The sequence below is a fragment of the Antennarius striatus genome, chromosome 16, assembly GCF_040054535.1.
Source record: "Antennarius striatus isolate MH-2024 chromosome 16, ASM4005453v1, whole genome shotgun sequence".
In the NCBI taxonomy this organism is placed as follows: domain Eukaryota; kingdom Metazoa; phylum Chordata; class Actinopteri; order Lophiiformes; family Antennariidae; genus Antennarius; species Antennarius striatus.
The window spans coordinates 1,857,193-1,918,140 of record NC_090791.1 but is presented as its reverse complement, the minus strand read 5'-3'; the positions used below and the strand labels follow the sequence as shown (position 1 = coordinate 1,918,140).

At 41.9% G+C, this 60,948-nt stretch overlaps 6 protein-coding genes across 8 annotated transcripts in view; 3 read left to right on the top strand and 3 right to left on the bottom strand.

Moving 5' to 3' along the window:
* Window positions 1–947: 947 nt before the first annotated feature.
* On the bottom strand, window positions 948–29,444 carry LOC137609806 (amine sulfotransferase-like). Of its 2 annotated transcripts, XM_068337108.1 has the most exons (13): window positions 29,333–29,444; window positions 19,767–19,853; window positions 19,321–19,522; window positions 14,880–15,007; window positions 14,236–14,326; window positions 8,242–8,361; window positions 4,508–4,556; window positions 2,545–2,693; window positions 2,220–2,425; window positions 1,856–1,982; window positions 1,589–1,683; window positions 1,280–1,451; window positions 948–1,207 (listed from the first exon to the last, which is right to left on the bottom strand). In XM_068337108.1, the coding sequence occupies exons 6-13, from the start codon at window positions 8,309–8,311 to the stop codon at window positions 1,098–1,100; spliced, it is 978 nt and encodes a 325-aa protein (XP_068193209.1). In that variant the 5' UTR covers window positions 8,312–8,361; window positions 14,236–14,326; window positions 14,880–15,007; window positions 19,321–19,522; window positions 19,767–19,853; window positions 29,333–29,444; the 3' UTR covers window positions 948–1,097. The 2 variants fall into 2 exon arrangements, with proteins under 2 accessions (XP_068193209.1, XP_068193211.1); XM_068337110.1 differs by lacking the exons at window positions 14,236–14,326; window positions 14,880–15,007; window positions 19,321–19,522; window positions 19,767–19,853; window positions 29,333–29,444 and having other exon boundaries at window positions 4,508–4,617; window positions 8,160–8,310.
* LOC137609809 (amine sulfotransferase-like) lies at window positions 18,834–22,108 on the top strand. Of its 2 annotated transcripts, XM_068337113.1 has the most exons (6): window positions 18,834–19,239; window positions 19,338–19,543; window positions 19,980–20,106; window positions 20,974–21,068; window positions 21,321–21,486; window positions 21,556–22,108. In XM_068337113.1, exons 1-6 carry the CDS (start codon window positions 19,086–19,088, stop codon window positions 21,663–21,665), a joined length of 858 nt encoding a protein of 285 aa, XP_068193214.1. In that variant the 5' UTR covers window positions 18,834–19,085; the 3' UTR covers window positions 21,666–22,108. The 2 variants fall into 2 exon arrangements, 1 of the variants encoding a protein (XP_068193214.1); XR_011038380.1 differs by lacking the exons at window positions 18,834–19,239; window positions 21,556–22,108 and having other exon boundaries at window positions 19,404–19,543; window positions 20,050–20,106; window positions 21,151–21,463.
* LOC137609808 (amine sulfotransferase-like) lies at window positions 28,933–31,625 on the top strand. Its single transcript, XM_068337112.1, has 6 exons — window positions 28,933–29,251; window positions 29,350–29,555; window positions 30,013–30,139; window positions 30,766–30,860; window positions 31,069–31,234; window positions 31,310–31,625. The coding sequence occupies exons 1-6, from the start codon at window positions 29,098–29,100 to the stop codon at window positions 31,417–31,419; spliced, it is 858 nt and encodes a 285-aa protein (XP_068193213.1). The 5' UTR covers window positions 28,933–29,097; the 3' UTR covers window positions 31,420–31,625.
* Window positions 31,626–34,207: 2,582 nt separating this feature from the next.
* Window positions 34,208–38,459, top strand: LOC137609838 (amine sulfotransferase-like). Its single transcript, XM_068337170.1, has 6 exons — window positions 34,208–34,611; window positions 34,710–34,915; window positions 35,111–35,237; window positions 35,759–35,853; window positions 36,035–36,200; window positions 36,276–38,459. Exons 1-6 carry the CDS (start codon window positions 34,458–34,460, stop codon window positions 36,383–36,385), a joined length of 858 nt encoding a protein of 285 aa, XP_068193271.1. The 5' UTR covers window positions 34,208–34,457; the 3' UTR covers window positions 36,386–38,459.
* A 1,674-nt stretch (window positions 38,460–40,133) lies between these two features.
* Window positions 40,134–48,927, bottom strand: unm_sa1261 (un-named sa1261). Its single transcript, XM_068336715.1, has 4 exons — window positions 48,757–48,927; window positions 44,107–44,305; window positions 42,249–42,451; window positions 40,134–41,850 (listed from the first exon to the last, which is right to left on the bottom strand). Exons 2-4 carry the CDS (start codon window positions 44,261–44,263, stop codon window positions 41,029–41,031), a joined length of 1,182 nt encoding a protein of 393 aa, XP_068192816.1. The 5' UTR covers window positions 44,264–44,305; window positions 48,757–48,927; the 3' UTR covers window positions 40,134–41,028.
* An 11,326-nt stretch (window positions 48,928–60,253) lies between these two features.
* Window positions 60,254–60,948, bottom strand: part of radil2a (Ras association and DIL domains 2a) — a 12,070-nt gene continuing 11,375 nt past the window's right edge. Inside the window, exon 15 of the mRNA XM_068336175.1 lies at window positions 60,254–60,929. Coding sequence (XP_068192276.1) covers window positions 60,827–60,929 — 103 coding nt within the window. The 3' untranslated portion in view covers window positions 60,254–60,826. The remainder of the gene's footprint in view (window positions 60,930–60,948) is intronic.

Genomic DNA, 60,948 nt, shown 5'->3' with positions numbered 1-60,948 from the left:
GTGGACATAGAGATGAGGGTGCAAAGGAAAGATATTGAGCTGATAAAAGAGCATACAGTGGAGGTGGAGGAGTGGAGCACCAATGTCCATGACATTCATAAAGCCTCGCTGGAACAACAAAGAAAACTCCAGGAGAACCTGACTGATTTGGAAGGGAAAACAAGGAGGAACAATGTTCGCATCTGGGGGCTAAATGGAGGGAATAGAAGGAGACTGTGTTACGAATATGTAGATAATTTTATTCAGGGTGAGTTGGGAGTGGCGAATGATGTCAAACTGGAGATCCAAAGAGCGGACAGAGCTTTAGCTCCGAAACCACAACCATACAAGCTCCCAATCATTGTGACATTTTTGAGGTTTGAGGTTAGATAAAGCATCCTCAGGAAGGGATCGAAAGAGACGGTGAAGGTGAATGAGCAGAGAAAACGTCTATACAGTGCGCCCTCGGTCTTTGCGGGTAAAGCGTTCCAGGAACCAAACGCAATTGATGAATCCGCGATCAAGATCGCAATCTATTTATCTTATTATTTACAGTAATTTAAACGTTTATGCACCCTCCCCATATTAAACCACCTTCTATCTGTATTACCTTTTTAACACTCTACTGGGAAATACACAATCCTCTGGGGATCTCTGGAAGAGAGGGTGTTTGAGAAAAAGATCTAACGCTTGTTTGCTGATCACTCATGTCAGGTTTCGTAGTGAGATAATATTTACTTTATCAGACAGTGGGCGGAGTTGAGTGTTTTTCAGTCAGTACCTGCTGGAAGCTAATGCTGGCTAATACCCGCCTGCAGACATCAGGGAACAGAAACAGCAGCAGATGAATGTGTGTGATGACTTTTTTTTATGTTATCTCTCTTCTCTATTACAGAAGAACCAAAGACTGAAGTAATCCCATGAAAACCTCTATAAACAGTGACATTCAATAAAGACAGATTAGTCAATTGGTTTTATTAGTTTTCTTTCATGTGTCATCATTTTTCCTTGGTATAGATGTGTAAATATGGCTCATTATAAAGCATTAATTTTGTAAAGAATCTTTCACATTAAAATCTATAATTAAAAATGTGTTGAAGTCTGATGGCTTCTTTGGTTCATTCCCAGATGAAGTTCAGAGACAAATCACCAAGTTTCTCCTGAAGGAGTTGATCCACTCTCTCGCTCTGAGCTACAGTTAAGTAGTTCTTCCAGTCACCGATCTGACCTGTGATTGCAAACAGACTATAAATATTTATTCACACGGTTCTGCACAGGTTTCAACAGACAGTTACGTTACCTTTGCGCATAAAATCTTTCTGTATTCTCGATTTTGGCATAAACTCATAATTTGCTTTTGGATCATTCTTCATGTTCTTGAATGTAGATTTCTCTACAACTTTCTCAATGTCTGCTTCACTCAGGTTTTTACCCAAGAAGGTGCAGATCTTAGCTACGACCGTCTTCAGGTCCTAAGAGAGAAACTTCAATAAGGTCACAGGCTTCCAGGTTTCAAACAATCACTGACTAATCTAACCAATCAAACTATCTAACCAACATGAAATGTGCATGTCCTCAAACTATCTAACCAACAGGTAATTAGTCTTACCAAAACCATGTCCTCATAGGTCAGGTAGAGGATGTCGTACTGGTCTCTCACTGAATTCCACTCTCTAACATGGTCAAACCAGGAAGATCCTATCACTGTAAAATTAAATAATATTTTCTACAATTTCACTGAAAAAAAGTCTGACAAGCATTTATACGAAAAAACCAAAACTTCCACTCTGAGCTGATAAGTGATTGAAATAATCACACAATTATTTCAAGCATGTCAGTTCTGGTTTGGTCATCATCCTCCAGACTGAGATCTCACCGTGTCCCTTCAAATAGTCCTCAAGATAGTCCTCAAAGCTCTCAGGATTTTTCAAGAGCGTGCAGACGTGACTGAAGTGGTAATAAGAGACGATGTTGTCCTTTGGATTCCTCCTCACATAGATGATCTGACATGGAAACAAGTATCAGGACCAAGTATCAACTCCGCTGCAAACTCCATTAAGAAGTCTTCATTTTTACCTTGAGGAAACTAAATGTGGAAGGTCTCTTGTTGCAGTCCATCATGGTTTTGAGTTGTAAATTAGTTTGATTGTATCTCAATGTTATGGGGTGTCATGGGGTGATGGATCAAAGACAGTAAAGAGGTAAAATCTCTGTTCATGTTAGACGTCTAGGTTTCTGACCTTTGCCTTCGTGTCCTTCAGTCCTGGAGGCATGAGATCTGGTTTTAGATGAGTGGAAAAGAGTCGTGGCGATGGTCGGAGAGAATAATCTTCAAGACCCCATTGGATCTCCAGCCATGGCATCTGCAACCTGTTGTTAGCATATTCCTTCAGACCTCCATCTAACTCACAGATGGAGATGATGACCTGCTGAGAAAATATAGTTCCTGTGTGGCGACATGAGAGGAATCGAGGTTACATTAATTCTATGAGACAGTGAATCTGATGATGGCCAGAACAAAACCTTTCAGGCCAGTAACATGATGTCAAGAGTTTGTCTACTGACCTGACTTTGGATAAGTCACAAGGAACAAGTCAGAGTCTCGAACCTCCAAGTCCTGAATTGAATCAATGATCTCTGGAGTCGTGAATTTAATGGCATAGGTGAAGTCCTTATACCTGTAGAGGTAGCTGTTGATCTGCTCCACATTATTTCTGAAGAAAAACAAAAGAAGACAAGAATAACCTCCTAGGTGTCCACTCTGATCCACGGCCAGCTGGATGCTAACTATCCCTGCCTCGGGTCTGAACAAAGTCCAGTTTGTGTCTTATAGCTGGCCCCTATGTCCACATGTTCAGTTATTATCAATTTTCAATGCAGGATATTATTGAAGTGAGTACAAAGCTAGCTCTTTTGCCATAAATTAGACGCAGGCAAATAAATTTAAAGCCTTAATGTCAGATTGGAGAACACACAAACCTCAGAATTAAAAATAAAGTGCAAACAGAGCTTAATAACCCCATTTTTCTCGTAAATGAAAGACATCCCAGCCTAAAGAACTGAAGGCCTACACTTCAAGTAAAAAAATCATTAACATCTTCAGAAAGCATAAATAAAAACTGGCTCTTTCAAGGGAAAATGCAAACCGAACTTTCTTCATGAGAGAAAGGGGCATGAGAATGGCCTGCCAGTCATCTAAATCTTGGTTGGAATGGACTCAGTGCCATTCTCATGCAGACAAGTAGGTGTTCATTGGTGAGTCTAGAATAGTACTTTTTTTTTTTAACCTTTATTTATCCAGGTGAGTCCCATTGAGATTACAGATCTCTTTTGCAAGGGAGCCCTGGCCACATCCACGCTCACATTCACATCTTTCAGTGAAGTTTAGCAACTAAAGAATTCTGACCATGCAGCTTTTAATTGATCTCACTGAGGTGTGATGTCATGTGAAACAAAAAGGCATTCATATTCATCCTGTACTAATATTGGGAAAAAAGAGTGAAAACTGTGTTGCCATCTGACTCTTGCCCTGCTAAAAAGTTGCCATTTTCTTTTCGAATAGACAAGAACCGCTCCAGTGCTTTGCCTTTACTCAGCCACCTCACGTTGTGCAGTATATTTCTGGTTTTCAATCATATCTCAACAACAGTGTTTAAGCATTTCTTCACAACTGTCCCATCACTGCAAGATTTTTTATGTTGCCCAAAAATCCACAATGCCTTTAGTGAACATTCGTTTGCATTTTGTTCTGTTCTTTTGCCCTCAGATCGGACTTCAGGGGATAACTTTGCTCAAAAACTCTGTGCTTTGTTTCGTAGAGGCGCTTCACGTTATCATTTTTAATCAGTGCATGTGTTCAGAGCAAATGAGGCACGATAAACAAATTCCATCCACTCATTGTTAACCAGCGGTTTTCCTCAAACCTCCCTTCATTTGGAGCGATGCTGTCCTCACTGTCTCCCTTCCTCTGTGCTCCGCTGTAAAGGTAAACTTTCATTGGTAGCGGCACTTCCAGGTGCGCCGACAGAGAAGACAAACAAGCGATCTGATTGGCTGAACTGAGTGGTGCTACTCAGCAACTGGAGGAGCAGCTCCTGCCATTACAGCCACGACCGTCTGAAAACTACCCTACTGAATTTATCATGGAGTGGTCATGGGTCCAGACAGAACCATCACTCGGTCCAGATCCGGACCGCGGTCCACCTTTTGGTAACCCCTGGTCTAGTCTGAAGAGGAAAGTGTCTGTACAAAATTACATTATTACATCATTCCATTAATATTTAAAACACTTCCAGGCCCTATACTGTAGTATTAGTTTGTCTAACTTAAAAGGTTAGCAATTCATTTTCGACATACTTTTAAGGAGTAAAGAAAAACAGGTTGGAGATTTGACGGACAAAGAGGATCTTTGTGTCAGGAGTCAGATGTCTTCTAAATAAACTACAGGAAAAGTAAAATGTGGTTGTATTTTGCAATATTCTATCAAAGCTCAATTTTTAATTTGTGAGTAATGAATATTGTTCCTTACCTGCCCAGATCCATTGTGAGTTCGATGACACACTTCCTTCTGTCAGGGCCTTCAAAGGATGGAAGGTCAGGGCGAACAATCAACAATCTGACAGAGAGCAAAGGGCTGACCTGGAATATGAAGAGTAAGGCTGATTAGGGAGTGGCTGCACGAGTGTGAAGGGAAGGCAGGTTCAGGGAGTGAACTGATGGCTGATGGGACAGGATCCGGAATGACATGTTAGACAGAAAAAACAGAGAATTGGAAAGCTTAATTGTCCGGAGACATGACACCCTCACCCTGAATATCATCGCAGCTTAATCTTAACGCATTTTATATATTTGTGGTGTTTAGCTCCGTCCGTCGTTTCTTGTAAATATCAATGTATTATACTTTAATGATCCCATTAGGGAAATTGTTGGCCCACTCTAGCACACAGTTAAACACATGCATTTTTGAATTGTGTACATCTAACTCACAGATGGAGATGATGACCTGCTGAGAAAATATAGTTCCTGTGTGGAGACATGAAAGGAAATTATACCAGTGAATCTGATGATGGCCAGAACAAAACTTCTCAGGCCAATAACATGATTTCAAGAGTTTGTCTCACTGACCTGACTTTGGATAAGTAACAACGAACAAGTCAGAGTCTCGAACTTCAAAGTTCTGAATTGAATCAATGATCTCTGGAGTCGTGAAGTCAACGTAAGAGTTGAAATTCTTATACCTGTAGAGGTAGCTGTTGATCTGCTTCACTTTGTTTCTGAAGAAAAACAAGAGAAGACAAGAGAAGAGAAACCTCCCAGGTGTCCACTCTGATCCACAACCGGATGCTAACTATACCTGACTGTTTGAAACAGGATGTGTTGGTAATTTAATATTAAAATCATAGTCTTAAGACAGAAGTGTCTGTACAAAATTACATGATTACATCATCACATTAATATTTAAAACACTTTCAGGCCCTAGAGTTTTAGTTTGTCTGACTTTAACTGTTAGCAGTCAATTTTTTTACACATTTTTAATGAGTAAGAAAGTCAGACTCAAGATTTAGATGTTTTCCTGTCACAACAAACAGTGAACTAAAGGAAAAGTAAAATGTGGTTATATTTTACAAGATTCTATCAATTCTCTATTGTGAGTTCAACCACAAACTTCCTTCACTAGAATTTCACCACATCCTAGTGTTAAACATTATATCTATTGGTTAAGTTTAGCTCCGCCCCTTCTCGCCTCACATTCTTCCAGATACCCAAGACACCTCATCACTATTTTACTCATCATGTGGTTAGATTGAACAAATATCTACGTATGTACACTCCTCTTCTCCTCTGGACAAACGTTACACATGTATTGGAAAAATACAACTTATGGAAAATCTTTCACTGTTGGGCCATGTGATGTCGAAGCCTCTCATCCAGGAGTCTTCGACAGTCCTGAAGGTGGCTGGTCTTGTCCCAGCTTATTGACCCTGTGGGGTGTGGTCAGTGCTAATCACATTTCAACGACCGTAGTTGAAACCAGTCTGGCTCTATGGGGGTACCAGGGGGTGTCAAAGGGTGGTCGTTGAAAATGACCCACCTTTGTTCAGTCCAGTAGATTGATTTAAACAGTTTTTATAACCATGACATGGATAACTGAGAACCTGCACAGATGTTTCATCTGCTTTCTGAGAAGGGGGATGTATGACTGTTTTAACCCCCCCGCCCCCCATCTCTGCCCAGGGTCTGTTTTAACCGCTACCGTTTGTCTAGCTATAAATATGAATCCTCTGTAACCACCTTCGCTCTCTCCTCCAGCTTTGCTGCTTGTTTGACCTGAGCCTCAAAGGTTTGATAATGAAACTTTTGACAGACTAGACAACTTCTTTATTCGAACCAAACTTTAAATAAAGAACTCGGTGTCAGAAGTGGGATTCCTGGATGGTCGCTAGAGTCGTGACGAACAGTGAAGGCCACCAGACCTACAAAGATCTGCCTCTGAACCCGATCGACTTCACGGAGTGAGGACTGTTTGCAGCCGACTCTGGTCGCCACGTTGGGTCGCGATAAAAGAAAAAGGCCTCCTGCAGCTTAACGGTAAGAACTACAGGTAATCATTTTGTTTGTGTCTAATTCCAACTAGGAACCGATGTCTATGTCTTCAGGAGCACAAGTAGGTCAGGGATTATTATATTAAGTGAATATAATTTCTCATAAGTAAAGTGAACAGGGTTCACGCCATAGGAGGTTGCATAACCCGGGGTATTCTGATTAGTGTATGAATACTTGGCTGAGGCGCCACACGTTGGACGGTTGCATAGCCCGGGGTGTTTTGCTTACACCTGGCCGAGTCAACGCACATCCCTTGGGTTTACTGACGGGGCCACTAGAGTTGTCCAGTTGGTTTACAGGTTAACCGGAGATGGAATCTTCGGAGAGCAAAATGACGGGCCTTGATGATACGGTCGTCTGGACATCGCCAGTAATTGTCGACATGCAAAGAAAATATGGTGAGGGAAGTGTTGTCTGTCTCCAACACTTGGTGTCTAAGCATGGCTTTCCCAAAACGGTGCCGGATGGACCACACCTTAATGGCACTGGACAATATGACTATCATTATATGCATAATTCTTGGTATAGATTTTCTGCATATCAAGCTAAAATGCATAGTCGTATCAATTGTTATGTGTGTTCATGGTTTCCCATTTCAGTCTCTCGGTGCCGCCTGCCTTCCCCTTCTGTGACGTGTTTATTCACTGATGTTCGACGGCAACTTTTCTTTTTCTTTGTTTATTGAGTGATCACATTCAAGTGTGATCAAATGGGGGTAGTGTAGTGGAAAAATACAACTTATGGTAAATCTTTGATTGTTAGGTCATGCGATGATAAATTTTTGAGAATAAGATCATATGACGGATGTAGCACATGAGTGTTATGACCGGTTTGTGTCTGGGGCGTCTCGCTCTAACTGTTTGTGTTTTATCTGCCACCGCTTGTCAAGCTATAAATACGAACCCTTGTGACCAACTTCGCTCTCTTCTCACAATCAGCTTTGCTGCTTGTCTGACCTGAGCCTCAAAGCTTTGATAGTAAAACTTTTAAAAGACAAGTTCATGAACTTCTTTAATTGATCTAAACTTTAATATTTGCCAACACAACCTTACATAAACCTGCCACACAAACATTTATCCATACTTTTGCCCAATCTAAATGACGATAGTACTTAAGAAATACTTCACTGTAGCCCAGTGTTAAAGAGTTGATGAGCCTTCTCAGGAAAGTGTGATAGTTGATCTTGCACCTGATTGGTTTCACTTTCTCTCCTCTACCCCATGTATAAATAGTCCTTCTCTGCTGATTCTTGTTATTTCCCGTACCCCAGCCAGGTTTTCAGCTTTTCGGGTTTGATTCATCCTTGAGAAGGTTTTGTTCCTGATTGTCCTGATTTTTCTTTTGTACTGGCTTTGGAGAAACATGGAAAAAGTTGGTAACTGTTTGTTCAGATACAAAAACTACAACTTTCACATCACATTGACAACTCCAGAGTACATCGATTCACTGCAGAGCTTTGAATTTCGAGATAGTGACATAATCCTTGTCACTCATCCAAAGTCAGGTCAGTGACAAACATTTATGGATTCACATTTATTCCAGACATACTTTATTCAGATGGGATGGTAATTATTTACCTGATGCTTCCATACAGGAACTATATGGACTCAGCAGATCATCATCTCCATCTGTGAGTTAGGTGGAGGTCTGAATGCATACCCAAACAACTATGAGCAGATGCCGTGGTTGGAGTACCCAGAGGATCGGGAGCCTTATTCCCTCCGACCATCTCCAAGACTCTTCACCTCTCATCTGATTCCAGATCTCATGCCTCCAGGACTGAAGGACAAGAAGGCAAAGGTCAGTGTGTTGGAACTTACGTCCTGCCATAAAAATAAAAGTATGAATGAGATCGTGAGAACGTTTAAAGGTTACAGACATCAGGTGCTGAATATACCTAACCCGTTGTACAACTCTTTCATCTCAAATGATTGAGGAACATACAGTATTTTACTACACACATATTTAAATACTATTATAATCAAAAATAACCTGAAAATGCAGAGGCACACTAAAAGAATACTTCTCTACCTCTACACTACCGTCATGAGGGACTAATCACTAAGTTTTGTACTGCTCCACATCTTCAATTAAAACAGCTTAAAAAAGAAGGAAGTGAGATGTACATTTTACATATAGTTCATTTCTGTAACAGTGGTACTGGTTGTTCTGGACCACAGGCTGACTGCTGTTTGTTTCCATATCAGATTATCTATGTGATGAGGAATCCAAAGGACATTGTGGTCTCTTATTACCACTTCAGTCACGTCTATGATAGACTTGATACTCCTGAGAGTTTTGAGCAATTCTTTGAGGATTTCTTGAAGGGAAACGGTGAGAATCATCAGATCTTTACGTCTACCTCTGCAGTGTTACATCAGTGGTAATTATTTAAAAGAAATCAGCAGTTGGTTTGATGACATGTTTCATCAAGTGGTTTATATTTATAGATAGATAGATAGATAGATAGATAGATAGATAGATAGATAGATAGATAGATAGATAGATAGATAGATAGATAGATAGATAGATAGATAGATAGATAGATAGATAGATAGATATACAGTATATAGAGGTAGATAGGGATAGATTTGATTGATTTTTAAAATCATGTTTATTCATAAAGTCGATATTACAAGATAGTCACATTGACACAAAATCCAAGAGAGATTCACGTAAACAGGAACTCACGCTTCAAACAACATTATGTGAAATGCATAAGCAAAATATACGTGAATTATCCACACACTGATTGAACACAAGTTCCTCACTTAACATGAAACATAAGACACCTTTGACACACCATAGGTTTGTAAAAGTGTCTAAATCAGGGGTGTCAAACTCATTTTCACTGAGGGCCACATTAGGATAATGGCTGTCCTCAAAGGGCCAGATGTAACTAATAAATGTAACTAAATGTAACTCAATGTATTGTAAATTAATGTAACTACTCCTTAACTACTACTACTACTACTACTACTACTACTTAACTACTCATTAAATAACTGAATTTATTACTTATTCAAGTCACAAACATTACAGTTACACAGAAAAAATATGTTTGTTTGTTTCTCTGCTATAACATAAATCCTTTTAACTTGTCAGGTTATTAAACTCATAGAACTCCATCAATCAAGGATCGAACTGTCCAATGAATAAAGAAAAATAACATCAAACAAAAGTTAGGACACAAATGTAGTTTTGGTCAAAACACACTTTTGTCCTGTTTATTTTTAGACACTCTGACCTTTTATGCTCTTGCGGACTACATAAAATGATGTGGCGGGCCACATTTGTGTGTGACACATGTGGTCTAAATCATTCATAGCTCTGAAATAGTTGGAATCGATTCTGATCCTTGCTTGACACATTCTTCTTAAAATGGTTTCTGCACTGCAGTCAGACGAACTTTCCACCTTTTTCCTCCTGCTTAGATAAATTGCCATCTTTGCTTGGCCCAGAAGAAAGTTTAGAATCTGTCAAATCTGGTCTCCCAGATACACAAGGTATTTAACCTTTTCCATTGGAGTCTTTTCCAGAGTCTGATCTTGTCCAGCCCACCTCCCACCATAAGAGCCTTGCTCTTCGCCCAGTTGACTTGGAAGAGATCCCATTGAAAAGCTGTACAATGCATTCCAAAAAGATTACATCATGCTAGTCTTTGATTGCAACAACAATATCATCAGCATATGCAGACATCTTAAAACTACAAGAAGAACCAGGAAAATTAAAACCAGAGAGACCTGCTCTCAGCTGGTTTAAAAAAGGCTCTTCTGCCAGAGAGTAGAGCATCCCTGAGAGGGGGCAGTCCTGTCTCACGCCCCTTTGGACCCTAGATGGAGCATTCAAGTCCACCGTTAATCTTAAATACACTCTCAGTGCCTCCATACAGGGTTTGAATCTTGGCAATAAAGTTAGAGCTGAAACCGAAACCTTGTAGAGTGTGCCACAAGTACGCGTGCTTAACTCTACCAAAAGCCTTTTCTTGGTCTATAGAAATAAGATTATGTCTTGTGTCCAATGAACTTGAGAGGTTCAAAACGTTACAAATTAAATGTACATTATCCGTGATTAGCCTGCCCGGTACACCTCCTAAGTCTGGTTAACATGAACAGCCTGCTCCACTACTTTTCTTAGGCTGTTGGCCAAGACCTTGGAGAGGAGCTTGTAATTGTATAGTCTGTGCCGAGGAGGCCGACAGTTCCTGATGTCTTGCAAGTTTCCTTTTTTTGGCAGGAGAACTCAATGGGCAGGCCATCTAGGCCTGGAGACTTAACAGGTTTCACCCCCTGCAGGGCTTCAGACAGCTCTTGCAGGGTGATGTCAGCATCTAGGTCGCGGTTTTGTTCCGCCAACACCTTCGGCAGACCAGATAGAAAGGATGATAATATTTCAGGTGTCTCAAAGTATTCAGAGTGAAACAAATCCTCATAGAAACCTGCAACGTAACGGATTTCTGTACTGTCCTCCAGAACCATACCCTCGGTGGACTGGAGAGAGTGAATGAGCTTCCCCTGCCCATTTTTTCCTCATCAACCCACAGAAGAGCATCCATCAAAGCGACGTTATTAAACTTTCTGTGTACAATGGCGCCCCTCACAGGCAAGCTCAGCAGCTCAGCCAAAGCACTTTTTGGTCCTTGAGGGCCGTAATTTGCCTTCTGTCCCCTGTGGACTCTGCTAATGTCTGCAGTTCGGCCACTTGACTCTCGAGATCTCTGATAGATCTGACCAAGTCACCTGAGGCATTTTGAGTGTGCTGTAGACATAGATTTTTGATCAGGCTTTTGCCTTTTCTGCCCACCATTGCTGCAGAGAGCTAAAGTTACCTTTTTGTTTATTAAAATCATCCCAAATAGAAATAAAGGCAGTTTTAAAACATCCAGAGAGAGATGGAGAGAGATATATAGAGAGAGATAAAGAGAGAAATAGGCAGATAGCTATTAGGAATTTATATGCAAATATGAAGTACTTGATAAAATATTGTATCAATTCATATTTTTTTAAAAAGTCAGAATAGTGAAAATATTTTCAAACAGAATTTAAATAAAAATACAGTATCTCTATCTTCATGGAAAAAACGTCATTATTCACTCATCAATGCTAATGGAATATTTAATTCAAAAACAACAGAGAAGACATTGACTTAAAAAAAGCTGTGAATAATGACCGAACTGTTTTTGAAAACATGATTCCATCTTGCAGTGGGACCGTATCTCTGGTTTGACCATATAAGAATGTGGAAATCAAAGGCAGACCAGTACAACATCCTCTATCTGACCTATGAGGAAATGATTAGGGTAAGACTATCATTTGAAACAATATGAAAAATAAATACTCCACAACACCCTGGTGACACATCTGGGGTGTACCCTGCCTTTCCTGTAGTCAGCTGGTATAGGCTCCAGCAGACCAGTGTCTCACAAAGCACAAAAACCGCCTGAAGACGACTGTCTCGTCTTCAAGAGGATGAATGAATGAAAAATAATTAAAATAACTCAATCCATAATCTACATCAGTGTTGGATCAGTTTATTCTTTAAAGTGTTGTTTTGTCTTGTAGGACCTGAAGGCAGCAGTTATTAAGATCTGCACCTTCTTGGGTAAAAACCTGAGTGAAGCAGATGTTGAGAAAGTTGTAGAGAAATCTACATTCAAGAACATGAAGGAGGATCCAAAAGCAAACTACAAGTTTATGAAAACAGTGGAGGGAGATTTTATTCGCAAAGGTAATGTAACATAACTAATAACTTTGCGAGCATGTAAACAAACATCAGAAGTATTTATTTTTTCATTACAGGTCAGATCGGTGACTGGAAGAACTACTTAACTGTAGCTCAGAGTGAAAGAGTTGATCGACTCCTTCAGGAGAAACTTGGTGATTTGTCTCTGAAGTTCATCTGGGAATGAACCTCCTCGCCCTGACAGTCACGACCACCGTATCATTCTACATGCACTTATTACATTATAACGTAGATACTGTTAATATACCACACAAAGTCTGCTTAAAGATTCTCGAATAAACTCAGTTGTCCAATCTGTTGTCTTCAGTGAACATCACAAGAAATAAATCATGTCTTTACGTGTCATGAAGGTTTATAGAGCCATAACCTACTACAGCAAATATGAACGAAGGGTATTAGGAATGAAATCCCCTGAATTTTCCCTCCTATAACCCAATAAAGATGAGACAGCATCAGGAAAAGATTTGGAAACGTGTTTCTGAGTCAACAATTCCATAGATGAAGAGGTTCATTGGTACAAAGGGATTGGCTCTGAATGGGGCTTCATTACAGTGTGCCCTCGGTCTTTGCGGTCAACGTGTTATTCCACACTCATCAAAACATGTCTTTGTGTCTTTGTGGACCTTGTTTTGCAGTCTGGGATTCAGTCTTCCGTGTTTTTATCTCCCCCTAGTGGAGATACCTGGTTTGTTGTTTCTACGTTCCCTCTGGCAGACAATATTGTGTTTAGCAGTTTTTTCACATTACCAGGTAGGAGAGACCCATTTTTAATGATATGACATTGATAAAGCGGATTATTTTGGTTTGGATTGGATTGATTGGATGGGTGAGAACAGCCTTAGCAAGGATGTAGCATTTTGGTGAGTTAGCTATCAGACTGTGAATACAAGGTGAGATTTTGGACAGAAATTGAAAGTCAGGAGTTACGATGATATTCACATGGAAGCTGTATCTGAAAAACTCCTGCCTGAATTGTTTCATCTCTTGGAAAAGATTCTTATGTCTTCTGTTTCTGTTAACACATGGTTAGAAATTAACAGCGTAATGAAACCGCTAATAAGTAGTAATGCAAAACAGATACTACTAAAATATTCCATACACAAAAACTCAAAGCAACAGTCAAAACCCAATGGAAAAACAGACATGTGTTTTTAATATCCCAAGACATTGCTGCCATCTTTTGGAATGTTGGTAGAACAACATCCTAGGCTGCATCTCAGATTAAAGTTAAACTAATTTTCCAAAAAAAAAACTTCCAAACTTTGTGAAGTAGTGAAATCCTCAGGATTTTAATTCACAAATGCAAATATGTTTGAAGGTTTCTCAACCAATCTTAGACTGGGAACTAACCAAGACCGTCAAAGCCTGGTAAACGTAGAGCTGAACGTAATTTCCACTCATGTCAGGACCTGTAGGTTCTTACGGGAATTAATTTTAAAAAAAGAACTGTAATGTTAAAAGAATTACAGTCCTTTTAAATTACGTTCTATAATAATGAAAAACAAAAGAGTCCACTCTCTGCTCAGAAGGGGGCTTCAAATGAGTTTTGGAACTGATTCAAGGATAAGGTTGGGCTTTGGGTTGGGTTAGCATTATAGTAAGTTGCTGGAATAACACCCAACGTATTAAAATGGCTGACATATGACATCTATTTCCCTAAAACAAAGGTTGAAGAAACCTGCGGGTTTAATGTCAAACCCTGGAAGCTTTCACCTTTTGTACCAGTGCAGCAGTGATGAAACGTCACCAACAGTAACGTTTCATCACTTCTGGTCTCTCCCGTGACGTCAGTGAACTCTGATGTTTCCACTTCCTCATCTCAGTAATACGAACAACAGTCCAAAATAACGTTGAAAACAGGAACAGTTCTGAAGGTAGCAAAGGTAATAAAGTTCTTAGTCTCTAACTTACGTGTCCGGATCAAACGCTGTAGACGAGAAACGTCACAAGCTTCTTCAACAACAAACATGGGGACAGTGGAGGTCGTTCTGATGATGTGAAGCTACAAAGAGACAAACGCTAAATAAAAACTACTGAATCATCACTGTGGGACTCATAAAGTTCTATCTCAACGACATCTAAGACCATGTACAAACGTGTAACCAACCAGTGTGTACAAACTGCCATTATGTAACGTGAAAATCAGAGTTTAGAGTTAAGCTCTAAGACGTGGAGCAGATTAGCAACCATCTCTGTATGAAAACTTTTAGGAAACATTTAAAAAAGGATTTACAGGCTCAGAAGTCATCGATTCAAATTAGAGACTGTGATGTCTTCTTTGTTACTGAAGGTACGTCAGTTTCATTATCAGATCTATGTAAGTGAATAGCATGTAAACCCTTTGACCATTAGCTGACCCTTAGGTTTATTGCCCAGGTTTCTCAAAGTCATCATTATCTCAATCTTTTTGTCCTCTAGTTTTAGAAGGACTTTAGGTGAACCTCTTGGACATCATTTATTTTCCAGACACACACTTTGTCATTTAGTTGAACTGTAGAGGAATTCCTTGAACATTCCTTCACAAGATACAATAAACACTTGCTAAATAAGCTCACCTTTCTGGCCTTTGAAGGTGTAGCTTATAGACCTTGAGGTTATTGTGCATTCACCACCTGTTTCCGAGACCACTCATCTGAATCTGCCAGTAATTGCATTCCTGCAAAGGAGTCATGTGATGCCACGCCTGTGTTGAAGAGTACATAAACCACTGTCTTGAGATGTGAACTTGTCCTTCTCATACCACATGCATTGATGTTTGTTATTGGAGAACGACCAGAGCTCTGTTAAGTAAAGTACCACAAACTTAAACCATCATCTCAAGAGTCATCTGTCTATCCTGATTATCAAACGAACACGCTGGGGAACCAGTTGGAAGGAATCCACTTCATTACCTACCCAAAGTCAGGTGTGTAAAAAAAACTTGTGTAACCCTTCATTCACATTCACAGGTTTGTTACTGTAAACACACTAACCAAAAAAACCAAAGTTTCATTTTAATCTCAATGCATTTGGTTCCAACATCTCTGGTACAACAAGGTAAGTGCATTCAATAAGCTTTGACTCTCTTGTATAGCTGGCCTTAATACTGGTACAGAGATGATACAGCATCTAACATGTACCACCTAATCTGTGCCAGCAATAATTTGAAATAATCACCACATCACAAAGGTGATCATTTTTAAATCACAGCACTGCTGGGAGAGATTACTTTGAACAGTTTTTTTTAAATTACTTTGACCTCAGCTACTTGGTTTCTATCTCTCAGGGAATGCTGTCCCAACAGACCAGACTGCTGAGTCTAGTCCTGAGGAGTCGTCTCTCCTCTGTTGATCCATACGCTTGTGGAGCAGTTTTTTGGTCTCCCCGATGTACAAGTCAAATACATTCCTCCCTGACTGAACAGGATTAGACGTTTTCAAGTTCTAATTACCTGCATTCGTTGGGCATCTGCCCTGCTTCCTCTCAGGTCAATATCAGCAGGGAATTCCTAATTTAGACCGAGCCGTGCCTTGAATCCTACCAACAAAGGTAGTGCACCAATCATGACTCCTATTACTGACTAGGTATATTTCGAGGGCTAGGATGGAGGCCTTCTGGGCATATATGTAAATGGACTAGACTATGAGTACCCATTTAGAGCTTGTTGATAAGCACACAGAGAAATCCTATTTTTTTATGTCATGGACAACTGGCTATTTGAAATACAGTTTTGATATTTTTTTAATGTTATCGCAGGGAAATTTATTCACCACTGCATTGTAAGTCATTCACATTAGTTAGCAAAAGATTAATCAATATAATCACACTTAGTCTAATTTCTAAAATAACTTGTTCCTTTCTTTAATTCTAATTGTAATTGCTGCTTTAAGGGGGATATAGATATATTTTTTTAGCAATAGATCAGGAGGGTCGTTTCAGACTCAGCAGAGGCAAAGTCCAAAAAGGAAAATGACGGGCAATAAATCCTTCATTTGTATCCTGGGACTCTGCGTTCTCATCCAATGGTGTTCTAGAGCAGTCCCTCACACCTAAGCGGGTCGTCAAGCCGCTCAGTGCCACAAGTTGACTGTAATCAGTTGTTTCGTTATCTGAGACAAAACTAAAGTCCTTCTTTTCGTCATCACTTGTGAGCTGATAGAGAGATAGTCAAATATATACATATACAGTACTTTATTATTCCCGAGGGGAATTCCATATAACGTCTGCTCATATACATTTACATACCAAAACTATAATAAATAGATATTGTAAATAGATATGCCAATAGATGTGCTTTGCTCACCTTGTGGGTCAGTGTTGTATAACTGTTTTGTGTGTTTATGTATTTATTGTGAGTAGATGATATACGAAATGTCCCTCAATAAAATATCCACCTATCTATCTAAATACAAACAACAATTCAAACAATAACAATAGACAAAATAAACACAAAAAACACCCAACATAAAGACTTGCACTTTAGAGACATGCATGAGAAGTAAAAGAAAAGCAGCAGAAGTAGAGAGCATTTAAAGCAGAAAGTACAGTAAACTGTAGACTGAAGGCACACATGGTGGGGAAGTCACATCCATCATAGAAAGGATCATTTGACACATCAACCCAAGACCCTCACAGCGCATTGTTGTTCTAACCAAGGGTAACATCAGAAAAGAGTAGAAGTGTTCTGTTGAGTTAATCCTTCTTGGTTTGGGGAAAAACATCCACTTGGGGTGAAGGTTCTACTTCGTCCATTTGGTAGCGTGGTCCAACGTGACAGTCTGGAAGTCCTGGAAAGTCTAGTTTTTCTGATAGTTTCAGACCTTTAATTTTTGTTACTACTTTGTCTTTGCGCTGGCCTTGGTTGATCAGACCATTGGCGACATGCAGTAAAATAATATTTGCTTAGGTGATCCATTTCCATTTCATGGAATAACCCAGGTCATAATGACCGTTACCTCATATAAAGTGGCCACATTGACATTTATTCAAACTTCTACCCAATCGCCCTGTTTATAGCACTCTCAACATTATTACATCTTTACTCAACATATCTTTAATTTTTCCATTGATTTGTGATTTTATCTATATTTTTGATGTTTGTATAGTTCTCTTCCATCCACATTCCCAACAGTACAGGTCTCATAAGTAGTTATTGCTAGGCTTTCAACTGACTTGTCAAATGCCCAGATCAGGTGGCCGCGTGTCTTAGAGCGTTCCTGATGTGTGCTCCTTGACCTTTCCTTCAATTCTGGTGAGGATGTTTCAGGCCCTGTATTTCTGGGTTCTGGTGACCCCTAACTTACGCTACAGTGGGTGATGGGAATCAAAAAGACGGTCTTGGTGTGAATGGGTTTTATGCACCCCTCAATGAGATTCCCATCTATTTCAAGGTGTTCTGTGCATTCCAAGAAGGGTAGGATGTTGTCCGTAACATCTTCACGGGTGCATGGTCTTTAAGAAATTTTCCCCTCACTGTTCTCACTTCTTCTATGTTTGTATTGTAGGTGAAGAGCAATGTAACATCATAGGAGAACATGGTTTCACACAGATCCATTCTTTGCTTTGTATATAAATTCCAGGGAGTAGCTTGATTCCAATATATTTAAAATCTGGACACAGCCTAAGACAGAAGCTGGTCCACCCAAAAGACAAAACACCACAAACAGATCAAAGAAGTGATCAATGCTGTCCAGTCCATGGAGGAATGCATTGACTTGAACATTGGGGAGACTGAACAACTACAACACAAGCGTATGGATCAACACAGGAGAGACACCTCCTCAGGACTAGACTCAACAAGCTCAGTTCCATCTTTTTTTTTTCTTGATTTACTTCTACCTGGATAACTGAGATCATACACAGAGACATCAGTTGTAATTCTTACTTTATTTTCCATTACAGGTCAGATCGATGACTGGAAGAACTACTTTACTGTAGCCCAGAGTGAAAGAGTTGGTGAACTTTTTCAGGAGATACTCTGGGTTTTGTCTTTGAACTTGGTCTGGAATAGACAAAGAAGCCACGCCCACCATAAAATTTACACACACGCATTCAGGCAGTAGCTGTTCGTATGTTAAATGAATAAATTAATCATACTTTATAACACTTTGTGACACAAGTTTGGATGTTCATATGAGGAAACTAAAGTAACTGAATCAAAAATGTGAAACCACAAGGGTAAAATTAAAATATCACTGAATATAATTCATAAGAAGAAGAAGAAGGCATACTTTATTGATCCCCTGGGGGAAATTACATTTGTCTGGTAAGATGTCTGGTAATTCTACAAAAATTGACATCTGACTGGATTCATATTCAAACAGTTCTTGCAACGAAGACTTTAAGTTAAAGTTATTCACGCCAAGTCCCATCGAACATTTTCTGTTTTATTTTGCGCTCAACTTTCACTCTATTTTCAAACCCTTGCCCCCCCTGGAGTGACGTTCACCAGCAGTGTGCAGCTCACTCCTCCACCTCATGTATAAATAGTCCTTCTCTCCCTTTATCTTCCAGCTGATTCTCGTTCTTTCCTGTACCCCAGCCAGGTTTTCACCTTTTCAGGTTTAATTCAAGCTTGAGAAAGTTTTGTTCCTGATTGTCCGTTTTTCTTTTGTACTTTGAATTTCCTCCCTGAGAGTGCCTTTTTAAATTGATCTCTGATCTTTTTAAATATTTGGATTAAACTTACTACTGTCTAAGAGTTGTGCAATTTACCGGTTTTGTGAGAGAGGTCATTAAGTACACTTATCTTTTACAGCTATTTTGACAGTTTTCTCATCATCATGTGGAAAAACCACGAAAAACTTGATAACTATCGAGTCAGATACAAAAATTTCAACTTTGAAATCGCATTGACAACTCCAGAGCACATCGATTCACTGGAGACCTTTGAAATTCGAGATAGTGACATAATCCTTGTCACTCATCCAAAGTCAGGTCAGGACAAATATTTATGGATTCACATTTATTGCAGACGGTATGGAATTTACTGACATGGCATGGTGTGTAAATATTTACCTGACGCTTCCATACAGGAAGTATATGGTCTCAGCAGATCATCATCTCCATCTGTGAGTTAGATGGAGGTCTGAATGCATACCCAAACAACTATGAGCAGATGCCGTGGTTGGAGTACCCAGAGGATCTGGAGCCTTATTCCCTCCGACCATCTCCAAGACTCTTCTCCTCTCATCTGATTCCAGAGCTCATGCCTCCAGGACTGAAGGACAAGAAGGCAAAGGTCAGTGTGTTGGAACTTAAATTCAGTCAGTAAATAAAAGTATGAATGAGATCATGAGAACGTATAAATGTTATAGACATCAGGTGCTGAACATCCTAACCACAAAAATTGCACAACTATCTCAAAGGCCTGAGGGACATACTATTTTACTTCACACATACTTAAATACTATTATTATTCAAATTAACACATAAATGCAGAGTCAAACCAAAAGAATGCTTACCTTCCTACGACAGGAAAAAATCATTAGACTACCATCATGAGTGAAATCTGGCCCAATCACAACTGGCAATCTTATACTGCTCCACAGCTCCAAATAAAAACAGAATAGAAAAAAAGAAATGAGGTGTACATTTTAAATAGCATTGTGCATTTCTGTAACAGTGATACTGGTTGTTCTGGACCACAGGCTGACTGTTGTTTGTTTACATGTCAGATTATACATGTGATGAGGAATCCAAAGGACATTGTCGTCTCTTATTACCACTACTGTCATGTCTATCCAGGATTTAAGACTCCAGAGAGTTTTGAGCAATTCTTTGAGGATTTCTTGAAGGGAAACGGTGAGAACCATCAGATCTACAACATCTACTTCTGCAGTGTTGTTACATCAGTGGTAAAGTATTTAAAAGTTATCAGCAGTTGGTCTGATGAAATGATTTATCAAGTGGCTTATGTTTATGGATGGATAGAGACAGACAGACAGACAGACAGACAGACAGACAGACAGACAGACAGACAGACAGACAGACAGACAGACAGACAGACAGACAGACAGACAGACAGACAGACAGACAGACAGACAGACAGACAGACAGACAGAGTTATGTTCACAACAATAGCAGTGTGTCTAAAAACGTGAGTAAACCTCAAAATTCTTCAAAAAATTTTTATTTTAATGCACACAAATGCATTGGGGAAGGTGCAGATCTTCACATTCTATTTTAAAGCAAGTGGAAAAAGTCATTGAATATGATAATATTTTACAGAAAGTCAACAAACATGATGTAGATAGACAGACAAAAAAGACAGACATACAGAGATGAATTGGAAACAATTCATAAATTACATTTTTTTTAAAAATGTCGGAATTGTGTAAATATTTGTTTTAAATGAAAATATCACTGTCTTCATTTAAAAAACGTCATTATCTACTCATCAATACTTATGGAAAATTTAATTCAGAGGCAACAGAGAAGATGTTAGCTTAAAAAATAGGTGTGAAGAGTGACTGAACTGTTTTTGAAAACATGACTCCATCTGGGTCCTGCCCGGAGTTTCTTCCTCAATGAGGGAGTTTCTCCCCACTGCTGTCTCTTATGCTTATTCCGGGGTTCTATTAGGTTTCTCTGTCTGTTAAAGCGCTTTGAGATGTATGATGTGATTAAGTGCTACATAAATTAAAGTTGATTGATTGATTGATCTTGCAGTGGGACCATGTCTCTGGTTTGACCACATTAGAAAGTGGATATCAAAGGCAGACCAGTACAACATCCTCTATCTGACCTATGAGGACATGGTTATGGTAAGACTATCAATTGAAACCGTATGAAAACTAATACTCCACAACGCCGTGTCACTATTACAGCTGACCTATCCGACTACAGGTGGGATAGGCTCCAGCAGACCAATGACCCACAAAGCAGAAAAAGCGGCTGAAGACTATTGTCCTGTCTTCAACAAGATGCATGAATGAAAAATAATTAAAATAACTTGATCCATAATCTACATCAATGTTTCATTAGTTTACTCTTTAAAGTATTGTTTTGTCTTGTAGGACTTGAAGGCAGCAGTTATTAAGATCTGCAACTTCTTAGGTAAAAACCTGAGTGAAGCAGACGTTGAGAAGGTTGTAGAAAAATCTACATTCAAGAACATGAAGAAGGATCCAAAAGCAAACTACAAGTTTATGACAAAAGAAGAGGGAGACCATCTCCGTAAAGGTAATGTAACATAACTAATATCTATGCTAGCATGTAGACCAACATCATTTATTTATTTTTTCATTACAGGTCAGATCGGTGACTGGAAGAACTACTTAACTGTAGCTCAGAGTGAAAGAATTGATCAACACCTTCAGGAGAAACTCGGTGATTTGTCTCTGAAGTTCATCTGGGAATGAACCACCCTGACCTGCACTTATTACTTTACAATGTAGACACTAACTTTTAATACACCACACAAGGTCTGCCTCAAACCGCTCAAATAATGATGAATAAACTCAGCTGTTCAAACTGTTGTCTTCAGTGAATGTCACAAGAAATAGATCATGTCTTTACCTGTCATGATGGTTTAAAGAGCCATGTTGTACAACGGCCATAATGGACGAAGGGTATTAAGAATGAAATCCGCAGAATTTTCCCTCCTATCACCCAATAAAGTTGAGACAGGGTCAGCAGCAGATTGGGAAACGTGTTGCTAAGTGGATGATTCCACAGATGTTCATTGGTACAAAGGGATTGGCTCTGAATGGGGCTTCATTATATTGCTTTAATTATTTAGTTATTCACAAGCAAAAGTTGAGCATGTTTCCAGTAGCTTAAGAACAACGTACCCTAGTCAGGAATTTTCACCATCCACGACAGGGATGCTTGATACGTCGATCACGATCAACTGGTAGTTCTACTGGTAGAGGGAAAGCAGTTCAGATTGATAGTATGACATTAAAACAATAGATGTTTGCCTCCTTCCCTCACAGACATTTATAACACCCGCCTCACCCGCAAAGCCATCAGCATTGCAGGTGACCCCCCCCCCCTTACAGCCTTTTCAGCCTGCTGCCATCAGGTAGGAGACTGCAGAGTCTGGGGCCAGAACCAGCAGGTTCAAGGACAGTTTCTTTCACCAGGCGGTCAGGAGGCTCAACTCCCTCCCTGCTCTGCCCCCTGCCATAGCCCTGAACTCTACCCTCACACTGCCCTGCCCCCCCCAGCACCTGACTACCTATCTCTCTCTCCCCCCGTCAACTCAGGGACTGCACACACGTCACTTCCCCTACGGGATTAGAGTGTATAGAGATGTTACCCATCCCTTGTGTTTCGTCTTATACTTCGTGCTGTACTGTCTGATGTACTGCCTGTGTTGTACTGTCTGATGTACTGCCTGTGTTGTACTGCTTGTTACACTGCCTGTGTTGTACTGCCTGTTGTACTGCCTGTGTTGTACTGCTTGTTACACTGCCTGTGTTGTACTGCCTGTGTTGTACTGCCTGTGTTATACTACCTGTGTTGTACTGCCTGTGTTGTACTGCCTGTGTTGTACTGCCTGTGTTGTACTGCCTGTGTTGTACTGCCTGTGTTGTACTGCCTGTGTTGTACTGCCTGTGTTGTACTGCCTGTGTTGTACTGCCTGTGTTGTACTGCCTGTGTTGTACTACCTGTGTTGTACTGCCTGTGTTGTACTGCCTGTGTTGTACTGCCTGTGTTGTACTACCTGTGTTGTACTGCCTGTGTTGTACTGCCTGTGTTGTACTGCCTGTGTTGTACTACCTGTGTTGTACTGCCTGTGTTGTACTGCCTGTGTTGTACTGCCTGTGTTGTACTACCTGTGTTGTACTGCCTGTGTTGTACTGCCTGTGTTGTACTGCCTGTGTTGTACTACCTGTGTTGTACTGCTTGTTGCACTGTCTACCGTGGGTCAGAGACGACTGCAATTTCATCTGTGCTGTATGCCGTGCATAAATGGTACATTAGACAATAAAGCTGACTCTGACTTTGACTCTGATGTGATGAAGTAACATTCTCTCGCTGGCCTAAACAAACAAAATGTCTGTAAACAGTGACATTCAATAAAGACATATTTGCCAAACGATTTTGTTAATCTTTTTTTCATGTGTCATCATTCTTCCTTGGCACAGAATTCTTAATGTGGGTCAAACACATTATAAAGGCTTATTTACATAGGGGGCCTCACACATATTTAAAAAAATGTTTATAATCCTATGGGACATTGCAGCTTTTTTCTTTATTCCCCAATGAATTTAAAGGAAAAATCACAGAGTCTCTCCCTAAGGAGTCGATCGACTCTTTCTTTCTGACCTACGATAGATTAGTTCTTCCAGTCACTGACCTGACCTGTGATGGCACAGAAATCTGGTCACATGGTTCTCCACAGGTGCAAATGTTACAGTTATATTACCTTTGTAGATGAAATTGTTCTCTACTCTTGATTTTGGCAAAAAAATCATACTTTGGTTTTGGATCCTTCTTCATGTTCTTAAAAGTAGATTTTCTCAACTTTCTCAATGTCTGTTTAATGCAGGATTTTACCTAAGAGGATGCAGGCGTTAGTTACGACTATCTTCAGGTCCTGAGAGTGAAACAGAAGACAAAGATAACAAGTTTTAACTTTGATGAAGGATTTGTGTGTTTAATAACTTTTCAATGTTAACTGTCTCAGTTTTCAAAACAATAATTTCCTAAAATTCAAACTATCTCACAGAAATGAAATATACATTTCATCACATCACTGTACAACAGAGTCCTTTGAAAAGCAGGGTGGTTTGGCACAATGTTCTGGGGTGTGTGTCAAAGGATACTGATCGTGTGATAGATGAAGTCCAGACGTCATCACTGTTTGATCAATGCCCGGTTCACAGCTCACCCGGCGTCACTCATCTGTTTGAACGCTTGGGTAGGCTATTCTCTATATTAAAAAAAAAAAGGATCCCAAACGACGTTTCCTGACTACTTCTGTTGCTCTGCCCTTTTTGTCTGTCGTTCTGGCAGAGAGCTGCCTTAATAACACAATGTGTCTCCAAATTCTTTAAAACAAGTAACTAAAAGTAGATTTGTGTTTCGTTTTAATAAGTAAAGTAGTTGCGTATCTTTTTCTTTTCTTTCTGTTGAGGGAGCTGTGTTTGATTTGCCCACAAGAGTTCCCATTTTATGACAACACCTGCTCCATGATGCAACTTTGGACTTTGGGTCCTAAGGTTATGATTTTGAATCCCACATTCCAAAAGTTTGCTCTGCAATGATTTTCGAAAAAATTTTTGCAATGTCAAAGAAGCAAAGGTTTGATGCTAAAGAATTCAAAATACAGTGGCTAGTAGTTGTACTGCATTTAGAGTATCAATGCATGTTTCTCGAATGAGCTGTATTTCAGTTAATGTCACTCACAGGCCTGAACATGGACGCCTACATGAAACAGATGATATACTTGCAGTTCATAATCCAGATGTCACTGTTCCGTGTGGATTCAAAGTTCCAAACTTAGTTTTTGCGGAATTTTGCAGAACAATCAGACAAACCCTGTGGAAGCTTTGTGAGGCTTCAGCTGCCTCAAATGTCAGATATTTTCCTTACTTCTTCTCTTTGGTCTTCCTCTAGGCCTCCTGCCTGGCAGTTCAGAACTCAGCATCCTTCTACCAATATATTCACTATCTCTCCTCTGGACATGTCCAAACCATCTCAGTCTGGCCTCTCTGACTTTATCTCCAGAACCTCTGCTGTCCCTCTGATGTACTCATTCCTGATCCTATCCTTCCTGGTCACTCCCAGAGAGAACCTCAGCATCTTCATCTCTGCTACCTCCAGCTCTGTCTCCTGTCTTTTCCTCAGTGACACTGTCTCTAGACCAAACAACATCGCTGGTCTCACCACAGTTTTGTACACCTTTCCTTTCATTTTAGCTGAAACTCTTCTATCACACATCACACCTGACACTTTCCTCCACCCGTTCCATCCTGCCTGGACACGCTTCTTCACCTCTTTTCCACACGCTCCATTGCTCTGGACTGTTGACCCTAAGAATTTAAAGTCCTCCACCTTCTTGATCTCTTCTCCCTGTAACCTCACTCTTCCACTTGGGTCCCTCTCATTCACACACATGTACTCTGTCTTACTGCGGCTAACCTTCATTCCTCTCCTTTCCAGGACAAACCTCCACCTCTCTAGCTTCTCCTCCACCTGTTCCCTGCTCTCACTGCAGATCACAATGTCATCTGCAAACATCATAGTCCATGGAGATTCCTGTCTAACCTCGTCTGTCAGCCTGTCCATCACCATAGCAACAAGAAGGGGCTCAGAGCTGATCCCTGATGCAGTCCCACCTCCACCTTGAACTCCTCTGTCACACCTACACACACCTCACCACTGTCTTACAGTCCTCATACATGTCCTGCACCGCTCTAACATACTTCTCTGCCACTCCAGACTTCCTCATACAATACCACAGTTCCTCTCTGGACACCCTGTCATCAGCTTTCTCCAGATCTACAAAAACACAATGCAGCTCCCTCTGACCTTCTCTGGACTTCTCTATCAACATCCTCAAAGCAAATACTGCATCTGTAGTACTCTTTTTTGGCATGAAACCATACTGCTGCTCAGAAATGTTCTCTTCTGCCCTTAGTCTAGCTTCCACTACTCTCTCCCATAACTTCATTGTATGGCTCATCAGCTTTATTCCTCTGTAGTTGCCACAACTCTGCACATCTCCCTTGTTCTTAAAAATGGGCACCAGCACACTTCTCCTCCATTCCTCAGGCATCTTCTCACTATCTAAGATCCTGTTGAACAACCCAGTCAGAAACTCTACTGCCACCTCTCCTAGACACTTCCATACCTCTACAGGTATATCATCAGGACCAACTGCCTTTCCACTCTTCATCCTCTTCAATGCCCTCCTCACTTCATCCTTACTAATCTTTGCTACATCCTGGTCCACAACAGTCACCTCTTCTAGTCTTTGTTCCCTCTCATTTTCCACGTTCATCAACTCTTCAAAGTACTCTTCCCATCACACTACTGGCACCTGTCAATAGACTTCCATCTCTATCCTTAATCTCCCTAACCTGCTGCACGTCCTTCCCATCTCTGTCTCTCTGTCTTGCCAAACGTTATAGTTCAGTCTCTCCCTCCTTACTGTCCAACCTAGCATACAAATCATCATAAGCTTCTTGTTTGGCCTTTGCTACCTCTACCTTCACCTTACGCTGCATCTCCCTGTACTCCTGTCTACTCTCCTCAGTCCTCTCAGTGTCCCATTTTTCTTATATAACCTCTTTCTCTGTATACACTCCTGAACCTCCTCATTCCACCACCAAGTCTCCTTATCTACTTTCCTTCCAGATGACACACCAAGTACTCTCCTACCTGTCTCCCTGATCACATTAGCTGTAGTTGTCCAGTCATCTGGAAGCACCTCTTGACCACCAAGATAATTGTGGAATTAAATTACATATGGTAGTTTCTGAAATCTGACTACACTCAAACTCTGCTCAGCTAGCTATTACTGCTGATGAAGAGGACAAAGTTACCTTTATAAATAAGAAAAAAAAGAAGTCTTAGTCTGATAATAAGTGTAACAGGGTTGTATGAAGTAGAGTGAAACGTTCAGTCAAGGCTAACTATGTTATAAAAATACGAAAAATAGAAGAAAGGACTTAACTTTGCTCAACCCAGTCTTTGGAAAACTGTTTGATGATGTCAAGTCTAGCGTATCATGTGACTCACTGTTTCCTTCTTCTTCTACCATGCACAGTTGCGTGTGTGACATACACAAAAGTGTAGTCACATTTTTGTTATATTAGATACTTTTCTTGTACTTTGAATAGCCTTTATGTTTATTGAGAATGAATAGGGATCTATATTCTAGGAATACACCTATTCCACATTCCGCCATGCATGACTAATAAAAAGACTGTAACCACATGCAAAAAGAATGAAGAGTGTAAAGATAATTTCCCCACGTGTGGACAATAAAGTAGATTTAAAACTTGACTTGGTTTTATGCCAGAAATGACGTTATTTTGCAGTAGTTTGATGTACGTAGTGGAATCTAGAGTTCTACGCTAAGTTTCATGGCAGCAGCCATTACGGCCGTCCACTGCGTGACATGTGAGTGTTTTTCACTGATAGTATTATTTTTGTTGCTCCTTTAGTCTTGCAAGCTTCTGTTTTGTGTTTTAGATGTGTGATTTATTGTTTACATTGAAAGAGTACACTTCCGTTTTTTATATATTGTTAATTCTCTCCAGTTTTGCCTTGAAGTGCATCTAGTTGTCTTTATACACTAGATTATGCTAATCCAGTGTTAGTATTTGGTTCATGATTATTTCTTGATTTGCATGGCTACGATGATAGAAATGATTACATGATTCTATGAATACTTTAATAGTGATGTGATGATTAAAAACAATACAGTCATTAGGGATGTGACGATACGAAAACAGAATGGACTAATTCTATGCAGTAAGCAACATGATTGGTAAAAATCAACATTATTAGAAATCAAACATTACAGTATATGGATGCTGAGTAATGAAAACATATGGTAATATGGACATATGTGAAAAGAAGAATGTATTGATGATGAAACTGTATGGAGAAAATATGTGTCATTGATATTTTGTGAACATGATTTATGATTGAAATGATTGAAACCCTTTAAAACAAAGAAAGAAAAGTAAAGTGATTTAAGATACTTGACTGTTAATAAATCGAGATGACCAAGGAAGAGAGAACAACCAACACTGAAACTGACTCTGTCTCGTGTTTTTCCCTGTTTATTCAGGTCTACCTGGCAGAGCAGTTTAAAATATAATAATCTGTTTACTAGTCACACCCCTGGGGTGTGTAACAGATTTGCGTGCATGCTGTGCGACATATTTTCCATGAAAAATAATTATTATTTGAAATATTATGCTTATTAAAACAAATGTCCCACAGTTGCAAGAGACAGCAATGAATCAGATGATATGAAAAACATACCATTTGTAACTGTTGTTGAGATTCAGTTTTTCTCTCATTAAGGGGTTGGGACAAGAGAAAATGGTATTTTAGGGGGTATTTTACATTACTTTGAGTTACATTTATAAGTTATATCTGGCCCTTTGAGGGAGGGAAGCCATTATGTTGATGTGACCCTCAGTGAAAATGAGTTTGCCACCCCTGGTCTAGGTGATTCATTTCTATTATACTGTTACCTTACATAACCCAGCTACACAAATATTTATTCCTACTTTTGCCCAGTCTACATGATTACAGCCTTCCAAGACTCTAATTCTTCCAACGACTCACTTGTTATTTTTCTTGTTGGTCTTGTCATGTAATATTTACTTTATTTTCAATTAAGAAAATAAAGTAACCTGGGCTACTTCACTGTAGCCCAGAGGGAAAGAGTTGCTGAACTTTTTCAGGAGAGACTTGCTGATTTGTCTCTGAAGTTCAACTGGAGTAAACAAAGAAGCCCAGCCCACCAGAAAGTGTTAAAACACATTTGCCCCCAACTTGTCCCTCTAATTTCAATTTCTAATTACACCTCCTCATTTTGTGTGACGTTCACCAGCAGTGTGATAGTTGACCTTGCACCTGATTGGTTTCACCTTCTCTCCTCTCATGTATAAATAGTCATTCTCTCCCTTTATCTTTCTTCTGGTTCTTGTTCTTTCCTGTACCCCAACCAGGTTTTCAGATTTTCAGGTCTAATTCAAGCTTGAGAACGTTTTGCTCCTCATTGTCTGCTTTTCTTTTGCACTTTGAATTTCCTCCCTGAGAGTCTGAGGTCATTACGTATACTTGTGGCTTATTTTTTACTTTTTTCTTATCAAAATGTCAATAAAAATGGAAAAAGTTGGTAACAGTCGATTCAAATACAAAAACTACATCTTTGAAATCGCATTGACAACTCCAGAGTACATCCATTCACTGCAGACCTTTGAAATTCGAGATAGTGACATAATCCTTGTCACTCATCCAAAGTCAGGTCAGGACAAACGTTTATGGATTCACATTTATTGCAGACGGTATGGAATTTACTAACATGGCATGGTGTGTAATTATTTACCTGATGCTTCCATACAGGAACTATATGGACTCAGCAGATCATCATCTCCATCTGTGAGTTAGATGGAGGTCTGAATGCATACCCAAACAACTATGAGCAGATGCCGTGGTTGGAGTACCCAGGGCGTCGGGAGCCTTATTCCCTCCGACCATCTCCAAGACTCTTCTCCTCTCATATGATTCCAGATCTCATGCCTCCAGGACTGAAGGACAAGAAGGCAAAGGTCAGTGTGTTGGAACTTAAATCCTGCCATAGAAATAAAAGCATGAATGAGATCATAGAAAATGTACAGTATTAATGTTAAAGACATCAGGTGCTGAACATCCTAACCACAAAAATTGCACAACTATCTCAAAGGACTGAGGAACATACTATTTTACTTCACACATACTTTAATACTATTATTATCATTAAAAATTAACAGATAATTGCAAAGGCAGAGTAAAAGCATGCTTCCCTTACTACGACAGGAAAATAAAATTAGGCTACGATCATGAGTGAAATCTGGCCCAATCACACCTTCCAATGTTATACTGCTCCACAGATCCAATTAAAAACAGGTCAGAAAAAAAGGATTCAAAAAAGAAAGTGAGATGTACATTTTACATATTGTTCATTTCTGTAACAGTGGTACTGGTTGTTCTGGACCACAGGCTGACTGCTGTTTGTTTCCATGTCAGATTATCTATGTGATGAGGAATCCAAAGGACGTCATCGTCTCTTATTACCACTTCAGTCATGTCTATAACGGACTTGACACTCCCGAGAGTTTTGAGCAGTTCTTCGAGGATTTCTTGAAGGGAAACGGTGAGAATCACCAGATCTTTAACATCTGCCTCTGTAGTGTTGTTACATCAGTGATAATTATTTAAAAGTTGTAAGCAGTTGGTGGTTCGATGAAATGTTTTATCAAGTAGTTTATGTTTAGAGACAAATGGACAGCTAGAGACAGAGACAGACAGACAGATATCAAGTATCTATATGCAAATGTAAAGTACTTAAAATCCAATCCAATTTATTTATATAGCAAAATATAAACTAAAATATAAAATATAAATTACTGATAACTTTTAAATAACCACTTATCATAAGCATTTGCACAAAAAAATGGAAACAATATTTTTTAAAGATGTTTGAATTGTGTAAATATTTTCAAATACAATTTAAATGAAAATGTTATTATCTTCAGTGTTCTCGTTTGCGTGCGTCCTTGGCACACATTTTTCGTCAGGGACGCATGATCGTCAGACAGCGTGCGTCCTTTGGGATGCACTTCCATTTAACAAAAATATTCACAATTTTTCCATTTCTTCACTTAAAGTTTGAACCCGGAAATGCCATTATGTTTTGATCTCGCACGAGTTTTCAGAGGCAACAGAGGAGAAATTGGCTTGAAAAACAGGTGTTTTTAAAAACATGATTCCATCTTGCAGTGGGACTATATTTCTGGTTTGACCATATAAGACAGTGGATATCAAAGGCAGACCAGTACAACATCCTCTATCTGACCTATGAGGAAATGATTATGGTAAGAATACCATTTGACACAATATGAATATTCCAAAATGCCGTGGTGACACGTCCAGGGTGTACCCTGCCTCTTTCCTGTAGGCTGCTGGTATCGCCTCCAGCAGACCGGTGACCCACAAAGCAGAAAAGTTAGCTGAAGAAGATTAAATAAATAGATCCATACTCTACATCAATGTTTAATCAGTTTATACTCCTTTGTCTTGTAGGACCTGAAGGCAGCAGTTATGAAGATCTGCACCTTCTTGGGTAAAAACCGGAGTGAAGCAGACGTTGAGAAAGTTGTAGAAAAATCTACATTCAAGAACATGAAGGAGGATCCAAAAGCAAACTACGAGTTTTTACCAACAGTGGAGGGAGACTTTGTCCGCAAAGGTAATGTAACATAACAAATAATTTTATTGGCATGCAAACGAAAATCAGAAGCATCAATTTATTTTTTCTTCACAGGTCAGATCGGTGACTGGAAGAACTACTTAACTGTAGCTCAGAGTGAAAGAGTTGATCGAGTCCTTCAGGAGAGACTCGGTGACTTGTCTCTGAAGTTCATCTGGGAATGAACCACCCCGCCCTCATAACCATACCCGCCATGAAAAATCTGTATCAATCAATCCATCAACTTTTATTAATAAAGCGCTTAATCACATCAACAGACATTTCAAAGTGCTTTAACAGACAAAAAACATGCACCTATTACTTTACAGCTTAGATACTAACTGTTAATGTACCACACAAAGTCTGCCTAAAGATGCTCAAATAAACTCAGCTGTCCAATCTGTTGTCTTCACTGAATCCCACAAGAAATAAATCACATGGTGAGGACAGCCATGATGGACGGATTAGAAACGGTGACACTGAAAAGAAGACAGGAAACTGAGCTGGAGTTGGTGGAAATGAAGATGTTGAGGTTCTCTCTAGGAGTGACCAGGTTGGATAGGATCAGAAATGAATTCAGGTCAGCCTTTGGTAACCCATGCTGATTTTTTTTACGTCAGTCATTTGTTTTCCAGTGGTTTATCCCATTGAGGGCCTGGAACTACCACTACCATATACCTTTTTTTCTTATCACCGTGTAACTTGCTATGTGACAAAGCTCTCTCAGAAACCTGACTTTTCAGTTTTGACCACCTTTAATCTCCTTGCCACCATACAGCTAAACCTTTTTCTGCTCCAGGAGAGCATTTGAGTCATCAAGCACTGATGTAAGGTAAGAAAGACAGGCTTACTGTCTCCATTCTATTTCACCAAAAAGGTGTTTGTTGAAGGCGAGGCCAGTAAAGTTCTTCCACACACATCAAAACATGTGTCTATCCTGAAAGAAACTGGTGCCATCTTTCAGAATTTTGGTAGAACAACATCCTAGGCAGTTTGAGGTCTTTGGATCAAAATTTAAAAAAAATACATAAAAAACTTTGTCAAGTAGTCAAATCCTCAAGGTTGTAATTCACAAGTGCTTGGCCTTGAGTTTGGGTGTTATATTTTATATGTGTACACTATATTTAAAGGTTTCCTAACCAATCTTTGACTGGGAACTCATCGAGACTGTCGAGGTATGGTAAAAGTAGAGCTGAGTGTAGTTTCCACTAATGTCAGGACTTACAGAAGGTTCCTACTTTTTTCTTAATTGAAAGAAAAAGAATTGTGTAATGTTAAAAGAATTGCAGTCCTTTTTTATCTTCCCAAAACAAAGGTTGTAGAAACCTGCAGGTTTAATATTAAACCCTGGAAGCTTTCACTTCGTGTACCAGGGCAGTCTCAGTTCTAAATGTGCCTCAATATTACCGCTTTATCGCTTCCGTTATCTCAAACGATATCAGTGAACTCTGATGTTTCCAATTCTTCAGTAAAACTTCTTCTTGTCCTTTCAGCATTTCCCTTCAGGGGTCGCCACAGCCAATCAGTGTCCTCCATCTAACCCTGTCTTCTGCATCCTCTTCTCTCACACCAACTACCTTCATGTCCTCTTTCACTACATCCATAAACCTCCTCTTTGGTCTTCCTCTAGGCCTCCTGCCTGGCAGTTCAAAACTCAGCATCCTTCTACCAATATACTGCAAAATTCTTACTGTATCTGCTGCGTTAAGGGGGATATCGATATCTTTTTTTTGCAATAGATCAGCAAGGTCACTTTTGACTCCAGCTCGCATTTATACTCAGCGGAGGCAAAGTCCAAAAAGGGAAATAAGGGGCAATAAATCCTTCGTTTGTATCCTGAGACTCCGTGTTCTCATCCGATAGTATTCTAGAGCAGTCCCACACACCGAATTGGGTCGTAAAGCTGTTAACTGTAATCAGTTTTTTTGTTACCTGAGACCAAACTAAATTCCTGCTTTTTGTCATCACTTGTGAGCCAATAGAGAGACAGTTCTAAAATAATCTTTGTTTAGATGATTAATTTCTATTTCCTGGAATAACCCAGGTCATAATGACCATTACCTTACATAAACTGGCCACATTAACATTTATTCAAACTTCTGCCCAATGTCCTTGATTACACTAAGACAGAAGCTGGTCCACCCAAAAGACAAAACTCCACAAACAGATCAAAGAAGTGATCAATGCTGTCCAGTCCATGGAGGAATGCATTGACTTGAACATTGGGGAGACTAAAACAACTACAACACAAGCGTATGGATCAACACAGGAGAGACACCTCCTCAGGACTAGACTCAACAAGCTCAGTTCCATCTTTTTTTTTTTCTTGATTTACTTCTACCTGGATAACTGAGATCATACACAGAGACATCAGTTGTAATTCTTACTTTATTTTCCATTACAGGTCAGATCAATGATTGGAAGAACTACTTTACTGTAGCCCAGAGTGAAAGAGTTGATGAACTTTTTCAGGAGATACTCTGGGTTTTGTCTTGGGCTGGTACATAAATAAAGAAGCCACACCCACAAGAGAGTGTTTACACTGACACATTCAGGCAGTAGCTGTTCATGTGTTAAATGAATGAATTAAACACACTTTATGACACAAGTTTCAAAGTTTATATGAGGAAACTAAATTAACTGAATCAAAAAGGTGAAATTCATCTTGTAAATTATATGAATATAATTCAGGTAATGTCAGGTAATTCTACAAAAAATTATGTTGACATGGATTCATGTTCAAACTGTTTTACAATGAAGACTTTAAGTTATTCACGCCAAGTCGCATCAAACAATTTCTGTTTTATTTTGCCCTCATTTTCTCCCTCTAATTTCAAACCCTCTCCCTCCTCCTTTTTTGTGACGTTCACCGGCAGTGTGATAGTCAACCCTGAACCTGATTCACCTTCTCTGCTCCACCTCATATATAAACAGTGCTTCTCTGCTGATTCTTGTTCTTTCCTGTAACCCAGCCAGGTTTCAGCTTTTCAGGTCTGATTCAAGCTTGACAAAGTTTTGTTCCTGATTGTCAGTTTTCCTTCTGTACTTTGAATTTCCTCCCTGAGAGTGCCTTTTTTGATTGATCTCTGCCTATTTATATATTGGATTATACTTATTATTGTCTAGGAGTGCAATTTACCGGTTTTGTGTCTGACGTCTTTGGATACACTTGTGGCTTACTCTTCACTTCTATTTTAAGAGGGTTGCAAGTTTTCTCATCATCATGTGGAAAAACCACAAAAAACTTGATAACTATCGAGTCAGATACAAAAATGTCAACTTTGAAATTGCATTGACAACTCCAGAGCACATCGATTCACTGGAGACCTTTGAAATTCGAGATAGTGACATAATCCTTGTCACTCATCCAAAGTCAGGTCAGGACAAATATTTATGGATTCACATTTATTGCAGACGGTATGGAATTTACTAACATCGCATGGTGTGTAAATATTTACCTGACGCTTCCATACAGGAAGTATATGGACTCAGCAGATCATCATCTCCATCTGTGAGTTAGATGGAGGTCTGAATGCATACCCAAACAACTATGAGCAGATGCCGTGGTTGGAGTACCCAGAGGATCAGGAGCCTTATTCCCTCCGACCATCTCCAAGGCTCTTCTCCTCTCATCTGATTCCAGAGCTCATGCCTCCAGGACTGGAGGACAAGAAGGCAAAGGTCAGTGTGTTGGAACTTAAATTCTGCCATAAAGATAAAAGCATGAATGAGAGCATCAGGTAATTAAAAAACAGGTTAGAAAAAAAGATTTAATACAGAAATGAGACGTACATTTCACATGATATTGTTCATTTCTGCAACAGTGATACTGGTTGTTCTGGACCACAGGCTGACTGTTGTTTGTTTACATGTCAGATTATACATGTGATGAGGAATCCAAAGGACATTGTCGTCTCTTATTACCACTACTATCATGTCTATCCAGGATTTGAGACTCCGGAGAGTTTAGAGAAATTCTTTGAGAATTTCTTGAAGGGAAACGGTGAGAACCATCGATCTACAACATCTACTTCTGCAGTGTTGTTACATCAGTGGTAATTATTTAAAAGTTATCAGCAGTTGGTCTGATGAAATGATTTATCAAGTAGTTTATGTTTGCAGATGAATGGACAGATACACATGAATTGGAAACAATTCATAAATACATGTTTTTAAAAATGTCGGAATTGTGTAAATATTCGATTTAAATGAAAATATCACTGTCTTCATTTAAAAAACGTCATTATCTACTCATCAATGCCAAAGGAAAATTTAATTCAGAGGCAACAGAGAAGACGTTGGCTTAAAAAATAGATGTGAATAATGACTGAACTGTTTTTGAAAACATGACTCCATCTGGGTCCTGCCCGGAGTTTCTTCCTTAGTGAGGGAGTTTTCCCCCGCTGCTGTCTCTTATGCTTATTCTGGGGGGTTCTGTTGGGTTTCTCTGTCTGTTAAAGCACTTTGAAATGTCTGATGTGGTTAAACGCTATATAAATTGAAGTTGATTGATTGATCTTGCAGTGGGACCATGTCTCTGGTTTGACTTCATTAGAAAGTGGATATCAAAGGCAGACCAGTACAACATCCTCTATCTGACCTATGAGGAAATGGTTATGGTAAGACTATCATTTGAAACCGTATAAAAAATAATTACTCCATGACGCCGTGTCACTAGTCCAGCTGGCCTATCCCAGCTTACTACAGCTGGAATAGGCTGCAGACCAGTGACCCGCAAAGCAGAAAAATCTGCTGAAGACGTGATCAGTTTATTCTTTAAAGCGTGGTTTTGTCTTGTAGGACCTGAAGGCAGCAGTTATTAAGATCTGCACCTTCTTGGGTAAAAACCTGAGTGAAGCCGACGTTGAGAAAGTTGTAGAAAAATCTACGTTCAAGAACATGAAGAAGGATCCAAAAGCAAACTACAAGTTTATGACAATACCAGAGGGAGACCATCTCCGTAAAGGTAATGTAATATAATTAATATCTATGTTAGCATGTAAGCAAACATCAGAAGTATTAATTTATTTTTTCATTACAGGTCAGATCGGTGACTGGAAGAACTACTTAACTGTAGCTCAGAGTGAAAGAATTGATCGACTGTTTCAGGAGAAACTCGGTGATTTGTCTCTGAAGTTCATCTGGGAATGAACCACCCGCCCTGACAGCCATGCCCACCGTATCATTCTCCATGCACTTATTACTTTACAACGTAGACATTAACTATTAATGCACCACACAAGGTCCGCTCAAAAAGCTCAAATAATGATGAACAAACTCTGCTGTCCCATCTGTTGTCTTCAGTGAACGTCACAAGAAATAAATCATGTCTTTACCTGTAATGACGATTATCACGGCCATTATGGATGAAAGGTATTAAGAATAAAATCCTCTGAATTTAGCCTCATGTAACCTTATATAGGTGAGACAGAGTCAGAAAAAGATTGGGAAATATGTTGCTGAAGAAGTTAATCAGAGACAGAAGAACTAGCGGTTGGTGCAAATGCACATGTTGGAGAAGGAAATATAGGTGATGACAAAGTGATGGGTAAGTTTGACCTCCAGGAAAGAACTTGGAGGGGCAGGTGATGGTAGACTTTGCGAACAGGATTTCCTTCTTCCAGAAGGACAATGTTTATTAGACAGTGGTAACGACAGCCATGATGGACGGATTGGGGACAGTGGTGTGGTCAGCCATGATGGACGGACTAAAGACAGTAGTGTGGTAACCCATGATGAGAAGACAGGAAACGAGGTGGAAGTGGAGGAAATGAAAACGTTGAGGTTCTCTAAGAGTGACCAAGTTGGAATCGGATCAGAAAAGAGTTTATCAGAGGAACAGCCACGGTGAGATGTTGTGGAGACAGACTTGGGTGGTTTGGACACGTCCAGATGAGAGACAGTGAAGACGTTGGTGAAAGGATGAGGAGAGTGGAGCTAACAGGAGACCGCTAACGGGACAAGATCAAAGAAAACGCTTGGAGTAATTAGAAACGAGAAAAGACTCAAAAACCCCAAAGGAAAGCAGGGGGAGTAGTTCTGTTTCACTTGTTCGTCAGCTTTTCAGGAAATTAGTGGAGTTCTGCTGCTCTCTGATGGCAGGCTGGTGCAATAACACCCCAGGTTGTAAAAAAACAGCTAACAGACAACAGTCAGTCATCTCCAGATTACCACCGCCACATCCACCGCAGCGGGTCACGGGGAGCCTATCTTGGCAGCATATGGCGTGAGGCAGGGGACACTCCGGGCATGACGCCAGTGCACCGCGGAGCCACACAACCATGCACACACACACACTCATTCCTACGGGCAATTTGGAACGGCCAATCAACCTGAAGCGCATGCTTTTGGTTGATTGGCCACACAGACACGGGGAGAGCATGCAAACTCCGCACAGAGCGGGACTTGAACCCTGACCCGCCGTGCTGTGAGGCGACAGCGCTAACCACTGCGCCACTATGCCGCCCTAACAGACAACAGTAAACCTTTAAAGGGACAGTAAACTCATTATAAATATGTATTTTGTTTATAATTATGAAAAAATAAAGATTAAAAAAATTCCAGATGTCTGGCATCATCCCTGGTGTCAGGAAACCTTAAAACATGGGGTCATGCGTCATCGGCAACACTTGTCGCTTCGTCAGTCAGGGCAGCCATTACAACACAATGCGATCAATGAAGTGATACATCTTCATTTGAGATGATTCCTTGATAAATAAGCGTGACAATATTGGCTTGTTATGTTGTCCCTTGCCATATATTTATTTAATACGGATATGGAATTACCCGATGTCTACGATTGCGTCACTTCCGTTATGAGGGAGCGCATCTGTAACGTATGATATATTTTGTTAGTAACAGTTACGTTTCATCACTTCCGGTACCTCAAGTGACGTCAGTGAACTCTGATGTTTCCACTTCCTCGTCTCAGTAACACCAAATAACATTGAAAAGAGTAATGAAGGTAATAAAGACAATAAAGTTCTTCGTTAGTCTCTAACTTACGTGTCCGGATCAAACTGTGGACTACAAACGTCAGGAGCTTTTCAACAACAAACATGGCGGCAGTGGGGGGGAGGGGCGATGTGATGACGTAAAACTACAAAAAAAAAAAAAAAAAACAAACGCGGTGATAAAGATTTACCTGTCGAGGCTCGATGGCGGAAAACTCCAGGTGTCGACTCCAAAACTGTTATTTATTTATTTTTCTTCTTCGTTGATTAATATACACTTGCGTGTCTGAATTGAGTCGTAGCAACACCGCCCCCACCATTTCCGGTGGTGGTGGTCTGTTACTGCAGGATGTCCGAGAATTCCGTTCTTCGCTCGTCTCCACATGGTGGTTAAATACTGGAGTTAAATTAATAGAAAATTCAGAGGGATTTGAAACTATAACATGACAAAGTATTAGATTTCAATCTGTCAGTCTGATGTGATTCTTTAATCAGTTCTGTAGGAAGCAAAAGTCATAAAGAGAAGTCGCTCAGAGGCGTCCAACCTGACATTTCAATGGATAATTAAACATTAGTATAATTCAACATGTTACGTTAATGATTAATCAAGGAAATAAAAAAATGGTGCATACCATTTTTATGAGGATCCAACCTCCTTAATTTTTGTAAAGCTCAATTCATTAATGTGTGTAAGGTTCTTCTACAAGCTCCTGAAGCTCCTGTTTGTGAAACAAAGAAACATTTAAATTGCCAATATGTCTTGTTTCCCTCAATGCACGGGAATGTTTTAAATTTTAATGTAAGGATGTAATACTGTAATGTCCCTCCATGACGTCTAATCAAGTCTGTTAATAACATTGAGATTCTGGAGGATACGTTAAAGGATCATGTGATCATTTAGATTATAGCTTCCTTGAGACCTGAACCGTTTTAAATCATTTGGTAAATATTTTTAACAGATTTTGTTTCCAATGAAAATGCACAATTGTAGTCAACATTATTTAAAGATTCCTTATTATACTCTTTTAAGTTAATTTCACACAGCTTTCAGATGTCCAACTGCACTGTATCTGAAACGTTTTGCCTCAGATTGATCTGTGGTTCTGACTTTCTGCTCCACTGAGTGTTTCCTTCCATCTGTTCCTCTAACAGACATGTTTTGTTTTCTTGGACCGACTAAAGGACTATTTTTACCGCTTTCATTTTCTCAGTAAATATAAATGTCGCACATCTGCACTCACTTTATTCCTTCTGCTACCTGAACGACAAGACAGCTGAGCCGATCCAGTGTTAGATATATTTAACATCAAATCAGATTCAGCGTTACGTAGGAGGGAAGATGACATGATTCAACCTCCAGCTGAGTCTCAGAGGCAGACGGTTCTCATTGCAGCCAAGTCAGAAACACGCTTCAGTGATTTCACAGCCTTGTGGGGCAGTTAGGGGTAACTGGAGCATAATTATGTGACCAACATACAGCAAAGCTTGATTTAATGAGCAAAATAAGAATACCTCTCCTGACTGGTCTCCCAGAATGGAACCCAGCTTCTTTTCTGATGACCTTATTTCACCTCTTGTGAACAGAAAGCATGAAAAAGTCCAGATTTTTAATTAGTAAACGCTTCCTGGGTCATCAGGAGGTAAAGGAGTCTTCATCCCCGCACAAACAAACACACAAAAACCGTAAAAACAAAAAGCATGATAACGTTTCTGTTCTCCAGGGTTCCCAAAGATTTTCTTGAAATTTTGAAGAATGTCTTAGAATTCAGCAAATCGTTTTCAAACACGTGCCTCATTGTAAAAAGGGTTCTTGTTGGTGGCTTCTCACAAGCTAACGCATGGTAGCTCATGTTTACCATCTAGATAAGGATTAAATTTTATGTAACTATGACTACCGACCAACATGTCAAACATCAATTCAACAAAAGCAAAATCTTAAATCCATATTTTTTTATTTCAACAAATTTTAAACACAGTAATATCACTTCATGCAGTACTTCTGAAAAACATGAGAGCAACTTGTAACTGCTGGGTAATATGTTTTCCACATTGTCCATCCTGTATCACATTTTCTGGGTTTAATTCATCAATGTTCGTATATTTTTTGTCTAAACATTATTTATAATAATCCCCATAGTCTTTATAAGCCATGCAATTTTTAAAAAGAAAGGCTCATTAATGAGGCTGTCAATCAATGCTCTCCAATTTATCGTAAAATGATAAATTTTAACGTTAAAGGGGTGCAGCAGAGTTACGGTTGCTATTGTACAAGTGGGTTCAGGCATCATAGGCTAACATGAAAAGTAGCATCTACGTTTATGGAGTTCACAATACGATGGGATGTTAAAGGAAAATGTTTTAAAAAAACAACTTACATTTCTACAAATTGAGATTTTTTTTTTTCTCATGTAAAACAAAAACATCTCCGTTTCAATAAAACCGATCTTAACATACGTTTCCGACGTAATCGTTCATCTCAAAATGATTAAAAGCTACCATGAAAATGGTAAAACTACGAGAACCACTCACAAGTATTCTCACTGAAATCACTTCCTTCACTCTGGCTGCAGTGAATGTTTTCATATATTTCTAACGGACTACAAATGCCTTCATTTCACTTTTCTTCTTTACAGGTTGTCCGGTGAGGTCATGTCTACTTCAGGGACCTCCCATTTCTATCGGACAAGAGCAAATCCTCAGTGGAGCTCCAACATGTCGGACGGGTAACGTCCCCCGATGCTAGACACCCGTCTTCCTCTTCTCTCACCCGGAGGAATCCTCCATGGTTGACGCCAGCTTTACAAACACTAGCTGTGAGCTTGAACGCATCATCAATCGCCTTTACACGCAGATCTCAATGGGCGTGGTCACCAGGATACGCCCTCTTTCGTTGTTTTCTCTGTTGACGCGTTCGTAGCTGCCGGTGGAAGTCGGCGAGCTGTTGGAGGACATGGAGGAGTAGTGGGTGTCCATCAGGACGCCTCCCTTCGCCGCCAAACAAGCCGGAGACAAGCTCTGCTGCTTCAGTCTGTCCACCAACGCCTCCTCATCGGAGGAGGAGGAGCTAGTGTCCAGAAGCGGCGCGCAGCTTGCTAACGCCCCTCCGTTGCCGTCACCGTTTCCGTTCTCCACGTCCAACAACCAGCATTTGTTGAAGTAGCTGAAGACTTCTTTAACGGAGCAGCGGCGCTCCTGCTCGATGGACAAGAGCCTACGAAACATCCGCAACGCTTCGTCCGTGAAGCGCCGCCACTGCGACGGCACCGTGCCCGTCCGGCGGTGCTGCCAGCGCACAAACTCCTCGTAGAAGGTGTCGTTAGCCATGGCCTTCTCCCAGGGGAAGTTCCCCGTTAGCATGCAGAAGAGCAGCACGCCAAACGCCCACACGTCCGTGCTCTGGTGCACGTAGAAACCCTCGTGCCGGGAAGCGTCGCAAAGTTCCGGCGCCGTGTACGGGATCGTGCCGCTCACGCGCTTCACCGGAGAACCGGAACGTCGGGTCATGCCAAAGTCTGACAGCTTGACCTTCCGGCACTCTTTGTCAAAGATAAGGATGTTCTCTGGTTTGATGTCACGGTGGACCAGCTTCTTGCAGTGCAGGTAGTCCAGAGCGATGGCCACCTGGTGGACGCAGCGCTTGGCCACCGTCTCGGGGAGTCCCACCTGGAAACGAAGGGACGAGGAGGTCACATAGTCAGCAAGCTAGCTAACAGCAAACAAGTAAGCAGCAGAAAGACTGAACGATGCTAGCACTGCTAGCTGACATGCTACCATATCGGCAGGGTAGCTACCTAGCAAATAAAACTTGAAAACAGACTACAGCAAATCCAAACATGGAAATCTCATGATTCTCCATATTTGGATCTGGATCGTAATCCAGATCCGGAAGATTACCAAAGTTAGAGATGCAGCACTGCCACCTAGAGGTAGGTGAGATAATGCAGGTTTCATCACGCATCTGTAGTTTGTGTGGAAATAACTTCTTAAAAATAGTTGCTTATATTTGGAGAAAAATGTTTGTCTTCCATTAAAATAAAACTCGGTGGCTCCGCCCATCTCACCTGTGGGGGGATGATGTCGAACAGATCGCCCGCCAGGGCGTACTCCTGAGCGAAGATGTAGTAGTCGTCGGTTTCGAAGGCGATGCCGTACATGTTGATGATGAAGGGGCAGGGCGACAGGTACAAGGAGGTGCTGTACTCCCGCAGGAAGCTCTTCAGCTTGGTCGTCTTCTTTCGCAGAAACTTTAAGGCCATTTTAGTGCCTGGAAAAGAACGGAGACGTGTTATGTAACACTAAGACTCCTTCACTGCTGCAGCTTTTGAGGGGGATTTGTTTCGTGGCTTCCCATTTTTGTACGTGAAATGTAATTAAAATCATCTGAAAATGTGATGAATAATTAAAATCTTTCACAGCTGAATTAAATCCTGATGGGTTTGGGGTTGATGTTGTTGTTTTTTTCCAGGAGATTTATAATGCAATTATTTCAAGTACTCCACTGGACTGGTTGCTCTGAGGACGTTGCCTCAGCTTTAAAATGAGGCTAATCTGATTTCATGTTGGGGATTTTGCAGTAAGTGATGTTTTCAAACGGGAAACAGAAGGAGGATTCTCGCTCTGCCTGCATGAAATTATTGCACTGGAATAAAAAAGGATGTACAAATACATGCAGGAATATTTTACTTATAATTCTCGGTGTTGGGATAACTTTCTGGTGATTTCAGTCTCCACACGCCCATGAGATCCAAACACGACCACCGGACACATGTGTTCTGATGTTTTTATAAAGGTTAAGAAAAGCAGTTGTTGATCATTGACTCCTCAATGATCAACAACTGAAGAGACATTTAAAATCCAGAGAAACGTCAGAAGAGCAACATTCAGGACGACTGTTAGCCCGTGCTAGTATTTGATGTTAGTGTTCTAACAATTGCTACACCATTTGTTCGATTATAGATTAGAAAATGCATTAATTTATCACCTCTGTTAAAATGCGTTTCCAGACCAATCAGGAGACACCATCACGATTTTAAAAAGACAAATGTACGTGGACGACAAACCTCCACATAAACTAATGTGGAGGAGGGGTTAACATAACAGGTGTAACATTAGCTCAGAAGTGGTTGAACGCTAACATTGGCTATTGCTAATGTTAGCATTTCTAATCAAATATTCCGTTTTACTGTGAAATATGAACCGGAGCTCTTCTAGGCGTTCAAGTGAAGGACTTGGAACGCCGCCACGTCTGCCTCTCCTACGCCAATAGTCAGCGAAGTCGAGACCGGACGCTTCTCCGATAGCGCCGGGTCAGCGCTGGAGAGGGTTTTCAGTTTGAAGCCCCTCCGGGGAAACGTTGAGAAGCAGTTCTGTCATGAAATATCTCCAGACTTCCACCGTCAGTGGTCTTTACAGACTGTTTGATCAAACAGGAAATGGTGAACCGAGGCTGATTAGTCAGATTCTTAGCTTTTATAGCCGCTTCTCCTGCACCAACAGCTAGCCAAGATGACACGGGACGCTTCTCCAATAGCACCGGATCAGCTCTGGAAGGGGTTCATGCATTTTTTTTCTGGGGAGGTTGGGAGGTGCTCAGAAAGACTATCACCTGAGACAAGACCCTAACACAACAGTAAATTCAAAATGTGTGTGTTTTAGCTGCTATTGATGCTACTGTTGGGGGTTCTTGGGTATTATCTCTATATTGGTGAGAACACTGCTGATCTCTGATTGGTTGATTACCCTGAACAGTACACAGGCCTTGTAGATGACATCACAGCAGTTTTGCATGACATCACCAAGACAACCGTCGAGGTTGGACTTCCTCTACATAGACCGACCTCCACAAAGACAAGTCGAGACTACGGCTTAAATAGAGTCACGTGGCTCTAGACGGACTTGAACCCCAACCAGGGCAGTTACCTCTGATCTTGTGGACCACCAGGTCCACTTTGCCATAGGTGCCCTTGCCCAGCTCACAGACGACGTCGTAGTGCTTGTTGATGTCCAGTTTCTCCAGGTTCTGAGCGGCGATCAGCTGGAGCTCCTCCAGGATGTCGGCGGAGGCGTGGGAGCTCATTGTTGTGGAGCGGCGGCGCGGAGGCCAGGTCTAGAGATGTTCCTGAGGGGCAGGAAGGAAAGCAGGGTTTAACCCCCAGGGCCCAAAATAACCCCACCACCACCACTGTAAACAAGACACACCTACTGCATTGTGTGCTCACAAAAGGTAACCGACCTTTGAACCGAGTACGGTCTGAGAGAAAGACTCAAAGATCAAAAAGACCAAGTCATACTTTATTTATACGACATTCATCCATCATTCATCAATTATCTATTTAGTTAGTCTGACCATTTAGATAACAGAGGAATAGATAGAGATAGACAGGCAGACATAGAGATAGATAGAAATGGATATACTGTATCTTGAGAGAGACAGATAGAAATAGAGAGGGAGAAAAAAAGAGTGATAGAGATGGACAGATAGAGGTAAAGATATGGAGATAGAGATAGAGATAGAGATGAGACAGTGAGACAGACGGAGAGATTGGAAGAAATATATATAGAAAGAGAGATAGAAGGAAATATATGGAGATAAAGAGATAGATAGAAAGACATAGATAGACAGGGATAGAGGTCGAGATACCACGAGAGATAGACAGAGAAAGAGACCAATCAAAGCCATGCTTCAGTCTCATCTTCTTCACGTTTCTACGAATCTCCTGCTAAACGAAGTGACTTCCTCATCCGACATCGACCATCTGTCCTCCCGTACGATCGAACATCTGATCGGACGCGTCTCCACTTCCGTCTTTCATTCTCAGCGAGTCTGTCTCTATTTCCTCCATCTGCTGCTGAGGCAACACCGCCTGCCACGCTCGTCGCCCCCGACAACCCTGATGAGCGGGACGGGAAAGTGTTTCTTGGAGACAGGATGCTGGCCACGCCCTCTGCATGCATCCATATGCTACGACCTCGCGACGTGGAAACACGTTTGGCGCTCCGGTGAAGGGTGTGGAGCAAAGCAAACATTCCCTCTGGTCCGACCTCCTTTGTTTGGTTGTTAGTTCAGTTCAGTTCCTTTGCTTTACCCATAATGCAACTGATGATCGCTGGAAGTCCCTGCAGTGACGCTGGCTGGTAAAAACACGTTTGACAAGCAGATGAAACCGAGGCGTTGGCCGGATGTCCGCTCAGCATCCATCCGGCGTCGATAGATCACACGGCAGACGAGAAAGTGTGTGTGTGTGTGTGTGTGTGTCTCTGTCTGTGTGTATGTGATTGTATGGAGCTGCCGACCAGCTCACAACTGAACACACACCTGAAGTATACACTCAAGTCAATCACAAAGCATCCTGGGGGATCCAGAGCTGCTGAGCAGGCCTCCGGTCAGGATAAGGTTCGCTAATATTCAGCAGATTCTCTGGAAATCTGGGCCACAACCTGCCGGACAGCGGGATGCAAACCTGACGAAGTGGGATGGCGCTCTGTCGCTACCAAGGAAACGATGCAAGACATCCAAGTAAGCTGATATATACAATGAGGAAGAAGGACTAATGGTTTCCTAGTTTAGTCTGGAGGCTAGCGAATTCAACTAATGTCTCCTGGAACTAGCTGGTGGCGTTACCTGAGGTTTACCTCCAACACTCAAATATCAATTCGTTTCTGCCTCATCCAGACTTCTGGATTATTTCCTGCTGTATCTGATTTTGGATTGGCTCACATTTAATCCTGATTTCCTCTGGAGGAGGAGCAGAAACAAAGCGAGGAGGCGGGACCACCGGAGCGCAACATGTTTACAGTCATAATAACCTTGACATGCGAGTGAACAGAACGTTCCTTCCCTCTAAACCCTTTAATCTCTGGAGCGTTCGCTCCAGTTTGCTCCGCCTCCGCCGCAGTCGCCGTGTTCCGAAAATGAAAGGAGTCTCATCCTGAATAATTAGGAGCATCTCGCATTCGCTTCAGCTCCTGGGCGCTCCTCCTAACGGTAACGGTGCCAAGGCGGCGCCCAAGAAGACCTCAGATTCCACCGAGACCTGGTTCAGCAGGAAAACCAGGAGTCTTCCAGAACTGGAGGAATGGACTAAGATTCCTCAGGAACCAGAACCTGGAACCAGAACCTGGAACCAGAACCTGGAGTCTGAATCAAGTTAGCGGCAGAAGCGTCTCTAGAGACGCTGGTCAGACCATCAGAGTCGGGCGCGGTCAAGAAATACACTTCAATATCTGGTTTAACCAGATATTTATACCACTGGTTTGTTTTGGTTCTGCATCCTGTTTAACCCCAAGGCATTGTGGGAGGTGTAGTTTCAATTGTACATTTGAATGTAAGTAGAAGCAGTATTTCCTGAACACTAACATATCTAACATATAAACATGTCGTCTTGTGACTCCGCCCAGTTGAGACCTTACATCATCAGCAATACATGTATGTGTGACTGTTTTGAAGAGAGCATCGCTAACGGTCGCTACGACCAGACGACAGTTCACCGCTTAGCTCGGTGTGTTGAAATGCTAATACGCTAACGTGCTAACTTGACAGGAACGTCTGTGTTGTTCGCTGCTGCAGGAAAACCAAACGCCGGCCGCTGCGGATCGACACCTCATTACTCAGCTGTCAAGGCCGATCAATAGGTCGGCCAATTAAAAAGTGCTCACTGATCAAAGCCCATATTTGGCGCCACAGGATTTCCTGTGGATCTCAGACGGCTTCCGAAAATGGAGAAAACAGTTTTCGTCTAAATCGACTTTAATTAACGGAGTTTAGGTCTGGTTTTAGATTTTGTAAAGCAAACAGTTGCGAATGCGTTGAATGAAATGCTTCCAGCTGGACCCCCCCCCCCGCCCCACCCAGACGACACCCCCTCCCACAGTGTTGCAGGTCATAAACCCGTCCAGGTGAGCAGAAGGGACACATACCAAACAGAAACAGGTTTCTGACAGGTTGGGTTTGTTTCTTTGTGGGCAAATATCCGCAAAACTGACACTAAGCCTCGGTGCTAGCATGCTAACATGCTAAAGGGAGCTAACTTTGCATGAAAATACTTCCGACCTGTTAAGGTCAGGGCACCAGGCTAGCTTCATGTACTGAAACCCGATTGTTGCGGCGGCGTGACGGTTAGCCAGCAGGTCACACCTCAGCGGTCAACCTGCTGGTCCAGCGGTGCCGACGCAGCGCTTTGAGAAAAGAAAACCTCGGCTACGAGTTTTCTCGATGCCGTTCTGGGTCAGGTCACGACCTGACGTTTATCGCCATAGGTTAAAGCTGCCGATCAATCATTCAATACAAACAATAATCAATAATGGAAAAAAACAAAACAGCTTTAAGTCTGTTTCTCGTTGTGTTCGCCTGCAGGGATCTCAGCCGGCGTGGTGGAACAGTTTGTGTGCAGTAACAACAGGACGCTTGTTGGAGCGCTGCTCGTCTTTTAGCGTTTGCATCGAAACAATTCTCAGATTCTTGTTGGAAAAAAACAAACAAAAAAAAAAATTTCCCTCCAGGTCCGTCACGGATTCAACCTTCATCCGATCACCGAGTGAACGGACGACTCTTTCAGCAAAACTGCCTTAATCAGCATTTAATCTAAAAATCAAATAAACTTCCTTCATCCCACAGATGTCAATTTTTCTGCCTTAAATTGATAATATTTATTGGCTTTAGCTATAGATTGCTAGTGTTGCTGATTTCCTTTGTTTCTACTCTCTCTCTTTCCTGCATGTTGTTCAGGCTCCGGTGTGTTAAAAAAAAACGAATGTAAAAAAATAATTTTAAAAAATAAAGGAATTTTCTCTGTTCTCTGAGTTGTTTTTTTGCATTTTTAGTTCAATAAGTCACAATTTCCCAAAGCCTGTTGTGTTTCATCATTTTAGATTCTAAATCACATTTTTATTAAAATGTTTTAAAAAATGCATAGAATTGAGATACAATGTTACAAATGTTTCAAAAATTATTTAAAATGTAAAAAAATAAAATAATAAAATGTCACATTTACAACATGACTGCATTTAATTTGAATTATTTTGACTTTTTTTTTTTTTTAAATGCTTTGTCTATTAATTGATTATCAATCCCGTTATGGGGGGATTCTTTCTGCGGGGCATCGAACGCATTTTCTCTGCAAAAGACTAAAACCTTCCTCGTCCGCGGTTGTTTACTGTTGACAGGGTAAACAGGGTGTTTACAGGGTGTTGACAGGACAACAAAGACCCCCGGTGCGCGTCTGCAGACACAAAGCGTCCCGTCCGTCACACCGGAGGAGGATCGATCGGTGGGAGCCGATCGGTGATCGGTGACCCGCGGATCCGGTTCGGGATGACACCGTCTGTGGTTCGGTCACGTGATCCGCGCTGGACTTTACAAGAATTTAAGGTTTAAGTTTAAAAAACACTTTGATAAACAGTTTAATAAACAGTTTAACGGGGGAGGACGGACAACGCGCCCACAGGCGTCCCGGTGCGTCGCGGCGCAGAGGCGCACCGAGCAGCCGTCGGTGGGGTCCGAACCGAACCGGTAACTAACGCGCAGGTAATTGGACCGGACCAATCACCTGAGAGGATGAGAGCTGAGCTCACCTGTCACAATGCGGTGCGAGCAGCTGTCCGTCCACACACACACACACACACACACACACACACACACACACACACACACACACACCGGGACCGAACCCACACCGGTTCCGCTTCACGGTTCTGCGGGTGAGCCCGAATCCTCCGCGGTCCGCCCGGTGCCGTCCGTCCGTCTCCCCGTAATGATCGATCCAGCAGCCGCGTTCTATTGTCTATGCTCCCTGCCGTCAGGACCCGCCCACTGCCGATAACGACCAATCAGGACGCGGAGCGGCGGTGCGCTCCACGGAGATGCCTTCAAGGATATCGGAAATTCTGAAATCAGTTCTGAAACTGTTTGGATCTGAAACGTTTGGGAAGTAGAAAGTTGGCACGTCTGGTTCTAACAGTGACTGGATGATGACAGAGTGATGGAATCTGTTCACTTAAGATCATGTTTCTGATTGCCGAGCATGTTGCCGCCATCTTGGCCCCGCTAGTGGCGAACAACCCCTACCACATTCAGAACTCCATGGACTCTGTGGAAAAGGTGAGAGGACTGAGAGTGGATACAGATGAGACCGTGGTATCCTACGGATGCAGTGAGACAGCAGCTTTCACAGGACACCACCCTCAGCGACAGGACAAACCTCAACCCCGACCAGAACTGCCAACTTTTGGACCTCTGCCCCGACACCACCTACTTCCAGGACAGAGGGAACTTCTATAGGCAGAAACACGGATGTGCCATGGGCTCGCCGGTATCTCCAATCGTGGCCAATTTGTACATGGAAGAGGTGGAACACAAGGCCCTTACCTCGTCCAACGGAACACCACCAAGCCACTGGTTCTGGTATGTGGACGCTACATGGGTTAAGGTAAAAATCCACGAGGTGGAACCTGACACCGAACACATCAATAATCAGCAACGTCCAGTTCACCAGAGAGGATGTAAAGGACAACAGTTTGGCCTTTTTGGATTGCGAGGTCGGCATAAAAGATGACAGAAGTCTGTGTGTTGGGGTACATAGGAAACCAACACATGGACCAGTACCTGCTCTCTGACTCTCCCCACCCACTGGAGCACAAGCTGGGTGTCATCAGGACCCTGCAAGACAGGGCTGATAAGCTACCAACCAGTGCCCCAGACCAGGTGACAGAACACCAACACCTGAAAGAGGGGCACTGAAAAACGAGTGGATATCCTGACTGGACCTTCATGAAAGCTCACACAAGATCCAGAAAGGAGAACAACCCAGTGAGGACGGAGGAGAACCACACAATGGTTTAGTGATCCCGTACCTGTCGGGGGTGTCTGTGACATCACCTTCGCCCATTTACAATCATGTCCTCTCAAAACTCCCCAAAAGAGATTGTCTCAGCGGATTGACCCAGGTGATGTGTCTCATGCTAATGACCCTCATTAGCATACAAAGGTGAAACTCACATCTCAACGACCCCCCCCCCCTTTGACCCCCCCATCAACAATCGTTGAGGTGCCAGACGGGTTTCAAAGGCAGTCGTTGGAATGTGGATAGCACTGACCGCACCCCAAAGGGTTAATTAGCTGGGACAGGACCAGCCACCCTCAGAACTGAAGGAGTCTCTTGGACCAGAGACGAAATGTCTTCAAGAACGTAACGTCCAGCGGATGGACTTGAACCGCTCTGGATAACCTGGACAACCGAACCCACACAGACATCTGGTAGCAGTCAACACAACAGTATTCATTTCTACAAAAAAATTATTTCACTAATAAAAACTCTCGATTTTTCTACAACTGGTTCTGTTCTAAAGGGTCCTTCAGAGAAATCATTCAAATCCAGAGGCTTCCACTCGTTTGCTTGTGGCTTTAAAATCCGACACTCCTGAACGCAACACGCGAGCAAAGCACAGCATGTCCTGTGTGCAGCTGGGTGATTCAGATGGATCTGAACGGGTCCTGATGGGGGGGGGTGGAGAGGTGAGGCTGACGTGAGACAGCAGAGCCCAGTGTTTCCACCGAGGTGAAGATGAAGCTGGTCCTGAACCCCCAGCGACTCCACCCTGCTGTATTGATCACTGACGGTCAAGTCTAACGATGATCAGCATCAGGATGGAGTTTATGGGGTGAACAACATGAATCTGAGTGACCCACAATCTGGACCTGAACCGATGCTCATTCTGTTGATTTTAAGTGTTAGACGGGGGGGGGGGGTGTCACTCATTTTCACCAGGGACCACATCAGCATAACGTCCTTTTAATCTGTCAGGTTATTAAACCCACAGAACTCCATCAATCAAGGATCAAACTATCAATCAATACAGAAAAATAGCATCAGACACAAGTTAGGACGTCAAGTTGTTCAAAACGTTTTTGTTGGAGTTAAAATGGGCTGAATTACTGCATTGTGGGAAATGTAGTTTCTGGTCAAAGCATACTTTTGACCTATTTATTTTAAACGCTGACCTTTTCTGTTCTCGCGGGCCACATAAAATGATGTGGCGGGCCACATTTGGTCCCCGGGCCTTGAGTTTGACACCTGTGTGTTAGATGGTTTATTTTCTCATTTTTGTGTTTTTTTTTCCCGACAGAGGAGGAATATTATTTGTTTGCTTCCTGACCTGTGATTGCAGGTAAAAATCAATCAATCTGAACCTGAACGACTGCGTTCAGCGTTTTCAGAGTGATTCTGATTCGACGCTGCAGCGCGGCTCAGAAATAGACTCATTCTTCATCCTCACAAGATATTTTATGCTCATTCAGAAGCCTGATGTGTTCATGTCAGCTCAGGCCGTCTCCCACTCACGTCTCCGGGCCAACAAGCTGCTGTAAAATATCATTATTGATCTCTGCTGCCTCAGAGAATCACAAAGAATTCATTTAAAACTGTCAAAAAAAACCAAAAACAAAACAATTCGCGGATTTTCAGAAAATACACAGAAAAATAAACACGTAAAGGTCCGAAGCAAGACGGATTTTTAAAAGTGGTGACTAGAATTATCTTTATAAGAAATAGACATTAAATGTGTGAAGTTTAGGAAAAAAAAAGCACTAGAAGTGAATGTGGGCGGAGACAGGCAGGTGAAATCTACCTGCAGCTAGTTAGCTTAGCATCAAGACTGGAAAAGGAGTCCAGATGACAGCGCCTCTGGAGCTCAGATTCACGTTATATATTTTGGATCCGTATATATGACGTTCCCAACATTTGGCGCGGAGGTGTTAAAAATGTGACTCGTTTGATTCGTGTGTGGAGCTTTAAAGCAGCCGATTGGCTGTCGGTGTAACATGGCGTCGGCTGGAGGGTGATTCCTGCAGGAGGTCATTAGGCGGCTGCTCATTAGCATAACGGCTGTTTGACTGCATTGTTTGACCAATCGTCCTCAGGCGACAACGGTGACGTGCCTGGGAGACAAAACCGTGGGATTAAATTCCAGACGTAAAACTCAAGACGACCCAGATTACGCGTCGACAGGGGAACCTGAGCGCTCTGGATTATGGCTTCATGTGAAGAATCAGATCCTCTGAACAGCTGGGACTCCTTCAATCAAGGTTATGGCAGCGATCTCCCAGAATGCTGTGCAGCGCCGTGAACCCCCCCTCCTGGGCTGACGTCCAGTGGCTGTTAATCTCATAGGAGTTAGATTTCCCTCGGATAAAGAGACTCAATTTCCCGGCCTGATGATAATCTCTGCGAGCGGCGGCGGCTTGAAGACGAGGCAAAGATCGGATGAAAGATGTTTGTCGCTACGCAACTGTGCTAAACGTCGCGTTTGCCGAGCAAACAGGAGGAACACAACGGACTCCAGTAGATTAAATTAGCATCGTGCTGCTAGTTGATGCTGTTGTAATTTTAATTATATACACTCTTATAATCCCCGAATAACAAACGTAATAATAAACATTACGTTTATTGGGGTTAACGGCGTCTTTAAACGACAGGAAACACAAGTCTGACCGCTCCTCATCGGAGGCTACGGACAGGGTGTTAGCGAGCGACCGCCGTGCAGCCTGAGGTCGCCTCCCACTCAGGGCGCCACGTGGAAACACGAACACGTGCAGCGAAAGGAAATAAAACAGTCTGACCTTGTTCTCGTCGGATTGGCTCGGATGTTGTTGTTTTGTTCGCTCCTTGACAACGGCGCTGCAGATGGAATATTTATTTTCATCGCCGCTCCCGTCCAACAACGTTTAACGTTCACATCTCCAGACGAGAAGCGTTTACGTGAGGAACTAATCGATCGGCTTCTGATCGGTCTGATGGCTGAAGAACGGAACCGATCAATTTTAATCCCTTCAATCATTTTATCCATGAAACGCTGACAGGATGAGAATCTGATCAGGTGATCGTCTCCACAACTACTGGATGGACTGTCATGAAACTGATTACTGATTATTGATCGGGATGCGTCTAACAGTGTCCTGGCGTCACTGTTAGGATCTGATCAACGTTCAAAAAAAAAAAAATCGGGAAAGAATAAACTTGCAAAAACTCCCGCCTTTCTCGTAGCACAGAGCTAATGCTAGCATCCTAGCATGCTAAAAAGTGGTGAACATGGCGATTACATCCTGACTGTCAACATGTGTTGTCGATGTTAGCATATTAGCATCCGTAGCTCAAGACAAAATATAATCTGCTGTGAAAACATCGGTCGTCACTCCACGCCTCTCCTGATTGGACCGTGTCTTTAGGTCCGATTAGCGACACATTAGCGCGTTAGCGACATTTGAAGCATTTTTGGGGGCCTGAAAAACAAAACAACTGAAAATATCAACAACAGAACAAAAAACACAACTTGTGTGAAAGTTATAACATAGGATGCCCGTTACCGTGACAACCACACAGGCCGAACAATAATAAAAAAAATTGCTTGTGCTATTGTTGACCTCATTTACACTTCTCCATTGTAGCGCCCCCTTATTTATTTTTAAATGTTGCCCCGCCCCCTTGCAGCCCCAGTTTGTGTGTCTATAACTTTTATTCGACGCAAAAAACAACAATTTGTTTACAGGTGCCACGTGCTAAACATTAGCACTGTTAGCAAGTTGGCTTCCAGCCTAGCCTCATGGCGGTGTTAGCATCGCTATAGCAACAATCTCCACCAACAGAAGCGGGTCCATCCACCTGGAGACGCCTCACGTGGACTCGGGGTTCAGGCCCAGATGATGTTCTAGAGTTTATTCTCCGCGCCGGTGACTCATCAGGACGGCGCCGTCAAACAGCTGAGTCATCACATTTAACCACCTGTGGAGGGGAAGGTCACATGACCAGAGAACTGGGACAGACCTTCAGCTCCAGAAAGGAGTGTTTAGTCGCCTCCAGCTGCAGCGGCTCGTGTTTTATTAAAATAAAACCTCGTGAGCGTCGACATCAGCGGCTACCAGACGCTTTATCAATCGATTTGATCGCCGCATGCATCTGATCGATCACATGGATTTAAAAGCACATTGATGAGTCGACGGTCGAGAATCCTTCAGCCTTTCTTCTGCAGCTGCTGATTTATGCAGAAGCACGACGGCCTCGTTTAAAAAACCTCCGGGGCAGATTTAAAGGGATCTGAAATGAAGATTAATCTAGCAGGAGAAATCGATTCATCAGGCATCCTGAAAAATAAATCAATAAATAATGGAAAAAAAACAAAAAAACAAATGTTTTTCTTTCTATTAGAATAAATTTTTGCATAAATAAAAAGCTTGTGCTACTTTTACTGTTTTTACTTTCAGTACTTATATTTCACCTTGTTTTTTTGAGTGTCCAGTGTTGTTTCATTTATATGTGTAAAAATTAATAATTGTGAATTTTTAATTAATTTTTAAATTCCAAAAAATTCCAAAAATTAAATTCCAAAAAATCAATTTAATTTTTTTTTTTTTTGGTATTTTTTACTGTGTCATAATGTCTTTCAGTTTGTTGAATCATCAGCCCGTGGGAGTCGATCCCAGACCCTTTGCGTCCACCCAGAAAAACACACATACTCTTCTTTCTCACCGACAACAAAAGCAGAACCAACACCTCACATTCCATAAACAACTTCCTGTTCATTATCCCATAAATTACAGCCTGTGTCCTGTTGCCATGGCGACAGGTCAACTCAGAGTCCTCCAGGGAAGAAGAGGAGCCGAGGCTTTGGCGTGAAGGCTGACTACATGTGAGTCACGTTAACGGGTCGATGAAGCGGCTGATGCTCTAATACTTTAATCAAATATCAAACGCTGGTGGAAGCAGAGCCGCTGACGAAGGCCCAGATCCCAGCCGCCGCTGACATTTGATTCATTTCACTGAGGTCTGTGGGAGAAGGTTGTTTGTTTTAATACCTGCTGCCCGTTTCGCTCACGTCCTGATATTTAATCAGAAGATTTCAAATCAGAAACATTTCTAAATTCGGTTTCAGTGACGTTAAAGTACAGAGTTATTACTAGTAAAGTGTTCCTGATGAAAGGTGTCCTTTACAGTCATGTATGACGTCATATATGATGCTATGTGATATGATAAAGTCCAGCTGGATGTTTCCTGTTCATAAAAACAACATTGATGCACTACTTTATTTTTCTCCTCCCTGCACTTCTCTCGGTGACCAGCAGAGTGCGCTGTGACCAAACATCTGTGACCCCCAGGGCCTATCAGGAAGTACCGGGAAGTGAAAACACTCTTCAATGAGGTGATTGAGCTTTAATTAAAGTATTTGGTGGATAAAACTGTCTCAGCTGGAGTCACACAGCTGTGATTTGATTATTGATCGCGACACTTATTGATCATACACTTTAAACACTTTGATTTATTAACAGAGGAACATTTACGCTGTCGTTCATTCTCACCTGAGCTCTTCTCGTGGTGCATGACTGCCTCCTGCGACCCCCCCCCCATTCCGTTCTCCACATTCCAGGAGCACACCTGTGGTTCTCCTTTGAAGAGGAGAACCCCTCTTTGAACTGATCCGTCTGTGGTCCTCTCATGAATATGCATGAGCCAGACATGAAACAGTCGCCCGGCGGCTTCAGGAGTCTCTGATCGCCGGAAAGATTTCAAGAGAGAACCAGAATCAGAACCCAGAATGGCGAGGAGGTGGGGGCTTTTTGTTGGGGTATTTATCCCCAGGATCATGGGTCAGATTGGCGCCTTCTCTGATTTGGCCATTCAGGGTGTGACTCCTCCCCTCCTGACACTAGAATGAACACACTTTTTTGAATATTTTTGGACGTCAAATTGAAACCAGTGAGTCGTCTTCGAGGACATTAGTAAGGAAGACCTTTCAATCAAAGGAATCCTGATTGGTTCTCCTGCAAGACCCGCCTCCATCTCAGGATGTGGTTTCCTGTCTGGGTTTATAGGAGGGGTCAGACTTTCAGGACACCCCTAGTTCCCATCACCGGTCCTGGGACGTGTACTGGGAACGGGATGAAGGAAACGGACAGCAGTGGCCGACCCTCGTCATGTTTATCGGTGACACGGTTTCCTGCCCTCATTGTTTAAGATGAGCAGGAAGGATGAGCCATCCTCAAATCGCGGCTGGCCTTCCCTTATTTGGTCGCTCTGTTGTTGTAGTGGGGTATCAACTAGGGTCGAACGGGATTAATCATTTAACGACACCATAAAACAGGATGTGTAAAGATCCTAAAGCCTTTTGTTCAGCCAATGCTAATGGGTTCTTCTACCCCAGGAGTTGCTACAGTTGCCCTGAGGGTGGAATGGTGGTGTAACTCTAGAAATAAAGCTTGAAAGAAATAAATATCATCTAACGCTTGAATGTAACGGCGCTTGATAGCCATTTCCAAACCGCTAGCTAACAGATATTTGATGAAATAGATCAAACTGAGGATGGTGGCGAGCAAGCTGTAACCCAACAGTTGATTGCCTTTCCATTCCCGCCCCAGCCCGATAAAAACTATGAGATTTAGTTTGAAACTTTTCAAGATTCAAGAAACCCTACCAACAAAAAAATTAACCAAAAAACAAACATCTGAAGAGCTGTTGGAGGTAAAGAGAGAAATTGTCGAAGTGGTTGCCAAGCCAAGGAAAGCCAGATAGCTTAAATAGCTAAATGTTACATCACTGGCTAACAGTACAGGATTATCGTCTTAAATCTAACAAAAGTTAACTATTAGTGAAAGATATAATGATAGCTAAGACTAGCTAAACTAACACTGCTTTGTAATTGTACAGGAACTAGCTAAATCGGGTGGTGGTTAATTGTGCAACAACAGAAGCCATCAGACTCCATGCCTTGTGGGTAGAGATAATTACTTTGTGTTAGCGAACTAACGCTCTAAAGCGATGCTATTTTTACCCCCTTCTCTAAGCGGTGCGTTGTTGGCTGTTAATCTCATCCTCTGCTTCAAGACTATATATTTGCAAACATTTTTTGTTTGCTTGTCTTCTTTGAGTTAGCCGCTAACTGTGGCTAGCTTCAATCCCACAGTGATCTATCATTTAAACCATGATGAAGGTAGCTCCATTACACCCGAGTTATCGAAATCATATTCAAAGGTTTGATTGGAAGTCCGAGGCGTTCCTGCGACTGATCCTTCTCCTGACAGACACCCAGGTTTTCACGGACTCCAGGATTTAAGCCTCAAGATAATCTTGAAGTGAAAGAGATTAGAATTTAAGATGTAGGTCAGTATTAACCAAATACCACGGACTGGTTGTACAGGAGTATTTGGAGGTACTGCATGTAATACTTTGGATAATAAAAACAATGGCTCATTTCCTCTTATCTCTCTCTGGGAGACGAACCAGGACAAAGATCCTTTTGTCTCTCGGAGGTGAGGAAGTCTGAATGACCCATAGTTCGCTGTCAAACCTCTTCTTTCATTGTTCTGTTCTTCTGCCTCCTTTCCGTAAAACTAAAGCTTAGTAACCGTAAGAAATTGTCAAGTACAAACTGTCCTGAACTGTTCCAACCTTCCGTTGCTGAACAAACCGCTCACGTCCAACTTGAAGTTGACGTTCGGACCAGAGGTCAGCCAGTCAGAGTTATTTCCAAGCGTTGGCTATCGGCACTAAATCACTCAATAACTCCTGCAGGAGTCACAGAGTCAACAGCTCCACAAACAAAGGAGACCTCAACGCGACCTTCACACAAGAGTCGTTGCCTTTTCTGACCCGGTCTCCATAAAACCAGTGTCAGATTACCGAGTTCGTTTCTGCAGCACAAAGAGGGGTGAGAAGGATCTGAACTTCCAACAGATTCCAGCTCCTCAGAAGACATTCAGATCCAGATGCACCATCTTCTGAAGGATTTGTCCTGATTCTGAAGTGTTGCCTCCTAAAGGGTTGACCCCTCTCCTTCTGTTCGACTTTAAATCCCCCCTCAGGTTCATCCGACTGAGAGTCCGACTGATCCAACTCGACCACTCCGATGTCCATCCGGGGAACTTTGAGGTGGTTCTGTCGGACAGCAGCAGAGTTTTCAGTCTCATCAAGATGATCCAGGACCAGATTGGGATCCACACCTGCAGGCTGGAGGTTTTCCGGAGCAGAGTGCCCACGGAAGAGGCCCGCCTCCCCCCGGAGAATTCCCTGGAGGAATGCGGCTTCAAAGGGGGGCCAGAGGAGACTCCTCCGGAGGACACGGTGTTCTACGACTACAGACTGATGATCACAGACTGTCCTGTTCTCAACTGTGACCATTACTTCAAGTCCACTTCAGACTCAAGGCACCGCCTCTCATGAATGCTACAACGCTAAAGCTATGCTAGCCCCAGGTCCCTCCTTTCTGGTCCTCATGCCCTTCAATGGTGGTTCACAAATTCCTGTGTGCTAATATTAGCATGCTGACAGACTAAGATAGTTAAAGACATGAACACCTGCTAGATATCAGAAATCAGTACAAGCTAAAGGTAAGCATTAGCATCAGTTGTATTTTGTGCTACTTAGCAGGTAGCATGCTAATTCAGTAAGATGCTGATTGTGGTATTTATGAAACTTATAGAACATCCAACATTTTTCCAAATATTTTGTTGTTGTCATCGTTATGTTAGCAAGGCTGATGTTAGCATTAGCTGTACTGCTAATTTAGATTATACATGAATGAGTAACTCCAACAAAAACTGACAAATAAAATAAACACACGAATAAAAACATTATAAAAGGTGCTAATCTAAAAACTATAAGTTAGCGTTATTAGACCCTCCCACTTTTGTTAGCATTTAGCTAGCATTAGTTGTTGCGTTCTGAAATGGTTCTGAACAAAAAGGTCCCTTTATAATCTGGATTAGGGTTTAATGTGATTTAGACCTGGGGGGGGGGCGTGTTTGTGACCCAACTATCCTGGTTGTTGCCCCTGATGGGGTGAAAACAAAGATTAAAGATTCACGTCATGTAAAATAAATTTAAATAAAAATAACCGTTAACATCCACGATTCATTCTTGCAGAAGTTTAGTCTGAAAAGACGATTTATGTCAGGGAAGTCTCCCACTCAGCACCTTCAACCCCCCCCCCACTTTAATTACACTCACATTTAAATCACAGCGTTACAAAACAGGGCTTTCATTGTGGCCTCAGGGGGGCTGCAGAGGCTGAACGGTGCAGTTTGTGTTGGGGTGGTGGAAAGTGCTTGGCTGGTGGAAACCACACAGTCGCTATAAACAGCTGCTGGTGGCGGCCGCTAAGCGTGCCATGCAGTCGCCACACCCAGCAGCCTCCCCCGCCGCCCCACCCAACCCGGCTGCCTCGCTGCAAAAAACAAAAAAAAAAAACTGCTGCTATATTTGTTGTCCCTCGGAAACGCAGACACAACAACCAGAAGGAATCCGGGACGCGCTCAAAGTCACAATAACATCTTTATTCCATGAGTTCAGAAACACTGCGCCATATAAATACGACAAAACTGAATATATATATAATGAAGTCGTCGATATATACGTGAACTTTAACACTGTTTAGGTGAGATGAGACTGCGTTCGTCTTCATTAACGCGACCCAGCGACGCTAACGCTCCTCAGATCGGTAACTCCCGACACGTTTCATTGGTTCCAGACACCTAAAGACGGACACGGGCTTTGACGTGTTGTGAAACACGCCAATTTGGTTTCTAGCTGGACGTGATTATCGATGCCGCGGTAATGGTTGGTTAGCCTAGCTTAGCACGAGGACTAGAAACAGATGACGTGAATTCGTTGGGAGATTTAATCATGAGACGGTAAATCTGGGACAGAACTCGCTGTTGCCAGTCTTCATGCTAAGCTAACTGGCTAATGGCTAGCGGCTAACAGGTCCATGCTGTTGGGTCTGTCTGTGATTGAGCAGGAAGTGTAACCTGGAGGAACCGGAGCAGGAAACAAGGAGCTGGGACTGGATTTGAACTTCCAGGTTGGTCAGCTGACGCTTCGCTAAGATACAAACGTGGAATAAGACCACAGGAAAGAGGAAGAAAACACCGAAAGCAGCTTAAAGCTTCGACCTGATGGGGATTCTGGTTGGACCTGGACACTAACGGCTCCCTGACAGAACAAAGCTCTCGTCTTACAGTCGGTATAAAAGTAGAAACGTTACGACGTGACGCTCTGAAGGCCATCATGACACCGCCCAAAAACAAAGACGACCTCTCGTCTCAAATCCGCCGTGGGTTTTTTTTGTGTTTCCCTTCTAAACTTCTAGACATGTTTTTTAAAAAGACGGAATATTACCAAATATATTTATGCTGGAAAAATACGTATTTCAATCTTCGGAGAAACGCCGTAAAGTCCGTAAGAAAACGACGGTTCAGACGAACGTTCTTGAAAAAAACCAGGCGGTGTGACGTCGGTCGAAAAAAACCAGTCCCAAAACGATTCCAGCTGAATCCGGAGGCGATCCTGGAAAAACCGGTGAACTCAGACACTCAACAATGTAGACGTTCCTGCTCTTTTTTTTCTCCTCGCCACCAAACCCTGGTGGTTTTACGAGGGCACGGCTTTGTTTAGAGGCCAGGAGGGAACTGGGAATGAGCTTTTAAAAGCCGTACCCGCAGCCGGAGCTCTCGGGAGACAGTCGCGCCGGCTGGTCGGTCGTCTCAACGCTGAGTTTCGCAAAAAAAAGAGAAGCAGGAAGCGTTTTCCTTCGGTCGGTGAGCGACATCGGCTCGTCCTAAACATCCTCCAGTGTTCCCAATCCCACTTGATCGGCGCTCCCTTCAGCATTTAGTCATAGCCGAGGCTTTAGCGTCGGCCTTTGAGTCCATCTTGGCCACCAGCAGTCGGAGAGAGTCTCCCGATGATCGGATCAGTTCCCTCCCGCTGGGGTTCAAACAGATAA

What these genes read in the sequence shown, in the direction of transcription:
- LOC137609806 (XM_068337108.1), bottom strand. Translation starts at nt 8,311, where the DNA reads ATGGTCGGAGGGAATAAGGCTCCCGATCCTCTGGGTACTCCAACCACG. An exon ending in CTCACAATGGATCTGGGCAG is followed by an intron (nt 2,694 to 4,507) that starts GTAAGGAACAAT and finishes GTTTTTCTTCAG; the next exon opens with AAATAATGTGGAGCAGATCA. An exon ending in GGACTATTTGAAGGGACACG is followed by an intron (nt 1,684 to 1,855) that starts GTGAGATCTCAG and finishes TTAATTTTACAG; the next exon opens with TGATAGGATCTTCCTGGTTT.
- LOC137609809 (XM_068337113.1), top strand. Translation starts at nt 19,086, where the DNA reads ATGTGGAAAAACCACGAAAAACTTGATAACTATCGAGTCAGATACAAA. An exon ending in TGTCACTCATCCAAAGTCAG is followed by an intron (nt 19,240 to 19,337) that starts GTCAGGACAAAT and finishes GCTTCCATACAG; the next exon opens with GAAGTATATGGTCTCAGCAG. An exon ending in CCTATGAGGACATGGTTATG is followed by an intron (nt 21,069 to 21,320) that starts GTAAGACTATCA and finishes TTTGTCTTGTAG; the next exon opens with GACTTGAAGGCAGCAGTTAT.
- LOC137609808 (XM_068337112.1), top strand. Translation starts at nt 29,098, where the DNA reads ATGTCAATAAAAATGGAAAAAGTTGGTAACAGTCGATTCAAATACAAA. An exon ending in CCTATGAGGAAATGATTATG is followed by an intron (nt 30,861 to 31,068) that starts GTAAGAATACCA and finishes TTTGTCTTGTAG; the next exon opens with GACCTGAAGGCAGCAGTTAT. An exon ending in GGGAGACTTTGTCCGCAAAG is followed by an intron (nt 31,235 to 31,309) that starts GTAATGTAACAT and finishes TTTTCTTCACAG; the next exon opens with GTCAGATCGGTGACTGGAAG.
- LOC137609838 (XM_068337170.1), top strand. Translation starts at nt 34,458, where the DNA reads ATGTGGAAAAACCACAAAAAACTTGATAACTATCGAGTCAGATACAAA. An exon ending in TGTCACTCATCCAAAGTCAG is followed by an intron (nt 34,612 to 34,709) that starts GTCAGGACAAAT and finishes GCTTCCATACAG; the next exon opens with GAAGTATATGGACTCAGCAG. An exon ending in TGGAGGACAAGAAGGCAAAG is followed by an intron (nt 34,916 to 35,110) that starts GTCAGTGTGTTG and finishes TTTACATGTCAG; the next exon opens with ATTATACATGTGATGAGGAA.
- unm_sa1261 (XM_068336715.1), bottom strand. Translation starts at nt 44,263, where the DNA reads ATGAGCTCCCACGCCTCCGCCGACATCCTGGAGGAGCTCCAGCTGATC. An exon ending in GGTGGTCCACAAGATCAGAG is followed by an intron (nt 42,452 to 44,106) that starts GTAACTGCCCTG and finishes GTTCTTTTCCAG; the next exon opens with GCACTAAAATGGCCTTAAAG. An exon ending in TCGACATCATCCCCCCACAG is followed by an intron (nt 41,851 to 42,248) that starts GTGAGATGGGCG and finishes CTTCGTTTCCAG; the next exon opens with GTGGGACTCCCCGAGACGGT.